Raw genomic sequence first — 71,244 nt, 5'->3', positions numbered from 1 at the left:
TCGCGTCCCTTGAGGCAGAAACGAAGTCGCTCTCTTGGAATGGACCAGTAATCTGGGCTTGTGGATGTCACTGGCTTCCCGAGAGGAGGAAGGATCACGTGGTGAGGTCAGGGTGACCCAGGTGCGTTGGGGGCTTCTGCGAAGAGGCTCCCGTGATGAGGGGCAAAGATCTTCAGCCTTCTGGTTTTCTCATGTTAAGGGGAGGAGACTGGGACCAGGGAGATGGCGTGACTTGTGCATGTCACACAGCGAGTCGGGAGAGCCGGGACAAGCATCGTCTCCCGGGTCTGTCCCAGGCAGACCACCGTCGCGCCTCCAGTTAGCTTTGTCGCCTTTCGTTTCCTATCCAGGAAGATGCCAGTGGCCATATCCACTTCACGTCCCCTGGGGAGAGTTTCTGAGGAAAGCCCATACAACTTCACAAAAAGAGCACAGAATGGTGGCCCGGAAAAGAAACGTTTTTCTGAAGCTAGGAACTTTTGGGGAACTGAATCTCAAACGAGCATCACGTAGGGTGGTATAAAGCGCCTGGGCTAGGGTCAGACCGGCTGGGGGGGGTGCCCTGGCTTTACCAGGAATGATTTGTAAGAGCCTAGGAAAGTTATCTCCCGGGGACTCCGTTTATCTATGAGAAGAAGCTGTCGAACTCTGTGAGTAGTTCGATGGTGGAACAGTTGCTCCGATCCCACGTGGTGGAAACCTTTCTCAGAAACCCAGTGCATAAAACGGATAAAACGCTGCCCTCACCGAAGGTCAGGTGAAGACAGGGACAAGGGTCCCTTCAGTCTGAGCACCTTCTCAGACCCCAGCGTCCCTGGGACCCGCAGGGTTCTTCCACAAATCGCCCGGCGTCTCCAACGCACCACTATATTTCTTACCAGGAGGTGGCTCTCTTCCCTAGTTTCTAAACTGTATTATTCGGCAGCAAAGGGCTCATTAATCCAACCAGTTGGTAGACTTGCTGAGGAAAAATGCCTTCAGAATTCAGCTGCTGAGGAAATCTCCAGAAAACAAGCCCTGTGTGACCTTGCCCCTTTGGTTTACGACAACGCACCGCCTAAATCCCTGACTGAACCCCCTCCTCACATTCTACCTCTCTGCCCCTTTAGAAATTTGATCTGAGATGGGCAGGTAAAACATGGATTCCCACTATTCCCAACCATCCCAGTAAGACTTTTAACTTAATTAACGAAGCATAGGAAAGCAGGACTGTTTTTAAAAGTACCTAAGTGAGCATTAAGATAAAATGGAGACTTTCACTTCCAATATGGTGGGCTAGCGAGTGTCAGATCAACCCCCACCTTGAGAACAACTAGAAAAAGGGGATGTAATGTTTTTTAAGACTCTGTTGAAGGCACCAAAGAGCTACCAAGGCAGCTAGGACTTGAAGAGCCGAAATCAAGGAAAGAAGGGAATTACAGAGAGGGCAACTTTCTGTTTCCTTATCCCACTGAGGCACTGGCCAGTCTTTAAGTGCCAGTTGAGAGGCTGAATTTTTAGGAGTCCCACAAGCCTGGAAAAACAATATATTCAGAGCCTTCCAGGGAGGAGGGGCTTAGTAAACACTCCAGGCTTCGGGTGGGGGCAACTGAGGGGTTACCCAAAGGCATAACTTTGGTGATTCAAAAATGGACGAGCCTTCACGAAAACTGAAACCAGCTTTGAATCAGCTCATCCAGGCTGGGTTGAGATGATCTGCCCCCGGCCCAAGTGCCTACTGAAGGCAAAAGCAAATCCTATCTGGAGGCAGGCATATATCATCTCGAATCTCAGATTATCTCTTTAATTTTACATTCAGAATATTGAATGTCCAAAACAGACAGATGGGTGTAAGATCCAGGTTAAGAACTGGCCCGGATGCTGTTCTAGTGTTTTCTGTGGCTGTGTGTGCTCTCTGTGTGAGATGCCTCCACAGGGGGACAGCTACTTGGAAACAGGCGCGAGTGATATTAACAATGATGGTAACCGGAGCATACGCTCTCTCATTTATTCCCAACATAAAAATGTCTTTATTATTTTCCCCATTTTACGGGTGAGAAAAAAAGGCTGGGGGATTTGACCTAAGTCTCTCCGATTATATCGGCTTTGAGCCGCAAAGTACTACCACTTGCCCCGAGGTGTTCTTAGCCAGGAATGTTTGTCGGTGACTGGCTCAAGGTGGATACGCAGGCTATGATTTTAGCATCAGTGCCTGGCCTGAGACTTGCTAAAACACTCATTTATCAGGCCCGGCATGCAGGCTCCGTACTGAAGCGGCTCAGAACACCCACTGCCTCTGCAGGGCTAACTCCTCACACCGTCCGGCTGGGACGCAACAGGACCAACTCCTAGACAACTATTAATGCTTCGCGACAGTCGCCTGTACGTGGTATGGGTTCTGTGGCCTCCCGGGAGGGCTGCACGGAAAGGGGAGGCAGCGTCACCACCCTCTTGGGGACCGTGGATGCCTCCTGGGAGCCCACAGACTTGCCCTCGCTCAGACCTCTTGCTGCGTCTGGAAGCTTTTCAGACACGTCTTCAGAGAGTCCCGGGGAAACCTGGGGCCCCAAGAACGCTGCTCAAGGAACGTCAGCTGGATCTGCAGGATGTTCCCAGGGAGCAGCTGGGTCAGGGGTTTTCATTCGGGCTCCTCGGGGCCCTGCACGTTCTTTGGTACCCGGGGGGGGGGGGGGGGGGGGTTGGGGGAGAGCGAGGAGGCGGGCCCCGGCCTGCCCCTCCCTGTTTCAGCAGTCGTGTCTCACTGTTACCCGCTCTTGGTGTTAAAACTCGCTGAAGGTGTCAGTTTTTAAAATATTTGTTCTTTTTTTTTTATTTGTTTAAAAAAGGGTCCCAATGTTCACAAAAAATGCTGAATGGGGGAAGGGAGAGAAAAAAAATAGTTACAAACAGAGAGGGAGGCGAACCGTAGGAGACTCTGAAATACAGAGAACAAACTGAGGGTTGATGCGGGCGGAGGGGTAGAAGGGCAGAAAAAAATGGGTGATGGGCACTGAGGAGGGCCCTGGGCAAGCTCATTGGGATGAGCGCTGGGTGTTGTATTGGGGCGACGAATCACGGGAATCTACTCCCAAAGCCAAGAGCACGCTGTATACGCTGTGTGTGCTCTAACTTGGCGACCAATTCTGTTTTTAAAAATGTTGAAAGAGGGCCATTTTAATCTAACCTTCTTCCTTGAAATATGCAAAATCTCCGAGGTACTGGAGCTAACGGAGAGCCCCACCCCAGGCTTCCCGACGGCCCCGCTGGGATGTTTGTCCTGTTCCACGCCTGGTCCCGTAAAGGTGGTGTTACCAACTGGACAGGGTGTGTGGACGCTGAGCCCAGAAGATGGAATGGATTGTCCCCCAGACCAGACAGGATGGGTGACCGCGAGGCCCCCTTGGTCGGTCCGGACCGGCTAGTTACAACTCCATTCCAACAGCGGGGCCAGGATGAGACTCTAGGAAGTTCCTCGTCCAGAACTAGTGGGCCTCGTGGCGAAGTGTCTCCCCTTTCGTGGGGGGAAGGTGGTGAGGTCCAAGGCAAGCCGCTGTCCTCCAGGGCCCACGTTATTCTCGGCCTCCCGTTTGTTCTTCCCACACCCGAGCCTTCTCCCCGCTGCCCAGGCGGCCGCCAGCACGGTTCTCTCTTCGCCCCTGAGCCCGCTCCCCTGAACTCCCCAGCGACTTTCAGCCAACTGTCGCCATTTTCACTTTGGATTCATGACGTCAGACTGGGTCAAGAAAAATCTAATTATTTTAGGGAGGAGAGACGATTTTGATTTGTCCCCCACCTACTATGTTTTGGTACCTGCTCACGGGGCACCGCCCTGGTCGTCCCCAGCAGAAACGATCTCAGCCTCTTACAAGTTTCAATAGTATCTTTGTCCCCCCCCCTCCCCTTTTGGTCCTTCAATGACATTTATTATCACTTGTCCCGTCCTTTAATTATTTAGGCGTGACTGCCTTTCCTTTCCCCAGACGTTACCCTTTGTGGCGCCATCTTGGACGCTCCAGCTCCCTCACTCCCCACTTCCAGCCCATCACCACCTCGCCAGGACTCCTCGAGTCTGCTTCCTGCTCCCCACCCGCGCTGCTGCTCTGTGTCAGGTGGCCATCCTGGCTTGGCTGCACACTTACGCTCTCCGGGTTGCCAGGCACCCGCACCCTGGGGTGGAGATGGGTCATCAAGCTCCCGTCAGGCCTGAATACCGAACCCCCACGAACGCCGCGTGGATGCCCGTCCATCTTCCGTCCATCACAGAGATATGAGTAGCCCCATGTGCCAGCATGATACCACGCCAGCATGAATGAACGGTGAAGGAAATGGACCTGGGCATGTGTTCGTGGATCTCCTAGACTGACCCGGGAGACCAACCACGACCGGACCACAAACAAATCCCTCTCTTCTTGCCACTGGGCCATCCTCTACGCTGGGTGGCCAGGGTGTCCTCTGCGAGGAGGTAATATTCAGGCAGAGGAGGAAGAGGGGGAAGACTCAGCCAGGTGGCCGGTGAGAGGAAGACCTGGGCAGAGGGACAGCATGCTTAAAGGCCCTGGGGCCACCGCGCGCTCAGCCTGTTTTCAGAAGGCCTACGTGAACGGAATATGTGGATGAGGGGGAGCAAGAGAGCTAATGTGGGTGAAGATCTTGTAGGAGCTGGTGTAGGATCTGGAACAATGCAGTGTGGGGCTAAGTGTGTGGATTCGGGGCCAGACTGCCTAGGTTCAAACACGGGCTCTGCCCTTTACTCCTCTGTGCCTCGGGGCAAGACCTTAACCCCTCTCGACCTCAGTTTCCCCATCTGTAAAATGGGGACGGTATGATATCTATGTGTCTATGCTCATATCTATGTTGTAGATTTCGTATCTTGTAGGGTTGCTTCTGGGGATGGTTTGAGTTAAAGGAGGCAAAGCGTTTAGGACAGTGCCTGCTGAGTGGTGACCATAATAACCCTGATAACGGAAGGATTTGGAGCAGACAAGCGGCTGCTTTGCACTCTCGAGGCTCGTCCTGTTGTGCGGAGAGGCGTGACAGCAAGGGTGAGAGCCGCAGCCGGGAGGCCGGCTGGGCAGCTGGCGTGGACCTCCAGGCAAGATGCTGGTGACTGGCCCAGGGTGGCGATGGGGGAGACGCAGGGGAGCGGGCAGGCTGGGGGGACGTCCGGGGAAGAGCCAAGGGGGCCTTCTGAGGCATTTGGGAGGGGGTGGGGGTGCAGTGAGGGAAACTGACCCTCAGGTTTGCAGCCTTGGAAACCGGGACCGTAAGGAGGGGTCGCGGTCAGGGGAGGTTTGTGTAACCCGCTTAAGGTCACCCAGGGCATGGGTGGCAGGTCTGGGATTCAGAAGACCCGGGTCATCCCGACAGCAGAGGCCCCGTCCCTTCCACCGCAGGAGCCAGCTTCCTGGATCGGGTGACTTCTGATCCCAGGGACCCCTGGAGAGCGTCTACGGAGCCTTCTGCCTTCTGGCAGGAGACTCTCCGTTTCACAGACGGTGACAGAGAATATAGAGGTTAAGTGGATCGCCCACATAGCCAGAGAGAGAAGGCGTCAGCCGGCGCCCCAGCTCCTGCTCTCTCCAATGGCTCTGGGTGGGAAGAATCAAGGGGGAGCTGCCCCCGCCCCCCATCTCTCTGCACAAGGCTCACCTCGGCGGTCAAGCACAATGAAACCACAAACCCACTGGGCAGGTCGGGGGGAGCCGGCGGGTGATAACAGCCCCACGCGGGCCCTGAGCGAAACAGTCTGTTCATCCTCCAGACCTCACGGCAGGCCGAGAAGCATCTGCCCGGCGAAGCCTCTAACCCCACCTTCCACTTATAAGGCCAAGGGTGACCTTCAAAATCCACTGTGGTTTTATACTGCCGGACTCTCTGCCGAGTGAAGACGCGCCGGTCAGCCCCCTTCCATCGTGACGCGCGGGCCCTGCGTCCCCGCGCTCGGCTTGCTGTGGTGCGTCCCCTCTTCAGGTTGTCATGACAATTCACACCGAGAAGCTGTTTCTGGAGCGGGAGCAGGAAAGGAAACCGGGGAAGAAAGGCTTATTACCGTCAGGCCTCGCGAATCCCAGGCTCTCGATGGTGTCGGCGTGTTGGACAGCGGTCTCTCGGGAAAAATGAGAATTTCTGTCCTCTACCAGCCAGCTGCCGGGAGCTTTGCTGTTATGCTGCCGGGAGCTTTGCTGTTATGTCGCAGCAAAGAAGTAAGCCCAGAATCCATCAGGTATTACTCATTACAGGAAGAGCGAATAGCGATAACACTAATCAAACGCGAGCCGCGAAGTCGGGTGCCCTCGGGCATCATCCATGAACGAGAATGGGTACGATGAATTATTCAGGCAGTACAGGTAGCAGCTCAGTTTTGGGGGGTGGTCAGTGTTCCCCTACTAACAAGCTCATCCTCTGCCCCTCTGCCACGGGCCGTCTGGCCTTGCAGCGACCTTTCTCCTCTCCCTGGATCTCAACCATCTGCCCGGGAGGTCTCACTAATCCTTGCAAACGACTCCATGAGAAACGAGAAGTCACCACGCCATTTCACAGATGGCTCATTGAGTCCCTCAACAGACTGGGAGGAAACTCAAGGGCCGTGGCTGTCAGGCACCCCTCAGCGTGTCCTGCAGAAGAGGGGGACCCCTGTTTGGACTAGCCGCGCTGAAAATTCCAAACCGAGTGAGGTTTACATTTTTTCCTGTTTTTCTCTCTTTGCCGAACCAATGCATGTTGATCGTGGTACGTCTGAAAAATACAGCAAAGCCCCAAAAGAAATGCAAAACTCATCCACCATCCAAATGCCTGGATTGAATCCTAATAATGAGGAAACTAAGGATAGGATTGATACTTGTGCTGTCCTCATACACGCAGGCTCGGCCACGGGTGTGACCAGGGCAGGACGGGTGCAGAGGCCTCGCCCTGCCTCAGTGGCCCCTTCTTGGTCGGCTGCAGACACTTCTGGGTTTCATCCATGTCCCCCCAACCCCTTCCAGCTGCAGACCTCTGCCCTGCGTTGAGCTGTGTGTCGACCCTTGAGGTTCTGAATCCGTCTGGGCTTCCGCCCGTTAGGACTCGGGGACAAAGCAGAAACCGACAAGTTTTCCTCGCCAGACAACATTGAATCTTTCAGTCCAATCGCCTAACATCTACTGAGGCATCGCGAAGGAGAAACCGTAGTTCTCTGCTTAAGGAGCAAACGACCCTGAAAACGGACACTTAAGTCAACTAGGTAGACCTTGCCCGGCCGCGCACTTCGTCGTTGCGCATAAGCAGGGGGAGGCAGAAAGGCAACGTGATCGCCAGGGACTGGATGAAGCCACTCCCGGTTTCGAGGAGAAATGTCACGTGACATCTGGGGGGAGTCAGCCTCTCCGAGGGCCCCCAGCGATCCGGCCCCCTGGTATTCACACCTCATGTAGCGTCTTCCCACACGGAGTCAAGGCTGGTCTGTGACACCAATGGCTCGGCAGAACTGGTGATGCGTGACTTTCCAAGACTGGGCGTAAAGGGTGTTGAGGGCTTCCACGGTGTTCTCTTGGATTAGTCACTCTGAGGAAAGCCACCAACATGTCTTGTGGACGCTCGGGGAGCCATACGGAGAGTCCCACATGGAGAAGAACCTCAGTGTCACCAAGCAGCACCAGCTCATCAGCCATGACAGAATCATCCTGAGGATAGGAGCCTTCAGTCCCAGGGAGGCTTCCGGGGAGCCCGCACCCCTGGCCAACCTCGTGCGAGAGCCAGACCCCAGAGCCAAGCCAGTCCTGCCTTTCCCGACCCCAGACACTGCGACGGCTGGCTGTTTTGCAGCCACGAAGTCAGGGTGATTGGCTATGTAGAAGTAGGCAGAAAATTCCGTACCTCTTGTTACTCTCCTGGGAAGAAATCCCACATCAGCTCCCTTTTGTAGAGTATTTTTTATGAGGCGCTGGGTAGGCTGAGGGACCTACATTCACAGCCAGGCTGTGATGCTCACAAGATAAGTCTCCTTTTTATCCCCCTCCATGGGGACGTGGGGGCCTAGGGAGGGGAAGGAGTTGGACCAAGATCAGACAGCTCTATATCTGTGGTGGTGCCAGGATTGGAACCCAACATCGCCTGACCCCAAAGCCCAAGCTCTTAACCACGACACCATTATTTCCTTGTCAATGCTCCGTCCAGGAAATATTTGTTGAGGTTCTGTTCTGTCCGGCACACTGCCAGGCCTCGGGGTGTGAATCTTGTGTCATTCTTTTTGATTGCCGAGTACTATTCCATTGTGTATATATACCACATCTTCTTTCTCCGCTCATCCCTCGATGGACATTTGGGCTCTGTCCATACTTTGGCCATTGTCGATAGTGCTGCTATAAACACTGGGGTGCGTGCGCCCCTTCGAAACAGCACACCTGTATCCCTTGGATAGATACCTAGTAGTGCGATCGCTGGGTCGTAGGGCCGTTCTACTTTAAAGTTTTTTGAGGAACCTCCATAGTGTTTTCCAGAGTGGCTGCCCCAGTTTGAAAGGTTTCTTGCTAAACACTGTTGCACAACACGTAAGGGAAGTGAAGAGAACAGGCCGTGGAGAAATTAATTACAGGGGTCACGGATGCTCACAATGTTTTGAGGTTCCTGATCCTCATGCAACACTATCTACTGAGCATCTACCACGTGCCAGGCGCCGTTACGGGCACTTGGGACACATCAGTGAGAAAAGCAAAGCTCCAACCCTGACACAGATTATGGTGGGGGGTGCGGGGGAAGAGACAGGGGGAGGGACGGACAATAAACAACGCTCTACATGAATAGTACAGTAGAAGGTGGGAAGTGCTTTCAGGCTTCTGTATCCATGGGTTGATCAGGATAGACCTCGTGAGGAAGACAGGGAAGGAGCTGGCCCACTTCCCAGCTGTCCCCGTTTGCCCGAGGCTGAGAGAATGTGGGAGGTGCAGTGCTAAGACCCAGAAAGTTCTGGGCAAACTGGGAAGAGGTGGCTGACCTAAGAGTTGGCCGAGCGGACACGGGAGAAGATGATTCCAGGGAAAGAGCTAGATCCGTGGTTCTCAGTCGGGAATGATTTTTGACCCCCACGGGACATTTGGTGTTATCCAGAGACATTTTGGGTTGCAAAGTCCGGGGTGGGCAATGCTACTATCATCTAGTGGACAGAGGCCAGGGACGTTGCTAAACCGTCCACGACGTGCAGGACAGTTCAGAACTCTCTGTTCGGAAATGTCCAGAGTGCCAAGGTTAAGGTACCTTGGACTACTTTCTTCGTCTTTAGTTGCCGAATCATCTGCAATGTCACTTGCCTTCTGTTTCCACTTCCATTCCTGGGGAAGAATATTCTTTCGATCACACCTAATGATCAATGCTCGGCCCCTCCTCCTCCGGAACCGGGCCCCACCCTCAGCACCAGGACGTGCCGTGCCCACCTGGACCGGCCAACGGGGTCTTCCCGAGGGGCCACTGTCCCCTTCTTCCCGGGCCCGTGGGCTCTGGCGGAGGTGAGCAGGCTCTATGAAAGACAGAGCGTTCTGTGCGTGTCTTTTGGGGATGTCGGGAATTTGAGAAGTCAAGCGGGCTTCCTTAGGCTATTTTCCTTAGAGAACACCTGGGGCCAGGACTTCCTGGCATCAGGCTTTTGAAAATAACCCTCCCCCCTGCTCCTTACCCTCGCCTGCATAGTTTCACGACAGCTTTCGACGCCTACTCCTCCGACCTCTGACCAACCCCGTGCAGCTGTAGATAAGGGGAGCGGGCACTTCAGTGTCCTCAGGGATGGGGCCGACGGAGTGGTTTGCCCCATGGCCAATTTGTGACAGAACTAGAACCCAGGGGCGCTTGGGTGGCTCAGTCAGTTAAGTGTCCAGATTTGAGCCGACCAGGTCACGGTCTGATCAGCTTCGTGAGTTCGAGCCCCACATCGGGCTCTGCACGGATGGTGTGGAGCCTGTTTGGGATTCTCTCTCTCGCCTTCTCTCTCTGCCCCTCCCCTACTTGTGTATGCACTGTCTCTCTCTCTCTCTCTCAAAAATGAATAAACTTATATAGAAATGAACTAGAACCTCAGTTTCACTGGAACATTCCCAGGTCAAGGAGGATTCGAAAATATTCAGGTTGCAGATTTCCGATTTCCTGGGGTCTTAATATAAGTTCCACGAGGGCGAGATCTTTCTAAAACTCATCCGTGAAACTCAAGCTCCCAGATCTGTGCCCAGCCTGTCATAGAGGCTTGATAAACCCTGGTCGAACTGAGTGTTGTTAATAAGCTACTCCTGGAACAGCTCCCCGTGGAGCCTCCTGAGGGTGCTCTCACCAAGGCTCCTCCTTCCGCACAGGGTGGCTCAGGCACGCCAGGCCCTCGCCTCACCTCAGGGGACCGGCTCGTCATCCCAGAGCTCAAGAATCCAAAGACACAGACTCCAGGCCCTGAGCTGTCAGCACAGAGTCCGAGGCGGGGCTCGAACTCATGCACCGTGAGATCACGACCTGAGCCGAAGTCGGACGCTTCACCGACTGAGCCACCCAGGAGCCCCCGCACTGCTCGATTAATTGAAGGAATGAACGAATGAGCGAGCGAAGTCGGTGCTGGTCAAGCTCTCCTTTGCTCGGTGTCCATAGTCAGCGGACAACCCAGACAGGCAGGGACACAGCTCTTCGCGCGGGCCCGGGGGGCTGGGTTCCACATACCTTATACGCGTCCCGCGTACATATGAGACGCGAGACCGTTGCCCGGCTCCCCACCTCCTTGCCTCTTTCCATTGCCAGGCTGGAAACTGCCACTGGTGACAAGTGCTGGGCTCGCGGCCGCTGAGCTGGTCCCGGGGGAGTGTGGCTCTGGCACCTGTGAGTGCCAGGCTTTTGCTTCCTGTGCATTTGGACCCGCGAGTTTGGACAGCATCTACCACTTGGCGGAAGGGAGCCGCAGGAGTGACAGGCAGCGTCTCTGTGCCAGGACAGCCTTCCTGCCCGGAACGTATGGTGCGTGTCCAAGGGCTCCCAAGGTACCCGGAGCCGTGCCAACTTGCAATAATGAAGCGGTAAGACCCGAGCGAACGGGTTTGCCGTTGCCGCGTGCCAGCCAGATGCCTGGGGTGCGAGCTGAGGCCCAGGACACGGCACGGGCGTCTCGCTGAAACGCTGAAATAGTCGGGGTGATGGACAGACGCAAAACTAACGACGGCGACTTGATGTTTACACGGCGGCTCACGGCAAGGGCTTCCACGCGTCGTCGCTTTTACCCTGACAGCATCCCGGGGAGGCAGGGGCTCGGCCCGACCTCTGCCCTCCTTTAGCCAGCGAGACAGCCTGCCACACGGAGCCCAGGCCTCATTCAGAGGGCACCTGCACAGGTCGGGAGAGACACCCCCAGGTCCCCGCTGTGCGGCCTCACCTGTGCCCTGGAGGGTGCTGGCAGCTGCTGGGCCCCGGGTAAGCACCACTTCTTCCCAATCTGTTTCAAGTTTCCTAAGGGCTCCGTGAAATAGGGTGTTAGCCTCGCCAGTATACAGATGAGGAAACTGAGGCTCAGAGCTGTTAAATGATTTACCCAGGTCACACAGCTCGTCGTAGGAGGGAGTGAGACCCGGGGCTCCTGGACGCTGACGCCCGTGATCTCAGCTCTCACAGTCAACCGCCTATTTTAGGCAAACAAACGTGGGCTTTATAGCTTGGTTTGCGTGAGTCTCTCAGGGCCGCTGTAACGAGTGCTACAAGCTGGCCGGCCGACAAGAGGCATTTATGCTCTTACAGTTCTGGAGGCTGGAGGACCCAAGTCAGGATGTCTGCAGGGCCAGGCTCCCTCAACGGCTCCAGGGGAGAATGTGCCCATGCCTCTCTCTCTCTTAGCTTCTGGTGTTGCCAGAAATCCTTGGTGCTTCTTGGCTTCTAGCCTCCATCTTGACCTGACATCTCCCCACGTGTGTCTGTCTTCATAGGGCCATCTTCTCATGAGGACACAGTCATATCACACTGCTCCCGTGACCATATCTAAACTGAGCTAATTACATTCATAACGATCCTATTGCCAAATAAGGTCACATTCAGAAGCACTGAGGGTTAGGACTTGAACGTATCTGTTTGGAAGGGACATAATCCACTCCATAACAGGTGTTACAATTGTTTTTAGTCGACATCGAACACAAAACAAAGGGAAATAACTTTATAGCTGGGTGGAGGTACATGGCCCTAACGAGAAGGTACTCCTGGGGTGCCTGGGTGCCTCGGTTGGTTCGGCGTCCGACTTCGGCTCAGGTCACGATCTCACGGTTCCTGGGTTCAGACCCTGCATCGGTTCCTGGGTTTGAGCCCCGCGTCGGGCTCTGTGCTGACAACTCAGAGCCTGGGTCCTGCTTCGGATTCTGTGTCTCCCTTTCTCTCTGCCCCTCCCCAACTAGTACTCTGTCTCTCTCTGTCCTTCAAAAATAAATAAATGTTAAAAAAAAATTAAAAAAAAAAAAAAAAAAAAAAAGAAAGAAAAGGCACTCGGGTTGCCCCATCACAAATGGCAATTTCTTAAGAGTCGAAGCAGCGCCTTCCCTGGGCTTTGCAAACACCAGTGCCCACACTCTGTCCCTGGCCCTGGGGGGCTGTCCTGCCCAGAGGGAGGACCTGGACCACCAGCTTCAGTTCTGCAAAATATAATTTATGGGCTATTCATTGTCTCCCCAACAGCAGCCTCCCCACTCCCAACACACACACACACACACACACACACACACCACCCATTCTGATGACCAGGATGCCTTTAAAAAAAATGGAGATCGGGCGCCTGGGTGGCGCAGTCGGTTGAGCGTCCGACTTCAGCCAGGTCACCATCTCGCGGTCCGTGAGTTCGAGCCCCGCGTCGGGCTCTGGGCTGATGGCTCGGAGCCTGGAGCCTGGTTCCGATTCTGTGTCTCCCTCTCTCTCTGCCCCGCCCCCGTTCATGCTCTGTCTCTCTCTGTCCCAAAAATGAATAAACGTTGAAAAAAAAAATTAAAAAAAAAAATAAAACTGCACACTGTATGGGGCGCCTGGGTGGCGCAGTCGGTTAAGCGTCCGACTTCAGCCAGGTCACCATCTCGCGGTCCGTGAGTTCGAGCCCCCGCGTCGGGCTCTGGGCTGACGGCTCGGAGCCTGGAGCCTGTTTCCGATTCTGTGTGTCTCCCTCTCTCTCTGCCCCTCCCCCGTTCATGCTCTGTCTCTCTCTGTCCCCAAAATGAATAAACGTTGCAAAAAAAAATTAAAAAAAAAAAAATGGAGACTTATCAGAATACCAGTTTGAAGGGAAGGAAGCGATGGCACGTGGAGATTTTTCAGGAGCGGAAGAGGGCCAGAGACAGGATGACTTATCGTTGGTGACACAAATTCATCTTATTAAGGGGTAGTGAATGGTTTTGCTTGGCGATGAATCACCCAAGCCTTCTCCCTGGAGCTAGAAGATGCCAGAATAAAGGTGGGCTGGAAGGAGCTGTTGGGAGGAGATGCAGCGGAGGTTCGGAATCACCGAGGGGGATTTAAAAGCCACCGGTGCCCAGGCGACACTGCAGACCAATGGAATCAGAATCTTTGCGGGAGGACCCAGGTATCCGTACTTTTCTAGAGGATTCCAACAGCACAGCCGGGACAGGACCCCTGAGCTTTCGTGTCTCATCCAGCGCCCCCTGGCCTTCATCATCATCCAAAGGCAAGGAAGTGCCCATCACTTCACCTCTGCCGAGACTTCCGGGTACTTTCTGCTCATCTGGGGTCAGCCGGGATGGTGCTTGTAAGTGTGCTCCATGGCTCAGCCTTATTTCCTCTGGGTTTGGGGTAAAACAGGGAGCTCTGAGAAAGTAGTTTTAATTAGGCGAGTTGAGGTTGCTATTCCGTACAGAAAGACCCACAAAAACATGTAAAAACAGATTGCTACTAGCAAGAAATTGACACGGCAGATTGCCCTGACGTTTAGCCCACCCCTGAGCCCGAAGCAGCATTCAAGCAGGGATCTAGCACCGTCAGGAGACCTGCCCCGCCAGGAGGGCCTGAGGTGGCTCTCCAGCACCCCAGGGGGGAAAGTTTGTGCTGCTCCAGCGTCCCCTGGCCACACTTCCCCCCCTTACACACCTTAGGGCCAGGGCAGAGCCCTCGTCGGGAGGAGGGTGAAGGGTAGAGAAGGCACAAATAGGAAAACAAGCTATGGGGCGCCCGGGTGGCTCAGTTGGTTAAGCCTCCAACTCTTGATTTCGGCTCAGGTCATGATCCCACGGTTCGTGAGTGGGAGCCCCACATTGGGCTCCACACTGACAGCTTGGCACCTGCTTGGGATTCTCTCTCTCCCTCTCTCTCTCTGCCCCTTCCCCACTCACGGGTGCGCTCGCTCTCTCTCCTCCCTCAAAATAAATACATAAACATTCAAAAAAGACAAGCTACAAGGAACGGTGGGGAAGGTGAGCCAACTCTAGGCAGTTGGCTCCGGGTGTGATGAGGTTTTCGTGCACGCATCAGCAAGGATACAGCTGCCTCTGCTAATGGGGGTCAGTGCCCTCCACAGGGGCAACAAGGGCCTGTGCCCTTGACATTCGGTCGTAGCCTCGGGACAACAGCCTCAGCAACCACAGGAAGGAAGCCTAAGCAGAGAAGGAAGGACCGCAGGCCACCCGGAGGGCTCGAAGTGAGCAGGGACACCCCAGAAGTAAGGGCGTGAAGCCCTCCCGGGTCCTGGAAAATATGGGGGTGGGGGACCAAAGCCAGGGAGACACCTGAGCCCCACGGACCGGGCCACGGAGTGTGGCGGCATGAGAAATCTTGCGGGGACCTTGTGCGCGGCACTGCAGCTGGGAGCCCCCCCCCCAGAGGGCATGTGATGCCAAGCTTTGTCCCTGCTGCGGTGCCGCGTTGGGGGACCGCTGCTCACCGAACACCTCCTTGCCGACGACACACTTCAACGCGGCAGATAGTTCCCAGGGCTCCTCTCTGGCCTGAAGAACACGCCTGTGTATCACAGGCCCTGCTTACCCTGGAGGCTGAGAACATCCTTGTCCTTCCCCTCTGCGTGCGTACAGACCTCGGGGGGCAGCAGAGCCCCACTGTCCTCCGGGGGGATGTGACTCGTGGAGACACATGTCTCTTGGCAGCTATTCTTACATAGCCGGCGCCCTCCTTAGTCCTTCCCTTCTCTCCTGCCAAAGCCCAAGCACTACCTGGAGATGACCCAGTCGCGTGCAGAAAAGTCCCTTGAGAGGCTAAGCCCGTGACGGTGGCACTTGGTGAGGATTGCCCTCTTCTTCCCTCGGAACTGCCTCTTTGGGGGTTAAAGCATCGGGGAGCTGCTCTCAGGTTGCCCGGGGTACCAAACGGCTTAATAACCCTGATAAGGCCGAGAGCGTATAAAACAATGATCAAAAGGAACGTCCGTCCTGGAGATGCGCCCCCCCCCCCACCCCGCGCCCGGCGGAAGGTCTCACGCGTGAGCGCGGGCTTCGTTGCACACGCCGGCCGGCCGCCCGCTAAGAAGCGAGGGTGTGAAAGCAACCAGGCCAGGCCGGAAGTCAGAGGCCAGCTGGAGCCCGGTGTGCGTGCAACCCGGGACGCGGAAGAGAAGGGGAGAGGTGGTGATGGATCCCTGCTCTTCCCGGAAATCCAAGGAGCTCCGCGACTGGGAGATGCTCACGTGTGCAGTGGGCACGAGCCCGGAGGTGCCAGGCACGCCCCCTGTCGTATCCGCACCCCAGGTTTTACAGACGGGGGGCAAAAGGTAGGCCCAGCTGTAGCAGCCGTGAGCTACGTCCAGCCACCTACAGCTCAGGCTCGCAGCTTTTTTGGGTGAAAAGGAGGGTGTTTTGACGAGGTGTCCTGCGGGCTGCCCTTCCAGCTCTAAATGTTTTAGGACTCCAAGAGTTTCGCAGATTGATTTCTGGAAACAATTAAGTCCTTACAAAGTCAAGCACGGTCACAGGCCCTGGAGACGGTGAGGAGGAGACCGTCCCTGCTTCTGGCGAGCCCAGCGGAGAAGCAGACATAGAAGTGAATTCTTCGAATACTGTGCAGCACGGGATGTACTGGAATTACATCCAAGTTGCTCTGGGAGCGCTGCAAAGACGGGGTCCAGCTGGCTTGGACGCTGTCGGGGCAGGACATGTGTGCTGGATGGGTCTGGAAGGATGGGCAGGCATCCTTGCGGCTGTGAGCACTGCAGACAGAAGGACACACAGGGAGAGCCGGGAGGCGGGAGAGATGTTTGCACAAGATTCTGACGCCAATTCCAGCGTGTGCGCAGGGGGTTTTCCCCTCACCAAGCAGTTCTCCCCCAGCCATGTTCCACTCGGTCCTGACACCATCTACCTAGAGATGACATCTGGCCCTACAGGTTCTGGGCTCAGTCCCAGAAGACGGCCCCCCCCCCCCTGCAGAGACCAGTCACAAATTCAGGTTGTTACTCGTGCTTCCGATTAACTGGTTATCAATCAGAGGTTCCTTGGACCTCCCCCTCCCCCCCGTGGGGTTCAGTTGATTTTCTAGCGTGTCTCACAGAATTCAGGCAACTGGTTAACTCACTAGACCACTGGGTTATTAGAAAGGAAAATAAAGGGTACGAATTAAGACAGATGAAGACACACACAGGGGATCCTGAACAAAGGAGTCCTTGTGGAGTTTGGGGCCTTGGGGTGGCAGCATGTGGATGCATCCTGGTCCCCAACCTGGAAGCTCTCCAAAACCTGTCCGTTTGAGTTTTTATGGAGGTTTCATTACATAAGCATTTTCCATTAAATCACTGACAGGCATAGTTGATCATTGGCCCTTGGTGATGGAGTCAACCTCCAGCCCCTCTGCCCTTACCAGGAGTGGAGGGTGGGACCGAAAGTTCCAACACGCTAGTGACAAGGTCGGTTCCTCTGAGGACCAGCCTCCATCCTTTGGTTGACCCCCGGGCTTTCCGAAGTCACGTCGTTAGCACGGCGAAAGACGGCCTTCGTCACTCTGATCGCTTAGGAATTCCGAAGGTCTGAGAGTTCCGTCAGGAACGGGCAAAGGCTAAATGTACATTTCTTCTTATAAATCACACTATCACATCGGAGTTCTGTGAATGTGACCATTACGGCCAGAATAAGGGAAATACCAGATCCCGAGGCTGAGTGTAGAAGGACCTTGTGCTCCACAGCAGAGCCACGGGGCCAGGCTTGTATTCCAAGGTCACGGTGTGGGCAGCGGGGAGCTATTTTGGAGGAAGCAAGACTGAAACCTGCGGCCAGTTGCAAGCTGCCTCAGTAATCCACAGGGAAACCAGTAAGAGTCTGCCCGAAGGCAGGAAAGGAGGGATGGAGGTGAGAAGTACTCAGGAGGTGGAATAAACGGGATTTGGTCTCTGGTGGGATTTAGGGAACGGGTGAGGTGGGAGAGTCAGGGAGACCCCTGGGTTCCAGAAGACCAGCTAGATAGAGTGGCCATTAGCCAGGAAAAGATGAGAAAGGTCATGGGCAGCGCGTCTCATCAGTTGGGGTTTGTTGGGTTGAAGGTGACTGGAGGGGGTGTGGATGGAGACGTCCGACAGAGAGCTGAGAGCCGTGCCTGGACGTTGGGACGCGAACCGGGACTACAGATGCAGATGTGGGGGGGAGACAGCACGTGGCGGGGGGGAGGGCTGTGTGAAGGTGAGACTGTCCAAGGAAAGTGGGTGGCGATGAGGGGACCCCCCCCCAGGTCTGATCCTTGGAAAATGTCAAGATTTGGGGAGCATTCTGTTTTAAACTGTTTTCAAGCTTATTTATATTTGGGAGAGTGAGAGCGCGTGTGCACACGCATGCACGTGCGCGTGTGAACGTGAGTGGGGGAGGGGCAGAGAGAGAATCCCAAGCAGCCTCCCCACCGTCGACAAAGAGCCCGACTTTGGGCTCAGTCTCACCAGTGAGATTATGGGTCTTCAGACAGCGCTAGATTACGGATTCTGGTGGGAGCCCTGCCTCCCCTTCCCAGCTCCGGTCTTTATGTCAGCACCCACTTGGGCTCTGGAAGGAGCGTGTGTGGCTGGGGCGGTGCCCGAGGCCCTGCTCTCACCCTCCTAGGTTTCCCCACACTGCCTTCCCAGCTTCTCCCACCTTCTGGAATCACGGACAGGGCAAGATGAAGGCAGGAGCCTGGGAGTTGAGCAGCCAGGGTAGACACGTTGCCTTGTCGGAGCAGAAACCTACGCGTCGGAAGACTGATTTCTCTATGTGCTGATGGCAGGGGTGGGGTTGCCTCAGCTAAGAAGGCTCCTTGACTGGGAACAGATATTGAGGCAAGACCTCTTTGTTCATGCTCCAGAGGCCTTGGGGTGCTTAGATCTGAGCGGGAAGACTGGCATGCTGTGGACTGTAGGGTTGGGAGCAATGACGTTGGGGTCAACAGACTTGGGTTTGAATCCCACCCGTGTCCCTTATTATCTGTGTGCCGTTAAGTTAGTTACTCGCTAATAGCCCTCAATTCCCTCGTCTGTGGAATGAGGGCAAGAGTATTACCCACCTCCCAGGGTCTCTGGGAGGATGAGAGAAAACAAATGAGATGGTTGGCATAGGGCCTGACTTGACTCACTGTAAATGCTCAAATGAATGTCCTCCCGCTTTCTTACCGCATCATTAAGGGTGTGTCCCCAGAAGAACGACAGGAAGAAGACCCATTACAACACAGCCAGCCTTTGCTGGGCTCAGTGGCCCTTAATCAGGTTGGCTCCCGTATCACAGAGCCAATGGCTTTTAAAAAAAATTAATTACTTTTTAATTAGGCTTCAAGGGAGAAAGCAGTTTGGAGTTGCACTGTGCCCTTGTGTAACTCGTTGCTGTCACAAGGGAGAGACAGCCAAGGGCAGAAAGGACCGCAGTGGCAGTGGTGGGGGGAAGGAGTCACCCATGGCCTCTGGGACACTGCGGGTGGGGGTGGGGGGGACGGCTGGCAGTCCTCAGCCACGTCTCCTTGAGTGTTTTCTCCAGCTGCTCCCTTGACCTCTGCACTTGGAGGTCGACAGGCACCCCACAAGTAAAGAGAACTCTTGACTTCTCCAAGCGGGTGCCCCCCACCCCACTGCCCCAAGACTCATCTGCTCACCTGTTTAGGTTAGAACCTCAACCTCATCCTTAAGCCCCTCCCTCGCCCTCCCTCACAGCCGAGAACCAATCAGCCGGGCCTGGCTGGCTCTGCCTCTAGGGCTGCTCCGTGTGTGTCCGTTCTGGCGAGTGTTTAGGGACCCCCTGTCTTGCTCTCCAGGCAGTGTCAGGCCGAGGGGCCAGACCATTGGCTGGGCCGGAGAACAGGCTTGAACCGGCTTCTCTCCTGAATTGGCCCTGGCTCAGACCCGGGTCCCCGGCACAGCCCTCTGTGTGGCCTCACCCCCGGGGGCAGAGTCTGTCCTGGGAAGGATGAGAACTGAGGAGGATGTTCCCTCTCTGAGGACAGAGCTGTCCTAGAGGGAGACCAGGAGGTGTGAGGGGGGAGGGCGAGGACGAAGTTGTGAGGGGCCACTGTCCCTTCTTCCCGGTCTCATCGGTGTTCCCCTTGGGTGGAGGGGCCAGCAGGGCCCTCCCCTTGGTTCTCTGATGGGCCTGGGGTGGAAGCCCCATGTGTGGCGGCTTGAGAGGGGAGAACATTTCCCCGACAAGCTGCGAGGACAGGGCCCGTTTGCTCCGGCCACGCTGCTGTCCACGGTACCACTGGCCTCTGGATTCCTGTCCTGCCTCTCTGTGGCCCCTCATCCAGAAGGCAGCCAGCGTGGCCTCCTAAAAACTCAAATCAGACCCCGCTGATCCCCAGTTTCAAGCCTGTTCCCACTTGGGGGTCTTGGCTGGTCCTTTGGCTGGAGAGGACCTGCCTCCGGATGGGAAACAGCTGACCCTTCTTGGGTCACATTCTGAACAGTAAATCGCTTCCCCAGAAAGGCGCCACCGCGCCCCCCCCAACCCAAGGTGGCCCCACCGTGCCCCGTGCCGACACGCCACCCTGCTCTCATGACATTTCACACTTACGAGATCTGTCTTGCTCATTTATTCACTAACTTATTCTCTGCTCCTCTCCTGCTGGAACCTAAGCTCACCAGAGTAAGGCCTTGTTCTTGTTCGCTGCTGGTGATGGCATGCAGTAGGTGCTCAATTAAACGTTTGCTGTGGGGGGTGCTAGCTGGAAGGGCAAAAGTGCCTGAGGCCTGCTCCCAGGGGCTGAACCATGTCTTAGAAAATGGTTTGGTGTCTCCCTTCGGGAGCCGCTGTAAGGCTTGATAACCCTCCAGATTAGGGAATTTTCTCTGCTCGGCCGAGCTCTCATTTGTTTTTACTGCATGGTCTTACAGCCGGAGCAGCCCAGCATAGCGGTTAAGACGATAGCTGGGGTCTGGGAGACAGTTGCGTCTGGGTTTAAATTCAGCTTCTGCAACTGACTAGCCTTGCAAATTTGGGGAAGTTACTTAACCTCTCGAAGCCACCACTTCCTTGGTTGTAAAATGGGGACTCGAACAGAGTTGGGGAGATTCCATAAAATGATACATGTACTGAGCAGTTCACAGGGTAAATGGCATCTAGAAGCGCGGGGGGATTTTTCCCGACAAGAGTGGAAGGGGGGTGGCGACCGGCTTCCTGGGGCAATCAGCTGAAGCACTGGCGATCGCTGTTCCAGAATATTCTCGCTGGTTGACCTTCTGCCCCCAGTGCTCTCTTCTGATGCTGAGGAAGCCAAGGCCCCCCGAGGAACCCAGGACGCTGCAGGGACCCTGCTCCTCGCTGGTTCTGGCCGGAAGGAGTGGCTGACACAAGCATCTGGTTGCAGCAATGAGGTCCTTCGGAGGCTGTGCGACCCTGGTTACCATGCCACCGGTGCCCGGCCTCTGGTCACCAGCCTAGATGAAGCGGGCCTGTTTTTGGTCATTAGCTGCGGCATTTTCAAGATACAGAGAAACCACAACTGAGCTCTGCTGCTCTTTATAGGAGCTATATTTAGATTTCTGGCTTCATAACAACCCTGGTATTTCCTATTTTCTCTCGCTCTTCCAGTTTTGTTTTGTTTTTTTCCTTTTAAAGAGGACGAGTCGACCTAAAATATTGAAGAAACAACCCACCAGGGAGGGAATCGCATGGTAAGGCAAGCCCAAGGATCTGGAGCTGGGAAAGGCCCGGGGACAGCCACATCACTCGGATTCAGGTGATTCGAGGGAGTGAATTAACCTGTTTGGCCACAACAGTCCCAGTTTTCCCGGGACACCTTCGGGACACGGGCCCCCGGTCTTGCGATGGGGAGAGCACCCTGGCGGCGGGAGGACTCCGGAGGCGCAAAGCGCAGGGGCTGGGGCCACCGCCCCTGGGCAGGCAGTGCAGGCTGGTGTCGCGCATGGTTTGGTCCCGTGCTGTGTCCGCGGGGTAGAAGAGAAGGACAGCCAGTCAGGGGCTGCCTCTCAAAGGGAAGAAAGCCTTCGCGGCTCTGCCGCTGGGGCTTCGCGGGGAGGCGGTGCAGACGGTCCCAATGAAGCGGCAGGTGAGTCTGACTTTCGGCTTCGGCGGGAAGATGAGGGCCAGTTACTTCTCCAGGATCCGAGCGTGGGCCCGGGGCACCACAAAGCCATGCGCCTTAACCGGGACCTGCGCAAAGCGTGATGAAATGAAAAGTGACCCGCTCAGCCCAGGCGGCCGGCAGAGGCAGGGACCCTCGGGGACTCTGGGGACCCGCGGGAGGCCCCGGTGGGTTGAAGAGCACACGCGGAAGCCTAGAGGCAAAACTGCCGGCGTCGGCCCGGTGACAGCCGCGCAGTGCGCCGGCCAGCTCGGCGCAAAGAAGGGAAGCAGAGGGGCGCCTGGGTGGCTCAGTCGGTTAGGCGCCCGACTTCGGCTCAGGTCCCGATCTCGCGGTTCGTGAGTTCGAGCCCCGCGTCGGGCTCTGGGCTGATGCCTCGGAGCCTGGAGCCGACTTCGGATTCTGTGTCTCCCTCTCTCTCTGCCCCTCCCCTGCTCATGCTCTGTCTCTCTGTGTGTCTAAAAAATAAATAAATGTTTAAAAAAAAGAAAACTTAGAAGAAGAAGAGAAGCAATATTATGGCAAACGTCCTCCCAGTGGGAAAGGAAGGCACGGGACAGAAGGAGAGAAGAACGAAGGGTAACTCGCATATCCCCACCCGAGGACATTGGGGTGGAGGGAAAAACAGAAATCTGGGGGAAGGGGTGGGCGGAGAGACTGTTGGGGGGGGTGGGAGTCCTGGGAAGAGGACCGCTAGGGTCTTTGGCTCACCCTGTATTCGCATGCTCTCCAAGTGCCGTCTGACTCTCCTGTTTGACCAGCCTCTGGGCTCCCCTTGCTCCGCCCGTGAGCCTCTCCCCACCAACACCGAACTCCTTCCAGCCGGGAGGAGTCTCATTTGTCTTCAACCCCCCTCCCCAAATCTCAGGGAGCACTCCGCAAGGGCTGCATAATGAATGAATGAATACGTGTGCCGAGGCCCCTGGCAAGGGGTTTGTTTCTTCACCAGCCCTTTCTTGCCCTTTCAGCAGAGGCAGAGGCCAGGAGGAGGCTTATTTACAATTCGTGGTGCTTGCTCAGGCAAGCTCCCCCCCAAGTCTGCCTTCTCTGGGAAAATAGCAGCTCCGGGTGCGAGGCTTTCTGCCTTAAACAAGGAGGAGCCGCCCTCTGCTGGTCATATCTGGTAATGCCACACACGGTCGGCCATGACCCCGAGATCCCCAAAGGAGTGGCTGGCCTGGTAGACGGTGCGCAAGTCTTTAGGTTTTAAAAGCTCTTGGGGCGCCTGGGGGGCTCCGTCGGTGGAGCGTCTGACTTCAGCTCAGGTCATGATCTCACGGTTTGTGAGTTCGATCTCGTGGTTCGTGAGTTCGAGCCCCGCGTGGGGGCTCCGTGCTGACAGCTCAGAGCCTGGAGCCTGCTTCAGATTCTGCGTCTCTCTCTCTCTCTCTCTCCCCCTCCCCCGCTCGTTCGTTTTCTCTTCTCTCTCTTGTTGGATAAAAATGCATCTCAAGATAAGAAAAAGGTTAACCGTTCTAGGAGAGGAGCGAGGAAGTTACCGTGAAACTCTCAAAACCCAAACCACTGGAGTCAGGAGTTTTTAGAATTGATCATTTATCTTTATGTAACAGAGAAACAATTCTCCTTTGAGGGCGCCATCTTTCTTCTCCAACAGGCAGGTCAGTGTGTTTACTGACAGCTTGTATTTGATGGCAAGTGTGTGCTGTTTGTGGCTGTTTGGTTAAATTTCGGTTTTCTGCTAAAAGTCTGCTCTGCCAGTTTGGGTCCAAGTGGCGGGCACAGCCCCGAAGGCTTCAAGGCTGCCGAGAATGTGGAATTACTCCTCACGCTCAGTTCCAGAATTCAGATGAAGGTTTTTGACGGCTGGATTTTATCCTGATGGTGTTAAATAACTTACACTGCAAAGGGCACCCAGAACGTGTGCCAAGCTGACCTGAGGAAAGCCTCAGCTCAGCTCTGCAAAGTTGCTCCTTTTTTTTTTTGTTTTGTTTTCTAAATGTTTTTGAGGGAGAGAGGGAGCAGGCGAGGAGCAGAGAGAGGGGGGCACTGATGGTGCGAAGTGGGCTCACGAAGCGGGCTCTGTGCTGACAGCAGAGGGCCTGAGGCAGTGCTCGAACCCACAGACTATGAGATCACGACCTGAGCCAAAGTGGGCCGCTTATGTGACTGAGCCATTCAAGCGCCCCTGCAAAGTTGCTTCTGCAAACAGAGCAGTCTGACCCTGGGGGGTGAGTCACAGCGGTCGTGGGGGACGATTTCCTTCACATGGCCCAGCTCAGGCATCATCAGGGCATCATGGTGGAAAGAGTGCGGGCTTTGCAGTCAGAGACGGGCCTTGGTTGGAGTCTTGGCTTTGCCAGTTACCAGTTGGGACTATGGCCATTTCTTTAGCTTCTCTGAACCTATCCCACTTTTGTAAAGTCGAGGTAGGGGGAATCCAATGTAGCGTTAGAAAAGGCGATGGTCACCACAGTAACTGGTGAAGCAATTTTTATTAATAACATCTGACCGCTATCCGTTCTGTGTGCCAGAGATGCTTACACGCAAGAGGATTGGGTTTCTGTTGGCCAACACATCTAGAATCGTTTCTCGATTGTTATAGGCCATTGGGGCTCTTAGAGAGATGCTCCTTTTCTGGAGGGACATTTGTATCCCACTCTGCTACAAGGTAGTCTGTGACCACTTCAGGGGAATTGGAGCCTTCTATCAGGCCCATGCCTTCCAACCCCCGCCCCCCCAGCGTAAATCGGATTGGCTACCCCTCCCAAGTCAGTGGTCTCCAAACTGTACTGAGTATGATTCCCTAACATTAACCATTTCCGGGGGCGCCTGGGTGGCTCAGCCGGGTGAGCATCCAACTCTTGATTTTGGCTCAGGTCACGACCCCAGGGTCACGGGATCAAGCCCCGTGTCCAGTTCCACGCTGAGTGTGGGGCCTGCCTAGGAAGCTCTTTCTCTCTGTCCCTCTGCCCCTCTCCCTTGTTCATGCTTGCTCTCTCTCTAAAGAAAAGAAAAGAAAAAAAGAAAAGAAAAGAGAAGAAAAGAAAAGAAGAGAAAAGAAAAGAAAAGAAAAGAAAAGAAAAGAAAAGAAAAATTTCTGAGCACACATCCCCTAACATACACAGGTGTATTTTAAGCTGCATATGTACACCCATAAATATTCTATTGTCAACCTACATACCGAATATGCATCTATTAAATAGGAGCCCGAGTTCTTATTCTTAAAATAATTATAAATAAAATTTTAGCTTCAGCTTCCCACATCTCAGTAGATTTTCTCGGAGGCCTGCTTTGGAGATCCCAAGTCTTCGGGGTCTGGGAAGGGTCAGATGACTCTGGGTCCTAGATGCCATTATTTCTTTTTTTTTATTTTTTTCTTTTTTTTTTAAATGTTTATTTATTTTTGAGACAGAGAGAGACAGAGTGCAAGTGGGGGAGGGGCAGAGAGAGAGGGAGACACAGAATCTGAAACAGGCTCCAGGCTCCGAGCTGTCAGCACAGAGCCCGACGCGGGGCTCGAACCCACGAACTGTGAGATCATGACCTGAGCTGAAGTCGGACGCTCAACCGACTGAGCCACCCAGGCGCCACGAGATGCCATGATTTCTATTATCTACAATCACCAGCACCCTACATCCCAGTGGCAGCCGGATCTCCATCAGGCCCCGAAGCGTACAAGTCTTGGTGACATGCATGGCTGTCATGCATGCATTTTCTCCCCTCAATCATTCATTCTGCCCATGTTTATGACAACACACCATGCCAGGCTCCAGGGTAAGTGTGCAGATAGCCTTCCCGGTGGTCCGGTCCGGACAGCATCTGCAGAGGTTACTGTGACCGCTGTTGTGCACAGGAGGGTCTCGGGGGACGCCAGCAGCACGTGCTGAGGACTCTAAGTGTTATCACCACACCTGCGTGCCATACCTGCATCTCTCTATGTAATTCGATGCCGATTACAACACCTACCTGTACCAACGACGCGTAGGTTGTCTCCGCGAGGACCGGCGAGGGATGAGCCGCTACGACCAGGCTACCTACTGATATTCAAGAATCGGTGATCACCTTCAGTGATGAGTTAGGATCTTGCTACCAAGATCTAAGAACTCTGGGCGATTCTCCGGAAGAATTGTATTCCCTTCTAGATTCACGTAATCGGCGGTGTCAAAGCGTGAAGCAATTCAAAATGGCTGAATGGTGGTGTATAAGAAGTCCAAAACCACGGGAGAAAAACGACAGCTCTGTGAGGACAAAGCATGGAGCAAAGAGGAGAATAAGCAGAAAGAAGGACAGTGACAACTGAAGGATTCATGGGGACCGTCAATGAGTGGGATGGACTTGGACGCTCCCAGATGTGGACCACAGCGTAAGCCAAGCGAGACCTGACATCTGTTGGGTGGACACAGTGATGCTTTACCAATAATCATGAGGATGTTCTACTTCATAGGTACAGCTACTTATTATCGTCATTGTCATTATTATGACAATTGCTACCTTGAGAAGTTTGGGGTCTGACAGGGAAGATCTCTGTAAATGCGTAATAAGAGTCCAGCGCCATTCATTGGTAGAATGAGGAGATGTTTGAACAATTGACTTGGGGACCAAGGAATGTTCTGGAGAAGAGGGCCCTTTGGGCTGGGTCTTGAAGAGTAGGAAGGCGTTTGTGAGGTAAAGAAGGGGAACAGCGTGTGCGAAGGCTCAGATCTTGGAAGAACTTGGCAGGTCTTGGGGAGTGAAGGGTTTGATGTACAAGGAGAGAAGGGAGGGTGCAGGAGTCAGATAGAAAATAAAGCCAGTAGGGGCGCCTGGGTGGCTCAGTCGGTTGAGAGTCTGGCTTCAGTTCGGGTCATGATCTGCTTGTGAGTTCGAGCCCCACGTCGGGCTCTGTGCTGACAGCTCAGAGCCTGGAACCTGCTTTCAGATTCTGGGTCTCCCTCTGTTTCTGCCCCTCCCCCACCAGTTCTCTCTCTCTCTCTCTCTCTCTCTCTTTCTTTCAAAAATAAATAAACATTAAAAATTTTTTAAAAAGAAAAGCCAGTAAAAAGAGGGTGTAAAAAGGCCATACTTGCTGTGCAGAGGCGTTCAGACTCTGTTCCTTTGACAATCGAGAACAAGGCTGAAGATTTTAAGGAGGGCAAGGGCAGGATTGTCATGAGCGCTGGCTGACTTCTACATCCGGTGAGCGAGGTCCCGCAGCTGCCCTGGATGGATTGGCATCACCCTGGGCCCTGGTGTACAGTCATCCATGCTCAGGAAGTGGCTTTAATGTGCGGTGGGATTTCTGCTGGGGCAGCCTCACTGGAATTCCAACACTTCAGAGGTTTGCTTGCAGGAAGCCTCCAGAAGCATTTGTCCTGGAGGCGCTTAAAATACCTAAAGGTTCCAGATGTGGTTTGAGTACTCAGTGAGACCTCTTGTCCCTCGTGAGCAGCGGCTGGCCGCTTGGCCCCGGGGAGGGTGAAGTGTCGAGAAGGGGAACGAGTTAGGCGTGCCATGGGACTTGGCACTTTCCTCCATAAACTGGGTCCCAGCCTGCAGCAGGATCTGACAGGCTGGGAATGAGAAATGGCCACCTGCTAACTCGGAGGGGACTTCCCAGCTGCAGTTCCCGGGGGTGGGAGGAGGGAGAGGCGCCCTCCCTGGGCTTCAGGGAGTGTCTGCACAGTGGTTCGGAGTCTCAATTTAGAGAATCTAGGTTTAAATCCTGTGTCAGCCATTTACTAATGATGTGACCTTTACTAATGATTCCACCTCCCCGTGCCTCCAATCCCTCCCGGTAAAATAGAATGACGATAGCTCCCGTAAAGGTTCTAGTGAAGATTAGTTGCAATTTAATGAGATAACACACAGAAGATGCTTCGCATGGGGACTGGCACCCGGTAATTAATAAATGGGGCCAATTACTGACTTCCTTAAGATATGGTCTACTTAATGATGACCTCCCTTCTCCCCGCCATTCCGCGTCCTTCCACCTGACTTTGCTTCTCCACTCGCCTGACAGCTGGCTATGACCCCTGTGTAAACTCTGGCTACTCAGCCCCGCCCGCTGGAAAAGATCAGGAAGGCTTCTGTGCCCCATCGGGTTCTGATCTGGCTCGGAGAGCATAAACTGTCAAGACCTTGACAAGGAGTTCTTGAGCTGGAGTGCCGTGCAGAAGCTCTCGGGGAGTATGTTCAGCCTTTTGCTGGCTGTGATTTATGGGTTGGGTAGATGCTCAGCTTGTGGCCACGCAGGAAGAAATCTTCAGGGAGCACAGCCAGGAGCCACGAGCCTAACAACGCCGTGTGTGGACGCAGCAGGCGGGGAGGGCAGAGAGAATTCTCCTCCTGTGTTGTTCCCTCCGCCCAGGCTTACAAGACGTTAGCTGTGGCCGAAACAAGGGGCCAGCTCCGGTGATGATACTGTTTCCGGAGGTCGTGATCAGCAGGAAACCGTACAGGCGTCTGTAGGGCTTGCGGTTCAACTGGTACGTGTTTGGGGCGCCTGGATGGCTCAGTCAGGTAAGCATCCAGCTCTCGACTTCAGCTCAGGTTATGATCTCATGGGGCGTGGGTTCGAGCCCTGCATCGGGCTCTGCACTCACAGTGCCGAGCCTGCTTGGGATTCTCTGTCCCCCCTCTCTCTCTGCCCTCCACACTTACTTGCATTCTCTGTCTCTGTCTCTCTCTCTCAAAAGTAAATAACTAAACATTAAAAAAAAAAAAAAGGTACATGTTTCATTGCCTCTTCTAGGCCTGGCATTTTGTCCAGAGGTAGGACGGGACTCACGGAAACACCAGACTCTGAAAGCTCTACGTTCCAGGAGCAGGCAAATAAGAGACATTGGCGGAGGGAAAGCCAGATCGAATTCTGATCAATAAACACTTTTAAATAGTCCGTAAAGACGGACAGGCCCCTGAAGACTAGTGAGTTCCCAGACTGGACAGACTCAAGCACAGAGGGCGGCCAGGCTGTCAAAGAGACATGAATTTTGGGAGTGGTTGGACTAATTTGATCTTTAAAGTCCTTCTAGCCCGAGAGGCTATGATTAAAGACATCTAGAGGCTGGCATCCTTTTGCCTCGCTGTGTGCCTTTCTTTAGCCAAAAGTTAGCGTCTTGGGGTCTGAGCTTTCTTGCTATACTAGGGAGGGATTGACTAGGGAGGGAAAACATCCCAGTGGATGGTTTATACGGTTCCTTCCACTTTACCCGTCTCCTGACCATGTGTCGGGCGGGGCCTAGCAGAAAAACAAGAACCAGGTAAGAACCCTATTTTTCTTAAGTTTTTTTTAACGATTATTTATTTATTTATTTAGAACAAGCGGAAGAGGGGCAGGGAGAGCGGGAGGGAGAGAATCCCAAGCAGACTCCGTGCTGTCAGTGCAGAGCCTGATGTGAAGCTTAATCCCATGAAGCGTGAGATCGTGACCTGAACAGCAATTAAGAGTCCGAGGCTTAACCGAATGAGTCACCCAGGCGCCCCTTTAAGAGGGTTTTTTTTTTTTTAAATTAAAACATGAAAATCTTTGGGTAATACATTTTTAGAATAATCAATAAACTATTTCGGCCAATTTATTTATGTATTATTCCTAGCCTTGATGACACCAAACTTACTTTTTAAAAGATACAATTAGAATTTTTGTGTGGCTCAGATGCTTACAGTTCCTGAGCTCTGGGAGCATTCGGTACCACACAGCCCACGACCCCAGAGCGACTTCTATTTGGGTCATAGAAGCAACCGGCCACGGAAAACCTGCTAGAAGTTCAACACACACACGCACATGCAAATTTGCACACAGGCAGGCACACACACATGCACACACACACACACACACGCCCAACCCAAAGCAGCTGGCTACCAGCGTTAACTTATGGAAGGCAGAAAAGCATTTCTCTAGAGGACCCAGTTAATGCACTGCTGAGGAGTGGACAGGAAGTGCGAGATAAATATTTATGGAGTGTGTTCCACGCCGGGCAGTGCTGGTGCCGTCACATAAGTGAACGGAGAAGCAGGCAAAGTCCTGCCCGCCCAGGAAGATAAGTGACAGGCGTCGTGCAGGTTATGGCTCCTTGGCTGTGGGGCCCGGGGCAAGCCGAGTAACTACTTGACGCCCAGGCTCATCTATCAAATATGGGGAACAATCATTCCAACCTTCTAGGACTACTGAAAGAAACAAGGTGTTGCATGGAAAGAATTCAGCACGGAGGCTGGTTCATACTCCGCACTCGGGAAATGGTAGTATTATGTTTTGTTAGTTAATCTTCACAGCATCCCTGTGAAATTGGTGACGCCAGCCCTGCTTTATCAGGTGACGATCAGAAGCGTGTGTTAACTTCCCCAGGGCGCTCAGCGGAGCTCAGAAGCAGGTGCTCTCACGTCAGGATGGTTCTTGGCCCGTGCACCCAGAAGGGTCCTCAACATCCCCGGAAACGGCTCAGTGTTCACAGATCAGCTCAGGCCTGAGTTCTTGTCGTTTATCTTCAGGGGCTTGTAGTTCTGCTCGCTTTCTGGGGAAAGAGCAGGCTAGGCACCCAGGGGTCTTCTGCCGCCTCCTGCCCGAGCCCTGATTTGGCTGTTCTGGGTGTGAAATGCCCTTGGCATCCCGAAACCAGAGAAGGCTTTAGAGATCCTTGTTTTACAAAGCTGCATTTTCAAGAAAAGAAGATCAGGAACCGGAGAAGTGGGTGCCACGCTGCCGTCCCAGAGCCCCGTGCTGGCAGAGCTGGGGCCGGGGTGGGGTCCCAGCAGCCCCAAGACAGCCCCGGGCTTTCCAGAGGCTGGTATTCATTCCACCCGGTCTCCTGCGTTTTGCCCCACGGTCTCTCCTTTTCAAGACCAGGTGAAGGACAATACTTGTCTATGGAAAAATGACCACCCGTCATTCATTCGCTTCTGGAACGTTTATTCGGCTGTGGGTATGAGTCAGGTTCGGTTCTGGGCATGGCGGGGGCGGGGGGGCCCACGGGCACCAAGACCGGCAGGTCTGTGCGCTCACGGAGCTCTCCTTCCAGTGGGAGGAGGTACACAGCAGCAGGTAAAACACAGAGATGTGGAAACCTCAGAGATGTGCCAAGGGCCAGCCACACCACTGAAGGAGGAGGGCGTGGCGGCTGGTGATGCTTCAGCGCGTGTGGTCAGGGGCGCCTCTCCGATGGAGCGATGTTCAATCTGAGATCTAAGCCCAGAGGAGCAGCCCTTCTTGTGAACACAAGGGGGCTTCCTCTAGGCAGAGGGAAGAGCCAGGGCCAGGAAGGACAGGCTGCAAGTTGTTCTGGGAGCACCAGGGGTGGAGAAAGGACCACTGGAAGCTGGTGGGGTTTGGGGCTTTGCAAACCACCTGAGGGGCTGGGATTTCACTCACAGCACAATGGGAAGCCCCGGGAGGGTCTGGGATGGGGTGAAATCACTGGGAGTGACTTCGTGTGTTTTTTGGAAGACAGCTTATGGCTGCTGAGCGGAACAGACTTCAGGGAACTTACCAGTAAGCTCCGCCGCGGTGAGGCGCGACCCCCAAATTGCTCAGGCTCACCATGAGGGCGTTTGCTTCTTGCTCACGTGCCGGAGGTCACTGCTCTGCCCCAGCTTCCTCTCACGGAGGGACCAGGCTGACGGGGGTGGCCCCAACGGGACACAGGGCCATCGTGCCCCCCCCCCCCCACAGCAGAAACCGGAAACCAGCCCCGAGCTCACGCTTAAATCTCTGCTCGCATCCACAGGCCGAGGCAAGTCACACACACAGGCCAAAGCTGTGTGGACTGTACCACCCACCCAAGGAGGCGACTGGTGGCTCAAGGGTGGGTGACGGTGGTCACGGCCCGGTGATGACGGTGTAAGTGGATGGCAAGAAATGGATGCGGAGCATTTGGGGAGGTAGAGTCAATACGTTACGTGTGGAAAGGAGCACTGGGGAAAGAGAGTAATTGAGTGAGAATAACTCCTTTCCAGAAGGGGAAACTGAGCGCGTGGAGACTCCATGCCCGGAAACCAGGAAGTCCGTGGAAGGGCATGTTGGGGGACTCAGGGTCTCCTCGGGCATGTTCAGTTAAGGTGCTCACGAAGCATCCACGTGGGGACATCAAGGACACAGTGGGGTCATGAGACGGGAGCTCCGAGGGTCAGCGTTGGCAACAACGAACTCGCCTGCCGTGCATAGGTTGTGATCTATACGTGTGTGTCCAGAAGTGGGGGGATTTCTCACCATCTTAGGCCACAGGGGTGGTAGGAACTATGGTTTGAAAACAGGGAAAGTAGGAAGTAAAGTGAAAATGCATTGTTTTGAGAGCCATTTATCGTTTTCAGGTCTGTTAGCTTAGAAGCACGCAATTAGGTGAGGCCTCAAGGTGGAGGGACAGCCTGGGGACACAGTGGAGGGGGGCGCAGAGCCACAGAAGGGTGATGGGGGCAAAGGTCACCGGGGAAGGTGGCCGAAGTGGGGTGTCGGCGCCTGAGCAGGGCAAGGAGGGGTGGAGTAGAGACAGGAGGCGGGCCACTCACAGGGAGATTGGTCACATAGGTGCACCTATTAAGGATCATGAGAAGGAGTTTTGCCCCCGTCAGGGAAGGAAGGTGCAAATATGGAGATGGAGAAAACTGGAATTTCTAGCTGGTTTGAATTGGAGGTACTTGAACTCAGAACTGGAGGTGTCTGTTGAATCGCTAAATAAATGTAGCCGGATATGTGTGTATGTATCTAACTACATCTCCATCTACACCTGTACATATATTTCCTGGCTGCGTCCACTGGGACTGTCTGGGCACAGTGACATTCAAAGAGCAAAAGGCACACTTAACGCCCACATCTTGGCTTCTAAATAACAAAAGACAGGTTGAAGGGGCTCCCAATGGCCAAACCAGGGATAGTATGAGCCTCAGAATATAAAACGATAGCATCAGATAACCTGTTGAATAAAATAGGAAGCCCTAAGTATATACAGATATAAATCAATGAAAGAATAAGTTGAAAGAATATATATAATAATATATGTAAATAGACGAAAGAATAAAGTGATGAGGAACATCACTTTATTCCCCATGAAATAGTCATTGACAGTGAAGGGGAAATGGTAATTTGACAGAGGAGAAGACTAATCAGGCGATCGGAGTGAACGTTGTCAGTAATGGGACAAATCAAAATTTTGTGTCGCCTCACAGGAGATAATGAGAAAAACACAGCATCCATTTGGGGCACTCCTCCCGAAGGTGTGTAACGTGCGTGCAATCATGACAAAATATCAGACAATCCCAACTTGAGTGACATTCTACCAAATAACTGGCCCGTCATCTTCAGAAGCGTGAAGGTCCCGAAAGTCAAGGACAGACCGAAGCCTGTCCCAGGCTGAAGGGGACTCGGAAAACAGGACAGCTAGATGCAGCTTGGGATTCAGACCTGGATCTTTTTCTAGAAAGGGACAATTGCCGACACTTGAGTGCGTCAACGCTGATGTCCTGATTTTGATGGTTGTATTATGGTTAAGTAGGTGAATATCCTTGTTCAGAGGAAACACACAAAAATATGCAGGGGCTGAGTATCAGGTCAACTACGGCTACTTATCCTCAAATCATTCAGGAGCAAAAAGGGTTGTTTGAATTGTGCTTATAGTTTATGACTCTTATCCAAAGTTTAAGGCTGGGGCGCCTGGGTGGCTCAGTAGGTTAATTGTCTGACTCTTGATCTTGGCTCAGACCACGATCTCACCGTTTGTGGGATCGAGCCCCACGTCGGGCTCTGTGCTGACGGCGTGGAACCTGCTTGGGATTCTCTCCCTCTCCTTTCTCTCTGCCCCTCCCCTGTGTGCGCGCTCTCTCTCTCTCTCAAAATAAATAAATAAATAAACTTAAAAAAACTTGTTTAAAAAATGGTTAAGGGTATTTTATGCAAATTTTATAAGCCACAAAGCGGAAAGACCATTCAGTCTAAATAAATCACCTCGGGGCGCCTGGGTGGCGCAGTCGGTTAAGCGTCCGACTTCAGCCAGGTCACGATCTCGCGGTCCGTGAGTTCGAGCCCCGCATCGGGCTCTGGGCTGATGGCACAGAGCCTGGAGCTTGTTTCTGATTCTGTGTCTCCCTCTCTCTCTGCCCTTCCCCCGTTCATGCTCTGTCTCTCTCTGTCCCAAAAATAAATAAACGTTGAAAAAAAAAAATTAAAATAAATAAATAAATAAATAAATCACCTCAATTTTACAGACGGGAAACTGAGGCACAGACAACATCAGTATATCCTCCAGGGTCCCGTGGCCTGGACCACAGCACCCTCCACTGCAGCCCCTAATGCTAGAGGGTACCCAGCAGGAGTGTGGAAAGCAGGAAGCAGGAGAAAGATTCGGACTCCTTACTATGCTCTGAAGGAGGGTCCTTCACTGATTTACCTTCATTCTGTAAAGGAACACTTGATTTTTAAAATCCAAACACAGTATACTCATTTCGAAAATTCAAGCAATACAGGAAACGTAAAGGAGAAAGTTTAAAAAATCACCCCAAGTCTCACCCCCACTGATGATGTTGGTGCCCATCCTTCCAGATGCCCCTTTATGTACATATGGTCTGTACCTGACCTTGCATGGAAGTCGCAGATCTTACACGGGACGGATAACTCTTCTGGTACGTTCTGGCAGAGCTCTCTGGCTGCGGCTGGATCTGTTCTGCTTGGTCAGCACTTCCGTCCTCCCAGTTGTTAAACATTGTAGACATCACCCTGGATCTACAAAATCATTTTTCATGGTTAGCAGTATCACGTTTAACGGCAATGGGTCAGTCTGCTTTATGAATGTACCAGGACAGACAGGTATAATTTATTTAACCAATCCCCTATTGATAGATATTTGGGTTATTCCCATTACACAGTATAAATAATGCTGAGGTATTACTATACATTTGTATACCTATCTTGGTATGCTTACCCAATTACTGAGTTTCCTTAAATTATTTTTTGTTAGCAAGCAAAACACAAAGTTAATATAGGTGGCCACTTAGAGTTAACTTTAAGCAACCTAAGATTCTAGAGCTGGTTAATGGATCTTAAGTTATTTAAACTAGAAGAGATATCAAAGGTTAGGCCTACTTCTCGTCTAGTTGGAAATGGCTCAACTCAATCTCTGCTTGAACACTTCCAGGGGCTGGGAGGTCCTTACCACTTTCTCTTCCCTCCCTGTCTCTTGCGCAAGCCTACTGCATTGCTGGGTGTCCTTGGGTGATCCCTGCCTCCTTGTAACTTCCACCCTTGGGTCTAGGTAGTTTGCTTTCCAGTAACTGTCTACAACTGTCTAATTTCTCTCTCACTTGCTCTCTCTTCACACATTTGAGGAGGGTTCTTCTCCTTCCCCAGAGACTTGTATTTTATACCCCAAACACCTCCGATTCCCGATGTCATCCTATGGGATTTTATAACAATAAAAATAAGCTATGACATAACACTACCATTTGTTGAGTTCTCCTCTGTGCTACGCTCCGAGTTCATCGCTTTTAGCTCAAATTCATAACTCAGGATGTCCGAGCACAGAGGTGTTAAGTAGCCTGTCCAAAGTCAAAGAGCTAGTAAGTGATGGAGCCAGTCCCCAAACTGAGGCTGTCTGTCTTTGAGTCATCACCCTCTGAGGGTGGGCCATGCACTCACTGGGGGGGGTCTCAGGTAAAGGGCCTGCCACCAGCCAAGGCAAGTCTCCTGAAGTCATGGGTGCAAGCCTTCGGAGAAGCACCTGCAATGGGTAGGGGATGGGTGCACCTGCTGGTGAGCACCAATGGGGCTGGTAATAGATATGGACGGCACGTCCCACACTACTTACAGTTAGAAACATCCCAAGGAAGGGCTGTGATTGGCCAGCGTAGGTCCCTCCCCTGTATCAACCTGGAGAAAAGCAAAAATTCACAGATTTCTAGGTTCTAATATAGCAGAACCCCTTAAACGACGAGGCTTGGATATCTGCCTTCTTACAAAAGATCCTTAGATGATTCCCATGATCAGTGAGGTTTGATCTGCTACTTGAGTTACGGATATATACCAAGACAACCTGGGGACACTTAAAAACACAGATATCCTTATTCAGGTCTCAGTGGTGGATATCCCCGCTTATAAACTTGGTTGAACTTGGTTCGCAGCCTGAAATCCATGGCTCTAAGGTCTCACACTGCTCTAATCCCCGATATCGGATATAAAATCTTGTATCTGCTCATGTCTATTTTTCTGAGACGAGGGGCCAAAACTTCGATAAGGTTCTCAAAGAGCAGCAACCTGAAAAATTCGTAGGAACCACAGCTCTAGATGGAGTTAAGGTGATGACCCAAACTCTACTGGATTTCGTTGCTCAGCCAGCTCGGACGACATACTCAATATTTACTCTGTCCATGCGTCCTCTCGCTTTTCACAGGGTTCGCGACAATGACTTTCTGTGCTATCTCTAGTGACATCACGTGACTACTAGTTTAGTAGCTCTCCACATTAAACGAATTTGTGTCATGACTTCCACTTTATGGCCCATAATGGGCTCCTCTTGGTACCACTTTCTTGCTAATGCTCGTTAAGTCATCTGTTCAATATGTAGATATGGAATTGCATTAGTAATTGATATAATGCATAAGAGATCTCTTTATTTTGCCCCCAGAAGCAGAGGGTTGGGTTCATCACATTCCTCACTATATACTTCATTGGTTCCTACAGAGCTCGGTCTCATTCATGCATGTATGCATTTGTTCTCTCGGCTTCCATTTCCCTTCCTCTCGTAGGCGACCATTCCAATGTGACCTACGTATGTTACTAGCATGTCCCCTATCAGACATGTGGTGTTGAACAGGCGTGTAGTATGAAATGTACACGAATGCCCTTATAGCCTCCGTTGTCTCTCGCTTTCTTGACGCACACCATATTTTAAACGATCTATTCATGTCGTCACGTGTACACGTGGTCTACACTTCTGACTTGGGCAGAGTGTCTCAGAGAGTGTCTCCTCCACTTGTACCCATCCACCCCCCACAGAAGGACACCCACTGCCACGAACAAAGGCAGCCAGCATCTTCATGCATGGCCCCCGAGGACTTGCAGGAGGGCTCCTCTGGGAAACCTGCCTGGGGTGGCATTGTTGGGTCACAGCGCACACGAATATGGAATGTGACAAAGCACCGCTCTCTGGCATGGCTGTACCAGTCCGCACACCTCCAGCAGGTTCAGGGAATTCCACTGTTCCCACATCCGGGCCACCACTTGGCATTATCCAGCTTTCTAGTTTTTGCCAATTGGATGGGTGTCAGTGGTAACTCATTGTCATTTTAATTTGTATTTCTCTAATTACTGATGAGTTGGGACATCTCTTCACACACCTGTTATTCAGGAGGGTTTCCTCTTCTGTGAAATGCCTCTTCTGATCCTTTGTTCATTGGAGAGAGGGGGTTTCTAACTTTTCTGCTGATTTGCAGGGCTCTTGCGTATTCCAGATCCCTAGGGATCTAGGCATCCCCAGTCCCTCGTCAGTTTTGACACTGCAGGCACCTTCTCCCAATCTGCCACAGGATAACCTGGTCCTTCTCTGAATAGAACCCTTGCATTTTGGTGGATTCAAATCCATTAAGCTTTCGTCTTTTGCTTTGCACTTTTGAGTTTTGTTGAAGAAGTACTTTCCCCAAGCCAGGCCGCCAAGGTCGTCTCTGGAGACCTTGCAAACACACTCAAATGGAAGGCGCCAGCAGCTAAACGTACCTTCACGACCTCTTTGTCTTTTTTCTTTGTCTTTTTTCTGGAACCGTAGCCTTTGCTGCAAGCCTTGCCTTGGAGTCTGGGCCGCTTATCCAGCCGCATGTGAACCCTTCCCTGCTGTTTGCCACACAAACCAGACCAGGGTATGTTGTACTCCTTCAGCACGGAGTCCCCACCGGCCCGTCCACTTCTCCGCCTTCACACTTTCTCCTCTTTCTCTTCTCTTACCTAGATCTGGCCATCCTTCAAAGCCCACTTCCTCCAGCGCAAAACCCCAAAACCTCTGATGAACCTAGTCTTCTCCGATCCCTTCCTTCTCACACTTGTACCCCTATCAAAGGCACCTCACTATTAGAACCCTACTCCCCAATTATTTCACGTGGGCTCTGCTCTCTCCCTGGGGACAGGTGTCCATCTGTGTTTATCTTGCCCACAGCTCTGGGCTCAGCGTTCTTCGGAGGCACCTAATAAATACCCTTCTTTCTCCAAATTCAAGCTGCTGCCAAAGACTGATTACTTAAGCCTCCAAAACCTCTTTAAAAATGCATTCCTCCCTCTCCATCTCCAAAGCCACATCCGTGCCTGGGTTTAATCATTGCACACTCAGACTTTTACAGCCTTTTTGTCCCTTCTTTCTTCCTGTCTGCCTTGTCTCCAGTGAGAGCAGAGACTTGCTGTAAAATCACCCAGGCCCAGAATGTCTGGGTTTAAAGGGGCCTTACACAGCCTTGAGTCCGCTCCGCCCCTGGGGCTTGCATTCTCTTTACAGTATCCGCATGCCTAACAAAGGGCAGGTCGGTCTCTGCTTGAATGCCGCCAGCCACGGTGATCTCACTACCGCGTGAGGCGGTTCATTCCCTCTCTGCCCCGACAGCGCTTCCTTATATTAAGCTGAAATCTGTCGTCCTGTAGATTGTACCTGTTGGTCTTAACTTTTCCTCTCGGGATCAAGAGGAACAACTGCAGAACAACTATTCATGCTTCTTTCAGTAAATGTATCTCCTAACGTGTGGTACCGAGAACCAAAGGCAGTATTTCTAAGTGAAGAATGGAAAAGAACCCTCTTCTTTCTCCCCGTATTAGGTTCCAGCAGCGGCTATAACAAATGACCACAAACACAGTGGCTTACAACAACAGAAATGTTCTTCTCTCCTGGTTCTAGAGGGCAGAATTCAAAATCAGTACCACTGGGCCAAGGTCAAGGTGTCGGCAGGGCCGTGCTCCCTCCGTGTGAGAATCTGTTCCTTGCCTCTTCCAGCTACTGGTGGCTGCCGGCCCCCCCTTGGTCAGGGACCACATTGCTCCTGTCTTCACAGCCAGTGTCTTCAATTCTCTCTCTGTTCCGTCTTCACAACACCTTCTCTTTTGTGTGTGGCCAAATTTCCCTTTGCCTCCCTCTCAGCAGAATGCATGTGATGGTGTTTAGGGTACACGTGGATCACTCAGGAAAATCTCCCCACCTCAAGACCCTTAACTTAATCCCACCTGAAAAGCCACCTTCCACCCGTGTAAGGTAACACCTGCTAGTTCCAGGGATAAGGATGTGGATGTCTTCGTGGAGGGGCATTTTTCAGTCTGCCACACTCCCCTTGCAAGGCAACACTGGCTTGAAGAGGGCCCAGTACCTCCCCGGCTTCCCCTGTGATCACGTCATACTATTGACTTTCACACTGAGTCTACGGTCTTTACAGACCCTGATTAATTTATTTGGTGCTATTGGTTGCTTGGTCTTGACCTACAACCCATTATCCCAGATAAAGGACATGCTGTTAGCTGTAAACCATTGTTCTAATACTGTTGATATCTTCTTAGATCTATCAGGCAAACTTTGGGGATTTCTGCCAACTTAATTAAATCTGTAAATTTTAAATTTGGTATGCACTAGTTTAGGTTTTGTTTTTTTTTTTAATGTTTATTTATTTTTGAGAGAGAGAGAACAAGCCGGGGAGGGACAGAGGATCCAAAGCAGACTTTGGGCTGACAGCAGAGAGCCCGATATGGGACTCGAACTCATGGACTGTGAGATCACGACCTGAGCCAAAATCGGATGCTCAGCCGACTGGGCCACCCAGGCGCCCTTGCATTCGTTTGGTTTTAATGGTGATTAAGATGCCCAGCGAGCCTGGATGAAAACACGGCCCTGTGGCACATGATCACATAGGTCTGTCCAGGTTCCATGAAGCCAATGGCCTTCCCTTTCATCCTATCTGTCTCTTCTCCTCGGTCCTCTGCTGATTTATGTGAGGTTTCTTGCACTGGGTAGGAGACGGGGTGATGATTGTATATTTACCAAGTTTTACTTCCCATGTTCCAAACCCTATTTTAAATTCACTATGCATGGATTTATTCTGACTTTCAGACCAAAGTTAAATACTTGACTCCAAAAGGCAGGTGCTATGTAGAGCAGACTTCTCAAATTTCAAGAGGCATCCGAATCACCAGGGGGGCTTATTAAAACGCAGAGTGCTGGACCCCAGGTTCAGAATTTCTGACTCAGTAGGTCCAGGGAGAGGCCTGAGAATTTGCATGTCTAACAAATACCCAAGTGATGCTGATGCGGCTGGCCCGGGAACACACGCGGAGAACCGCTGATGGGAAATATGGTTCCATGACATCTCTATAAATAAAGATGCCAGGGGGCACCTGGGTGGCTCAGCCAGTTGAGCGTCCAGCTTTGGCTCAGGTCATGATCCCACGGTTCCTGAGTTTGAGCCCCGCATCAGGCTCTGTGCTGACAGCTCAGAGCCTGGAGCCTGCTTTGGATTCTGTGTCTCCCTCTCTCTCTGCTCCTCCCCAGCTCATGCTCTGTCTCTCTCCTTCAAAAATAAATAAAAACATTTTTAAAAAATAAAGAAAGAAAGAAAGAAAGAAAGAAAGAAAGAAAGATGCCAGGACTTCCATTGCTTCCTCTAAGAATGTTTGGCCACAGCAGGTGTTTACTTTTTGCTACATAATAATGGAATGACGCCGCTATTTTTGGTGTTGCGGAACCTCAGGTGGGCGAGAGAATATATTCTTCCGCCAATATACAGATCACAAGTCACTTTCGTTCTTTAGTTCTTTGACTTCCAATTATTCCACGTCCTCTCAAGTTAAAATGCATTCTAAATACCTGATGACTTGAATTAAAAGCTTAACACAAAGGTTGGAGCAGAATATATTCCATTTTGCATCCAAATTCTGTAGATTTAAGCTCATCCCCCCTCCCCCCCACCTCACCTCTGAGAGTCTGTTCCCTAGATCCATTTCAGCCATCAGAGCTCTGGACACTTCCGTTTTCCCTCTGACCCCAGGACTGTCCTTATGAGGTAAGCTCTTGGGCAGGGCCAATGGGCCAGGCCCCCTGCAGGCAGGGAGCGTAGCCCGGCTCTGACCTTGAGGGAGGGAAAGAAAGCCCCGACATCCACACTGGATGGCGGCTCTCAGGAATGGCCGGAGACCGTGGGGCCTTGTCAAATGCCACCGGAGACTTCTTGCCATGCAGCCTGGCCCTGGGCCTCCCAGGGACCTTTTATCCCGCTCAGCTCCTCTGTCCCTTCTGGCTTCCTGAGGGTTAAGGACCCAAGGCCCAGACAGACATCCTGATCTTGTTGAGTGAGACCACTCAAAGGCATGTGTCTGTCTGCCAGTGTAATTTGCAAAGTGAACGATTCTATACATTTCTCTCCCTTTGCAGTCTCCTCTCTTCTTCCAGCGCCCGAGTCCTGCTCACTGCTGCTTCCGGTTCTGTGAGATTCCGTGGGCACAACTGTCAGCACAGAGGGCCTCTCGCAAAGCAAATTACAGGAGAGGGTCCGTCTCACAGGGACTGACTCCCTGACTTCAGTTTGGGTGACATTCTCGGCCGCTCTCCGCATTTGCCGTTTAGAGTTGTGAGCTGTTTTAGATGTTTGCACGCGGACACTTTACTTATCCTTGTTGTTTCCATCCAAGCAGCTAAATAAAAACGTGTAAAGTACACGGGGGCTTTAACTGTCTTATCCATGGACCCTACAGTGTGCATTCCTTTTACAGCCCTAAGCCTTTGCGAGAGTCAGTGTTCTGTCCTCGGTACAGTTAAGAAAACGGGTTTCATTTGCAAGGCGCTCAATCTTTTGCCAAAGCGCCCTCATTCCAGGAGAGGGCCAGCGCTGCTGTCTGCCCGGCACAGGGGTCCCGATGAAATACCGAGTACTCTGTTGCTGCGCGCACAGCACTGCTCTGCACTGAGCTGCACAGCGGGACGTTCCTGGCCTCACCCTTTCTGCGTTTTGATTGCATTTCCGTTAAGCGGCGCGACTCTTGCCACCTAGACCTCCGAGACACCCATTTGAAGCTGCAAATCGCCCCCCCCGCCCCCGGACCACTGACCATGAAAACCGTGCCAGGGCCCGGGAAGCTGGAGGGAGCTGGTGCCCGCCAGGCGGAGCCGTGGCGTCCGTCTAAGGGACAGCGCGGGGCGGGGGCGCCAGCACCCGGTGCATTTACTGCCTTGGCGGAGGGACTCGGGCTCGCCGGGGCGAAGTGCGCCTCTCCCGCCTCGGCTCCGCAGCCCCGGCGCCGGGATGCAGCCGGGGGCGTAAGGGGGCCGGCGACGGGCGACAGGGCTGCGTCCTTCCGGGCGGTGGGTGGCGCGGCGCCGGGCAGTGCGCGCCCGCGGGTGACGCGCTCTGCGAAGGGCTGGCCCAGAGCCACTAATGGCCCGCGCGGCCGGGGGAAATGGCCCTGCCGGGGGATTGATCTCGCCGGGAAGTGGCTGAGTCGGCGCTGCGGTTCCGAGGAGTCTGGCTCCTCGCAGCACGCGGCGTTTCCTGGTGCAGCCGCCGCAGCCTTGGTGCAAAAAAAAAAAAAAAAAAAAAAAACCGTTTCAAAATTTGTAGCCGAAAGCTCCGATCCCCAATAGATGTAGCTTTCATATCTTTCATTGAGGTTATGGAAATCAGAAGTCACTGGAAGCGAGTTTCTGAACTTGGCTTTTTTATCTGGGACGTCCGGCCTCTGGGGACTGTGACCGGGGGAGGGGGTGGGGAGCACAGGCTACACCCGCGGAAGCAGCTCCTGTGGCTTCCCCCTGGAAGATGGGGGTGGGGGTGGGGGTGGGGCTCGGGGGTTGTGCACACCTTGGCCGTAGGACGTTTGGGCGTTCTGACGTCCCGTCCCCGGGTAGGCGTGGCCAGTGGGAGCGCGCTGAGCAGGTGCTGTGCCACCGGCGGTGCTAAGCCTCCTACTGGACGAGCATATACGATTTTTCCTAGCGACCCGATCACCCTCGTTTTACAGAGGGCAAAATCGGGGCTCACAGACTAACTTGCCAGAGCTTACCCACCTAACTGTTGGTCAAAGGCAGATCTGTCACCTAAGTCCCCCCCCCTCCCCCACCGAGGGAAGATGTTGATTCCCTTGAACCTCCATCTGGGAACGCGGGTCTTAGGGGACAGTTTTAACTCTTAATAGCTCCCCAACTGAGCGGGGTGAGGAGTGGGCACAAGGGGTTCCTAAAACCGCTGCCGGACACCTCAGGGCTCAGGGCTTCATTGTTGTGTAGACAATGAAGGGATGCAGGATTTGTATCAGTTGCCCTTACCTTCAGTGTGTCCAATGTCGTGACGCTTGCCCAGCTTGTGGGGACAAAACACATTTAGGGGCTGTATTAGTTTGCTAGGGCTGCCGTAATAACATAGGACAGACTGCAGGGCTTAGACAAGAGAAATTCATTTTCTTGTAGCTCTGGAGGCTGGAAGTCCAAGATCAAGGTATCAAGGGGTGGGTGGCTCATGAGGCCTCTTCCCTCGGCTTGCAGAGTCTGAGGTTCTGGAGGGTACTTATTTGAATGGGGGGGGGGTGCATAATTCAGCCCGTAACAGTGCTCGGTTACGTTTTAGCCGTAAGATGTCCCACCCTGAAAACTGTGCACTGCTAACCCAATACGCAAATCAGTCAGCTTGTTATGTGTGCAACATAGACGTCTTTCCTAAAACCAGCCGTGAGAAAATTGCCCAAATACTCTGTACTGCCTATTCATTGTTTTTAAAAGTCACGAGTCTTTGGCTCAAGCAAAATCATGTGTGAAGTCCAATAAATGGGAAGTCTTTATTGCTCAACCACTTTTGAAAAAAAATGTCTATCATAGAGGCCAGTTTTTCCCCCCTATCAAGTCTCATGATTGTCTATGAAACCAGTTCCTTACAAGACAAGGCTTTTTCCCACAAGCGGGCTGGAGAGTGTAGTACAGGCTGGAGGACGCTAGATGGCGCCCCGGCAGAGGCAGGAGGAGACAATATGTCCGCAGGCAGAGCTAAGGCTCCTGATTTGGTTTGAATGAATACATTCAGTCATTCTTGAAGTTGGCTTTCTTCAATTAACATGAAACTGATTGCTCTGGCTCTAATGGAAAAGCCCGTTTTGTTTCGGTTTGGTTTTGGTTTGGGGCGGTAATGAGCCATTTGCAATCTAGGGGTCATCTCTAAATGAAGCTGAAATGATCACTATTAATATTAGGACCTCCTGCTCCATCAGAGATGCCAGGCATCTTCAGTGGCTGTGCTCTTTGGAAGTGAACGCACTCGGTCGTTCCTCCCTCCCTCTCAAGTGCAGCCCCTCTCTCTCTGGGTCTCCAGTCTCTGCTAAACAGACGGGCTTGTCTGCAGGCAGAGGACTGAAGTCACTGAGATTTTATAGCATAATGTCAGTCGGTTAAGCGGCCGACTTCGGCTCAGGTCATGATCTCGCGGTCCGTGAGTTCGAGCCCCGCGTCGGGCTCTGTGCTGGCAGCTCGGAGCCTGGAGCCTGCTTCTGATTCTGTGTCTCCCTTCCTCTCTGCCCCTCTCCCGTTCACACTCTGTCTCTGTCTCTCAAAAGTGAATAAACATTTTAAAAATTTAAAAAAGAAAGAAAAGAAAATATTCTCCTGGACCGCGTGAATCTGCTGGGTCTGAAGTCTGCTGCATGCTGTCGTCATTTCCAATCCTGGCTCCTTTTTTTTTTTTTTTTTCCACCATCTGTGCTGGGTGACTCCCTGTTGTCCCCCCCCCCCCCACACCCTATTCATTCTCGGCCTTTCTCTGCTCCTCTGTGTGCCCCAGAGGCTGTGCTCTATGGACTGTGTCCAGACCCGTGCCCTCGGCTCACTCGTCTTCTTGCTCCCTGCTGGGCTTGGCCACTGGTTGGAGGGGTAGGGCCCTCTGGGACCCAAGCTCCTGCGAGGGGCTAGACTGGACGCAAACTGCCCACCTCATCAGAAGGCCGGCTGGAAGCTTCCAGACCCCAAGCTCAGACTCGGCACACAGGCCAGATGGGACGGGTGGACAGAAGGCAGGGCAACCTAGCCATCATTCCCGCGTGCGGCGTGGAAAAACTGTTGCGACAGTAACCCCGTCGTGGGTTTCGGACAGGGGAGCAGGACGGCTGTACAGATGAAACCTGTGTTAATATATAATTGTGTTAAAACCAACTTGTGCTTTGGTAACTGAATCTCTTGGGATAAGGTCCAGAAAGGCCCGTGTCAGACAGAAGTCAGCACCCAGGTGCCTAGAATTCTGAGGACACCGTGGTGTCATGAGTATCGAACTGCCCCTCACCCGCTTTTAGGTAGAGTGATTGCTTTTGACTTCTTTGTCCTTCCGTCAGTTTGATTTCCCATCCCTGAACTTGTCTGGTTCCTCTTCTCAGACCCTCTCTAATCTTCCCATGGCTTTCCCAAATTTAAACCCTTGCCACCAGAAGGCTTATGTCCCGGTAAATTCTTCCACTCTTCCATTCTTTCGACACGAATGCTCATAGACTATGTTGGGACTTCTCTTTGTTTTGTTTTAAAGGAGCAGTTCCTTACAGAAGTATGTGTGACTTGAGGGGCGCCTGGGCGGCTCAGTCGGTTGGGCGTCCGACTTCAGCTCAGGTTATGATCTCACAGTCCGTGAGTTTGAGCCCCGCGTCAGGCTCTGTGCTGACAGCTTGGAGCCTGGAGCCTGTTTCAGATTCTGTGACTCCCCCTTTCTGCCCCTTCCTCGCTCATGCTCTGTCTCTCTCTGTCTCTCAAAAATGAATAAACGTTAAAAAAAAAATTAAAAACAAAAAAAGAAATATGTGTGACTTGATATATGCTCTGACCTCCCAGGCCTTTTTAGGTTTAACCCTTTATTCATATTTTGTGCCCCGAGCTTTCTGCCGGTTCCCAAAAGGGCCACTCGTCCTTGTCCCTGTGGGACGTCCTCTTGGTTGGGACAAGCCATTTCTCTGACCTCAGAAAGTCTCTGACCTCTCAGCCCCTGTGCCGAGAAGGCAATGCCTACTTCTCCCCTCCTTTCTAGGTGCCCTGCAGTGGGAGGGTCTGCAATTCTATCACTTAGACTGTGGGTAAAAAGACAAGTAGCTCATGTCTCAGACCTGATCCCTCTGGAAGGACCCCCAGAGCAGCTGCCTGGAAGGGACCTCTCCTCCCGGCCATTGCTATGTTCACCTTCCTTCCAGGCTAACCCTGGGGGCTGGGGGGAGGGGGGAGGGGGGAGGGAGGGAGGGAGCCGTGGCTTAACAGAACTGCGTTTTCTGTGTTGTGCCAAGGGGAGTCCTCTGCCGCTGAGGTTTCTTACCTGATGACACCCGAGGGAGGAAGGCGGGCCGGGTATTTCCAAACGTCACGGAGCCCGAAGCCCAAGTGGCTCGGGGAAGTCAGAGTCTGCAGTGGCACGAGGGAGCCGGGAGGGAGGCACGGCTGTTAATGACCGACGGCCTGCCTCCTTCCAACCGGCTTCGTCCCTATGCCCTGCAATGCCTGTGATTTCATCAGGCGCACCTTTGTCAACAATCCATTTAGCAACCAAATTATACACCGGGTAATTATAGCTTCCAGCCTAGTGTCAGGAGTCCCCAGCACAACAACCTGCTTGCGGCAATAGCTCAGCCCGGGGCAGGGCGCGGGGATTTTCCAGAGCCTTGATGAGACATCGGGGAGAGACAGGATGTGGCGGGTGGGTTGCCTTGACTTCTGTTAATTGTCTGTGTCGGGTCTGCGGGTCTTGTTTTGACAGTCCCGAAATTGTGTTTGGACTCTCGATTAGATCAATGTGGGAAGCCAGGCCAGAGTCGTTTGTCTTTGAGGGAAAAAAAAACCTGGTGCGCTCAGATCCCTGGCGGGAAGGAAGGAGACTCTTCACCCCGCCTTGCGCCTTCCTTATTGCCTCAGGGCTTTCCTTCTGTGCCCCCAGCTCTTAAAATGGACCCAGGAAACACGGGTAGAGGGTAAGAACTGTACAGGAAAGTGACGTGATGGTGGGAGTCAAGGCCCAGATTTAAAGGCCGCCTACGCATTTAAAAGACGGATTCCGGGTTTATTCTGAGCCCTCCCTCGGTGGCTCAATAGAAAATGGTCTTCAGGGGCGCCTGGCTGGCTCAGTAGGTTGAGCATCCGACTCTTGATTTCAGCTCGGGTCATGATCCCAGGGTCGTGGGCTCGAGCCCTGCATAGGGCTGTGCCCTGAGCGTGGAGCCTGTATGGCATTCTCTCTCTCTTCCTGTCCCTCTGCCCCTCTCCCCTGTTCGCACGCTCTCTTTCTCTGTCTAAAATAAAAAATAATTGAAAAAAAGAAAATGGTTTTCATGGGGCCCGATGGGGAGGGAGGGGCCCAAGGCGGGAGAAGGCAGTGGTGGGGGGGTGGCTGGTGGAAATAGCCCCAAGCTGAAGACAACTCTGTCATGGCCTTGAGCTAGGGACCGAGGGGTGTATGTCTCGTGTCGGGGAACAGTGATAACTGCCGGTGACGCACTCGCAACCTTGACACTCGCTGAGATGTGATGATTCTCGACACCTCTGGTGACAGAAAGATGTCATCGCTGGAGCTGAGCACAGGGCGCCCCGCAGCCATCTGACTTGCCCTTCCAAGACAGCGCGGATCTAACCAACCTGACAGTCAAGGGCCAGAACTCCACCTGCAGGCCGAGGGTCCCACCGCTGCAGAGGCTCCGGATCTGACCCGTTCATGAAAGGACACAGGGGAGATGGGATGAAAAGCTCGGTGCCCAGGGCTTTCTTGCCCTTGCGGGTCTTAGAGGGCTTTGCCCCCCAGACGCCTCTCCTCCCCCAGCCCCCGTCCACCGGGAAGGGTTCTGCCATCGTCCGAGCCCCTCTTGGCTGGCTCAGGCCAGCAGGAAGTTTTGAGGAAAGTGGTGCTGGGGTGTGAGGGGACTAGATGGAAAAGAGGAGAATTCACAAAGTAGTGCTGTGGGCCAACTGTCTCTGTTACTGCATTTAAGAAAGGCGTGCAAAGAACTTCGATTATCTTGAAATCACTCTGGGGGTGCTGGATGGTGTTTCCCGACTCCAACTTTGGGCTGAGACTGAGCCACATGGATGGTGGCTTCCATTGGATGGTGGAAATAACAGTGTAAGGAAGCACATGAAAATTAACAGTTTGGACAGCAGCCATAACTTCGCTCGTCTTTCTGGAGAGCCTGGGAATAAAGATCTCCTGGCTTAGTCCACACCCTGGGGAGCTTCAGCCCATAAGCAGCCCCGCTGTTATCCTAGGCAGGCCCAGGGATCCAGGCTTTGATCAGAATCCAGAAGGCCCAGAAGGATCTGAGGGGAAACATTCATTTCCCCCTGAACCTCTCAACACATGTTCACGAAAGCTCTCCAAAGAGCTGTGTCTCCAGGGCCAAGTTCACTGCATTTAGGGGATTCTGTTTCTAAATGAGTTTCTGGAACTCTCTGTCAGAACTGCGATCCCATTTTAAAATTTGCCGGAGTGGTTCCTCAAATGCAATGGATGATTTGCTTAGCTATCCTATTTGCATACATTTGCATGTTTGTTTCAAAATTAAAATATGAGTAAGAATAAAAAGCTAATTACACCCAAAACTGCATGAGTCACCACAATTAAAACAGTGTACGATAACTACTTACTGGTTTCAGAATTCTGAGAATTCTGTTATTCATTGTTCCATACTTCTTCTCTGTTCTTTTTTTTTTTTTTTTGATTCATCTGTTTAGTTTTTACATTTATTAACATTCATTCACCTATTACGTGCTGGGTTGCCAGATTTGTTTAACTAAGGGGCAATATCCATTGCCTCCTACACCATGCTGACTAAAGGACTTTTTCCCCCTTGATAATATTATGTGAGAAATTTATTTATTTATTTTTTTTATATATGAAATTTATTGACAAATTGGTTTCCATACAACACCCAGTGCTCATCCCAAAAGGTGCCCTCCTCAATACCCATCACCCTATGTGAGAAATTTAAACTAAAAGCAATGTCTTCGACCAAGATTCCAGATACATCTCTCTTGTTCCTGAGGTGCGAGTTGACGTACAATATATTAGTTTCAGATGTACGACATAGTGTTGACGTACGTTATGAAATCCTGACCTTGGTAGCTGTAACTACAGCTGTCATCAGACAAATTATTACAATATTATTGGCTATATTCCCTGTGCTGTGCTTTGCATGCCCGTGACGAAGTTTGGACCTCTTAATCCCACGAACTATTTTATCCATTCTCCCTACTCTCCTTCCCTCTGGTGACCACCAGTTTGTTCTCTGCCTTTCTGAATCTGTTTTGTTTTGTTTGTTCGTTTGCTTTGTTTCCCATTCCATTCTATGAGTGGAATCATACGATATTTGGGTTTGTCTGACTTATTTCACTGTAGTCAAGCCACCTGAGGTGGTATCTTATTGTGGTTTTGATTGATATCTCCCTAATGATTAGTGATGCTGAGCGACTTTCATGGGTCTGTTGGCCACCTGTCTTTTTTGTAAACATGTCTATTTAGGTCCTCTGCCCATTTTTTAATAGGATTGTTTTGGAGCTTTTTTGTTTGTTTTGTTTTGTTTTTTGCTTTTTTTTTTTTTATTGTAGTTGTTTGTGTTGTTTCTGAGTTGCATGAGTTCTTTACGTAGTTTGGATAACTAACCCTTTATCGGACATATCCTTTGCAAATGGTAGTTGCCTTTCCATGTTGTTGATGGTTTGCTTCCTGCAAACGCTGAGCTTTTCAGTTTGAGGTAGTCCCAACTGTTTATATTCTTGCTTTTGTTGCCCTTGCCTGACGAGACATATCAAAAAATATAGATAATAATAATAATAATACTGCTAAGACTGATGTCTAAGAGTTTACTGCCCACGTTTTCATTTAGGAGTTTTATGGTTTCAAAAGTGGTCTTACATTTAGGTCTTTAATCCATTTTGAAATTATTTTTGTCTGGGTGTCCTCCCTCTCTCTGGCCCACCCCTGCCCCCTCCCAGGACAGATCAGTCACCTGCGCCTTCAGGGTCTCTTTGCCCAGTTTCTTAAATCCACCCCTTCTTTTCCGGTTTCACTTCTCAACCTTGGCCCCAAGAGTAACCCTCTCTTGTCTGGATGGTTTCGAATTTCCTCCTACCTTGGAATCCGTGCCGCTCACTGTCCTCAAATGGCCTTCCTGCCACACTGATTCGAACCAGGTCTTTTCCTGAACCAATGACTCCACGCTGTGAACAGATTAAGGCCCATATTCCTCAGCCTGGCATTCGAGACTCCCGCTGGCATTTGTACCTTCCTCACAGAAACATTCCGTAGGCTACTGTCGCCATCCTGTGGATGTTACTTTGGTATTCTCCCCTCTGTCCCTTTGTTCACCCCCTCGTCCCCACCTCACTGTTCAGATCAACACTGCCGAGGGCTTCCTACATAGCAGGCATTCTTTCCGCTGGAAAAGAAAATGGTCCTCACCTAGTCTTCCCAAGACTAATTCAAAACCTGTCGCCATGATTGATTGATGGGTTGCCTCATTCATTCAAGTTACATCTCACTTAGGATCCTGTTCCAGAAACTCGGAGGGAGGGAGTTGAGTGAAAACCAGCCCTTGCCCTCCACAGGCCCCACGCTAGAAATCTCTCTCGCTCATGGAACTTTATGTTCCACTCCCCACCCAGGCCCGCGGGCCAGGAAAAGCTGGCTTTTCTCTGAAGTCCTACAGCCCCACATCAGTCAGGGTCTTTAAGTGGCAAGATGCAGTGTTCTTATTTGTTTACTTGGTTGTTTAAGGCTGGACAAGACAGGAGAGGAAGTTCCGCCCATGGCGTGTCCAGAAAAGGTGGGGACAGCCTCACCCCAGGTGCCCAGGCTCCGGAGGGTAGGCTGGGGACTGATGACATCCAGGGCACTTCTGAGACCAGGGGGCGTCTGGATGTGTTGAGACAGCCCATAGTCGTTGCCGGTACTATTCCGTGCCGCGGCCCAAGTCACTTCTTCCTCCACTCCGTGTGGCTCGCTTTTCTCTGCCTTCTGCTACCTTACAGAATCTCCTAGTCCCTGCAGCACGGATCTGCGGGTGAGAGCCTCGCAGCAGGGGACGGTGGCCGGGGCAGGCATCGTAGACAGGCCAGCGCCCGGCTCATGTGAAACTTCTCAGACGGTGCCCTCGACCCCGCAGGCTCTTTGACACCCTGACCTCTCTCTCCCACATGGTTGCAAACCCCCTGAGGGAAGGGGCTGTATTCTGTTCCTCACTTATATCCTGCGGGGCTGTAACTCACAAATTTGGCAGTCACCTGGGAGGTTTTGAAAAATAGATTCCTCCAGAAAACCAGACAGGCGAAAGATTTTAACATTTGACCACATTAGAACAGAACAAAACAAAAGCCTTCTTTAGAGCTGAAAACCACACCAACAGGCAAATAACGAGACCCACGAACCCGTCCAAAGAAATAATAAACAAGAGAAAAAATATTTGGAACACAGATGAACAGGAACTCGTTTCCCTACTTTGCAACGAGCCCCTACATAATACAAACAAACCTAATGAAGGCAGCACAGAGGGTCCAACCTGGTAAAGCAAGGAAAAAATATATATCTATGGCCCAAAAGCATCTGAAGAGTTGTTCAACCATACTCAGAAGCAAGGACGTGCGAATTGGAACAATGCCAGACCATGTTTTCATGAATCTGGTTGACAAAATCTATCAAGTTTTCTAAGGTCCGTTGCTGGTAAGAGTATGGGCGGCAGGGGGCGCGAGCCATCTCTTAACAGTTTCCGAGGGACCCACCATTGCAACGTTGGCGGCACCGCGGGCACTGGCTCTCACACCTTGATGACCTCCAGGATGACATGATGAGCTTTTAAAAAACACCGATTCCCCATTCCCCGCCCCCCCAACCCCACCCCAGTACCCTCATATATGCTCCTGTGTAAGGAAGGGCAGCACTGGTGAAGTTTCGAAGGGTAATAGACTAGACTACAGAAGCTCAACATCAGGTCAACGTTCATCGGCATTTTATTAAATGACCCTTGACCCAGCGACCCCACTGCTAGGAGTCCCCTCTGTGCAAGCAGCCACAAAAGAAGGTCGAGACAGACGGAGAAGGAAGTTCACTGCAGCTTTGTGTAACACACAACCCAAACGTCCCTCACTAGAGAGCTGGTTACATAAACTGTGGTTACAGTCTTACATCTTTTTTTTCTTTAATGTTTATTTTTGAAAGACAGCGCAAGTGGGGGAGGGGTGGAGAGCGAGGGGACAGAGGATCCAAAGCGGGCTCCTTGCCGACAGCAGCGAGCCCGATGTGGGGCTCGAACTCAGGAACTGCGAGATCATGACCTGAGCCAAAATCAGATGCTCAACCGACGGAGCCTCCCGGGCGTTCCCGTTTTACATCTTCTAAAAATGCTGAAGAGGAACTCCATTTGCAAATAGAGCACAGTCTCTGAGTTATATTTTCTGGTGAGAAAAAGCAAGAAGAAGAATATAAGTAGTATGATCCTTTTTTATAAAATGTAAAAAATGATACACTATACATTTTGGTAAATGCACAAATTCTTTCATAATGGAAAATACATAAGAAACTGATAACAGTGACACCTTTAGGGGAAAGCAGACACCTGGCTGGCTCAGTCAGTACCGTATGTGACCCTGGATCTCAGGGTTGTGAGTTCAAACCCCACGTTGGGCGCGGAGCCTACTTAATTAAAAAAAAAAAAAATCTAAAACTGAATTGTGTTGATATATACCAACCTTTGGGGCAAGGGATGGGGAGAAAATACGCTAACATTTCATTCTCTACTGTTTGATTTTCTTCCTTTGTGTATTGATGACTTTCATTGGAAAACTTCCATGAAGTGTTTTCTGGAAGGTTGCATAATGGGACAATTTTTGTTTCTCCTTTATAGACTTCTACAAAAAATTTCAAAGCTCACAGCTTTTCAGGCTCTCCACCAGAGAGACTAAGTTTGGGGACAGAGGTGCTGGGTAGGGTGCCAGGAATCAGCTTGTCATGGGATTCTGCTGATCAGTCACGTTTGAGTATCACTACAGAAGCTTCTGGAAGAAAGGCACTCTTTTGTAGCTCAAATGTGTGAGGACATGAGGTCTGGATGGCACTAGCCCTTTTGCTTCCGACCCTAAGGTGACCGTGAACAACCAAGGACAAAGCAACACGTGCGTGGTAGGTCAGAGACAAAGACACACAGGGACCTTCGTGACATCGTCAGGCCATCACATCAAGTCTCTCCTGAGGAAAGACAACCTTGTCTCTAGACTCTCCAGTTATGAAGCCAATAAATCCTCTGTGTTGTTTAAGGCAGTTGGAGATGGGTCCTCTGTCACATGCAATATTAAGAGTCCCGGCTGATAGACCTCCATTAACTGAGACAAACTGAGTGTGTCTTTATCCTCTCACAGCCTGAAATTGCCTAATTTATAAAGTATTTAATGATGTTTCCAAGACAATCCCTTATCTGGCACCCTGGGCCATCTCTGATTGCCTGCTATATTTCTACCTCTAGAAATAAACTGTCAAACCAAGAAGTATGTCCTTGGAATGCACCCTCCACATTCGCAAAAGAATTACTATGTGTTTCAGTTACTCTTCATTATGTAATTCTTAAATTGGATTCAAGATTACGTGCATGACCAGGAAATACTTCTTGTGATTTAACTGATATCTGGGAATAACCACTCATTCGGCAGATACATGTGGAGGGCTCACCATGAACCACGTATCTTGCAAGGCACTGGGTAGGCATACAATCCCGAAAGGAGCAGATGCGGTCTCTGCCCTCATAGAAGTTACACGCTTATAGGGGAGGTAGACATTAAGCCAATCGGTCACCGCACAGATAAAGAAGAAATTTTTATATTTAGATAACTTTATGAAAGAAAAGTGCTGAGGCACTATTGGAGAACATAGCAGGGGGTTCTAACTATGTGAAGAGTTTAGAAAAAGACCCTTCTAAGGAGATGACTTTAAGCTGAAAGCTAAAAAAAAAAATGAATAGCTATTAAGTAGGCAAAGAGTCGAGAGGAGAACATTCCAGAAAGGAAGGACAACATGTGCAAAGGCCCTGAGGCACGAGGCAGCTTGACTCATCTGAGAGCTTGAAAGGCCAATGTAGTCCATGAAGTGAGTGAGGATACTTCGAAGAGAAGGGCTGGAAAGATAGGCAGGGGCAGTGTAAGGGGAGCCTTGCAGTCCATGTTAAGGATTCTATATTTTATCCTCAGTGAAATAGGTACCACTAAGGGTGACTTGGCACAGGAGTAACCTGATCTGAGTTGTGCTTTTAAAAAGATCTCTTTGGCTCTTGTATAGAGAGAGGACCAGGAAGGCCAAGGGTAGAAGCAATGATACCAGTATTGGGGTGTTGGAGGAACGCAGGCAAGAGTTTCTGGGGCCTTGGAGTCAGATGATGGCTATAGGGTGCACAGGGTGGAAGGATTTGCCACATATATTTTTAGGTAGAATCTATACGGCTTTGAGACAGATCGATTGTGTACATGTTAGGGGAGTGAGAGGCAGGGAGCTGTCAAATCAAATCGATCAAGGGACTTGCAAAGGCCCACTGGATGTCAAGAGTTCATTCTGAGTTTTATTTGCATGGACATATTTTGCCAGGATAGGTAGAGATTTTGTCTTCCTGTCTCCGCTGATTGCCTATACCAGATCTCATCCGAGATAAGCTTTCCTAAACTCGTCTAGGAGTCACCCAAATATGGGATAACACTCCCCACTCCTCTTCTAGAAAAGCCAGGGGCCGGGGGGGGTGGTGGTGGTGGGGGAAGGCTGGCAGCCAGTGCAACATTAGGGAAGTCGGAGTGGAGAGATCGGGCATAGAAAATGAGAAATTTCCCCCCATCAGTTCCTCCTTACCACCCCATCACCTTCTCAGTTTGGACCCTCAGCAGGTTTCACTTGGACCTTTCCAGTAGCCTCCTACCTGTCCAGTGCCTGGACCACTGGCATCACTGAAGAATACATTCGGCTGAGAGGGAGCAATCAGGTCACATAATCTCTCAGTCTTGGGGACATCCCAGAGCCAAAGTTCTTTTATTTTTAATTTCTTTAAGATTTTTATTCCCGTGGCATATAAATTCTAGAAGCACCTAGGAGTCCCTTTTTTAATCTGTTAGCATATCTTCCAACAAAATGTAGTACCAGCTATATACAAGAAAGTTTTGGAAAACGTATTCATGATTTCATTACCCAAGTACAACAGTGGTCTTTCTTGTTGGTTGGTTGATTTTTAGTTTTAGTTTTTTGATTTTGCAAATGACCTTCCAGTCCTCAATACGTTCTCTCGTTTGAGCAAGTTCTTATTGGGCACGTACTATGCAGAAGTGAAAGAAAAAATAGACAAAAGCCAACAAGCGTGTATGTTGTGAATGGTTATGCCACAGTGTATTCGCCATTCGAAATTAATCTTTATGAATTTTAAATAGTATTTGCATCTTTCTTAATTACCATTTAATGACTGCATGTTATGCCAGCATGTTAAGAATATAATTTGTTAAGACTTTCACCAGTTGGGAGTGTAGGCTCTTTGCAAACAGGGACTAGAATGATTTTTTACCGTTGCGTTCACCAGCCCCTAGCACAAGGCCCTACAGATAGAAGGTACTCGGTAAATATCAGCTGAATAAATAATGGCTTTTTGTTTTAGTTTGGGAATGGCAATTATGCCGCAGCAATCATCTTGGTACCTAGTGGCTTCGGCTTCTGGTGAATTACTTCCCGAAGACAGATCTTTTCAAACTTTCCCACTGAAGTTCTCACAGCAGAAGAGAAGGCACATTGGGAGACCTGAGGGATAAAATGGTGGCTATAATAGGTAAATATACTTACATGTAATTAAAATGACTTGGATCCACAAAACGTTTCGTAACTTATAGCATTGAGTGCTTCTGAGTCACTTCCATACACCCCTGGGAAGGAGAAGACCCAGATCTGACATACCCAGTAGGAGTGAGACACGTTCCTGAGAGTGAAATCTGTGGACGGAAGGCTCTCCATGGGGATCGCTGCTGCTGCCCCTTACCAAATGGCTTCCCTCACATTTTACAGCTACTTTCACTGCTAGAAACGTCATCGGAGAAGCAGACCACTTTTGCCCCAACTTTGCCAATGCTGGGGACTGTTACAGGTTGAATTGTTTGCCCCGGACGATGTGGAAGTCCTAACCCCCAGGACCTGTCAGCGTGACCTCCTCTGGAAGTAGGGTCTTCCTAGATGATCAAGATGAGGTCAGACTGAAGTAGGCTCGCCCCTCATCCAATACGACCAGCGTCCTTATAAAAGGAGGAAATTTGGACAGAGACGCGCGGGAGGATGTCACGTGCGGACAAAAGTAGAGATCAGGGTGAAGCATCTAGATGCCAAAAAAAAAAACCAGCAAAGGTTTCAGCAAATCACCAGGAGCAGGGAGAGAGGCCAGGAACAGAGTCTCCCTCAAACTCCTCAGAAAGACCCGACGCTGCCCACACCTTGATCTTGGACTTGTGGCCTCCAGAACTGTGAGACAATGACTTTCTGTTGTTTTAAGCCATCCAGTCTGTGGCGCTTTGTTATGGCAGCCCGAGCAAACTAAGGTGGATGTTTTCTAGAAGAGCTTTTTCTTTTTTTTACAACCTCGTGGGTCCAAAAGGCCCCCTCAAACCTGTTTTAATTTTTTATTTTATAACTTAAGAGAATGGATACTGTCCTGGGAGTTTGTTTGATTGTTGTACTTACTTTTACTTGATGGTGGTGGTTTCTGGGGTGGAGGTCTTCCTGGGTACTCATTAGATAAAGAATAAAGACTCAATTAATAACTAAATTGAATGCGATTCAATGAAATATCTGGCCAATTAAGTCTGATCAAAGTAAGTATGTGCTTTGATTCCTAGATTTCCTGTCAGCATCTGTGACTGGTCTGAATTTGCTAAAACGAGAGCTTTGAGACAATTCCTAGGAGATAATTATTTTGCTCACAGCATCTAGACAGGTGCGTTCAAGAGTGCTCTTTGACTGTGTCTGTCTCGCCCCAGTAGACGGTATATTTTTTAGGGCAGGTGTGGGGAGGGGTTCACAGATCTCCCTAACCCCAGGCCCAGAAGTGCCTGGCCCACAGCAGAGGTTACACATAAGCTTAAGAAATGAGCTTGGGAAGGGCGCCTGGGTGGCTCAGTCAGTTAAGCGGCTGACTTCAGCTCAGGTCATGATCTCATGGTTCGTGGGTTCGAGCCCTGCGTCCGGCTTTGTGCTGACAGCTCAGAGCCCGGAGCCTGCTCCGGATTCTGTGTCTCCCTCTCTTTCTGCCCCTCCCCTGCTCATGCTCTGTCTCTCTCTGTCTCTCAATAATAAATAAACATAAAAAAAAAAAAAAAAGAAATGAGCTTAGGATAGGGGTGCCTGGGTGACTCAGTCAGTTAAGTGTCCAACTTCGGCTCAGGCCATGATCTCATGGTTTGTGAGTTTGAGCCCCACATAAGGATCTGTGCTGACAGCTCAGAGCCTGAAGCCTGTTTCAGATTCTGTGCCTCCCTCTCTCCCTGCCCCTCCTCTGCTCACGCTCTGTCTATGTCAAAAGTAAATAAACATTAGAAAAAAGAAATGAGCTTGGGATAATAAAATGCACCAACGACCTACTTCTAAGAGCAAGAAATGGTCTGAAAGTGAGTAATCTCCTAGTGAATGTGACCTGTGAAAATTGATCTGATACTCATTTGGTTTGCGGATGCTGGCAGCCACAATAGACCAATCTTCATATCTCAGATTTGTATCTCACTCACAAAATCCGACAAGGGTCAGGGGGCTCTTTTCCATCTTGCAATTACACTCTCTGCAGGAAGTGAGAGAGATGAAGTCCTGCAGGGCAGGTGAAGAAAAAAGGCAGGACTCACACCAATTCTTAACCAGCTCCGCCTAGAAGTGAAAGGAGCGGCTCCTGTTCGCATGTCATTGGCCAGCGCTGGTCACAAGGTATTGATTTGACTGAGGGGGCGGGGCTACAAGGTGCAGAGGCGGGCCCGTGAGCAGCGGCTATGTCCCAGTTGTGCTGAAAAGCCGGCGAGGTGTTTTTGTGTGTGCGAGCATGTTTGTGATGAACATCTACTTAAAAGTGGCCTTGAGAAAACTCAGAGTTTTGGAGATAGAGATTTGAAATCTCTCCCTTTGAAGTAACTCTTGTTCCTCGTTTGGAGGACAGGTATGGAAATAAGTGAACTGAAACCCACTGGCCAACTGAAAACTAGAATGGAGCCTAAATGCAAAAACGCAAACAAAAATATTCATGCACATTTACAGGCGTTTGGATAGCACATGGGCCCCTTTGGGAGGGTGCATTAGTTTAGTATTAGGGAAATCCCTATCATTGGGAGTTCTGGGCTTCTGACAACGTTTTTTTGTTGTTGTTGTTTTCTGTTTTGTTTTGTTTTGTTTTTTATATCCCACAGGGTATTAACGTAGGCTGTGAAGATGGTATGTTTGGATAGGACATTTATTTGGTTGCAAAGTAGCTTTCTAGGAGGAGAGAGTGGGAAGACAAAAAAAAAAAGTTGTCTGTCTTATCAGAGGGTTTCGTTTCCAGAATAGAAAAGAAGGATGGTTTATCACTGAGATTCTGGAAATTTCCTCGAGAAAACTGGACCCAGAAAGCTGGCTGGGCAGATCCTGAGAATTCCCAAAGAGGAGAGGTTTGACTGATGGGGACTTCTCCCCGGTGGGGAGGGAGGGAGGAGAGGGGCGTTCCTGTTCTGAGTTCCAGCACCCAGAGTGCGGAGGGCCCCAGGTACACTTCCAACCCAGACTGCCTGTCGAAGTCCTCTTTTCCCGTCTTTGAAATAAATGGCAGCTATTGATCAGCAAAAGCTTGCTGGCCCACCCTTGACCCTCAGTCACTTCTAATTATGGCTCTGACCTGGACATCTTTTTTAAAGTCACTTAAACAAGGAGGAAGTCGGTCTGGGCAAAGCACAGGGGTTGGGTCTTGCTGTAGGGCTCTGAGCCAGATTTATCCCTCGTTTGCTTCGCCAGTGCCATTGGAGGCAAGGCATTCTGTGATCCTTGAGTTTAAAAAGTGATAGCATTGGCCTGTTTCACAATTTGATCACAGCCCAAGGCTCCTAAAACTCGAAGGGATAATGAAGAGAATGTCTATGTCTGCGCCTATCACGTGGCTGGCCCTTGCTGGGTGCTTTAGACATGTTACATATCAAACCTTACAAACTCAGGACTATCATCGTGCCCATTGTATAGATGAGAAAAGTTGGGAACTTTGGGAGCTTAAACATATAAACAGTCCGAAGTTATATAATCAGCAAGTCGTGGAGGCAACTTTCAAATTCACAGGATGCTAGTGGTTATCCCACTTGGGGAGTCCTGTGGAAATAAATTAAATGCAGGTCGTGCTGGAGGTAAGAGACTCTGTGCTCGCAGGAGCCTTTGGCCTGCTCAAGTCTGGCTTGTTTCATTTCACACTGTGGGCCTCCCAAGCTGAGCACCTCCATGGTCTTAATAAGACAGACAGGATGAGGGGGGTGGGGTGGGGGCTGAACAAAGAGAGCGTCTTTCTGACAGCTGGCGGGGCTTGGATGTTGGTCACGACAGGTATCCTCTGTCATGTGAAAGCTCCATGGAGGTGGGAATCCTGTCTGTCCCTGGCAGTCTGCTGCCATCGATGGCTGAATGAATGAAGAAAGAAATGAACGCATTCCCCCTCTGCAAAAATGTTTGGTGCATTTGGAAATGAATGAAGGCTGCCTTTCACTGGCACCGCCCATCATTCCTCAGACATTTACGTTTCATCAGCAGACTCAGAGCCAGAAGCAAGTGTGGGCTGCTGCCTGCCCCATCATACTGTGACTCCGGCATCAACTAGATGCAGTTCTAGATTCCAGTGTATCTGTAGGGTTCATAACAGGAGGTCCCTCTTGACCACACCAGCGTATAAATTTAGTAAGGTTTTTAAAAATTGCTAAAAGCCATGAAACTGCATCAGGAGGGGTCCCCCAAATTAAAGGAGAATTCAAAGTCTATGAAAGCAGAGGGTTGGAGGTTTTGCTTACTGTTGTATTTCCAGCACCTAGAATAATGCCTGACACGTATTTATTAAGCACCTACCGCTTAATAAATAGGATTATTGAATGAATGAATTAATGAATGAGAAGCCTCTGCAATCAAGGCAGGTGTCAGCATTCACGGGAAACTTACATTTCACTGTCTTTGAAGATTGTTTATTTATTTATTTATTTATTTTAATATGAAATTTATTGTCAAATTGGTTTCCATACAACACCCAGTGCTCATCCCAACAGGTGCCCCCCTCAATGCCCATCACCCACTTTCCCCTCCCTCCCATCCCCCACCAACCCTCAGTTTATTCTCAGTTTTTAAGAGTCTCTTATGGTTTGCCTCCTTCCCTCTCTAACTTTTTTTTTCCCCTTCCCCTCCCCCATGGTCTTCTGTTAAGTTTCTCAGGATCCACATAAGAGTGAAAACGTATGGTATCTGTCTTTCTCTGTCTGACTTATTTCACTTGGCACAATACCCTCCAGTTCCATCCATGTTGCTACAAAAGGCCAGACTTCGTTCTTTCGCATTGCCCCGTAGTATTCCATTGTGTATATAGACCACAGTTTCTTTATCCGTTCGTCAGTTGATGGACAGTCAGGCTCTTTCCGTAATTTGGCTATTGTTGAAAGTGCTACTATAAACATTGGGGTACAAATGCCCCTATGCATCAGCACTCCTGTATCCCTTATGAAAATTGTTTAGAGGGGCGCCTGGGTGGCGCAGTCGGTTAAGCGTCCGACTTCAGCCAGGTCACGATCTCGCGGTCCGTGAGTTCGAGCCCCGCGTCGGGCTCTGGGCTGACGGCTCAGAGCCTGGAGCCTGTTTCCGATTCTGTGTCTCCCTCTCTCTCTGCCCCTCCCCCGTTCATGCTCTGTCTCTCTCTGTCCCAAAAATAAATAAACGTTGAAAAAAAAAAACTTAAAAAAAAAAAAAAAAAAGAAAATTGTTTAGATACACTAACTTCTATGTCAGCTGCAGATAAGACATCATAGCACAAATGTTCCGCAAGAAGGCTCCCCTTGAGGGTGCGTGCCGCTCAAAACTCACCTGAGTGAAGCCAGAAAGTGCTGGAGCAGTTCACAGCCTAGTAACACACAACCCTGTGTCCTGGAAGGGGGTAGGGGGAACATGGCACCAGGACAGATCAAGGAAAGTTGCATAAAGAGATAAATCACAGATGGTGTGGGCAAGGTCAGGAGAAACCAGTGGGGGGGTGGTAAAGTACCCAAGGGCTAGCAACAGTGAAGGAACCACACTGTTTGACATCTGGAGTGGCAAGGTGGGGTGGGGGGGGGGGAGCACAGTGTCCTGAGCCTGGAGAGTATAGTCATAACAGTTGTAGGACACGGCCACCTGGCAGGTGCTGTGGTCCTCAGTGGTCTTCCTGGAGAAAGGGAACTGGGGACATAAACACCTGGGCTTTGACCTCCTCTGGTCTTCCATGGGCTGAATCCCCCAGAAGCCAGAGGGCAAGGGAGCCCACTGTGCAGCCGTAAAAGTTGCCTAGGAGGAGTCTGAGCAGAGTGGGCAAATGGGCAGTGGAGCTTAGAAGCATTAATAAATGCTGTGTCCACGCTCTCTATGGGGGCCTCTTGGAAGGCAGGACCCCGGGAGTAACGGGCACAGCTGGGTCCAATAAAAACTAGTTCCTTAGAAGTTACCAGAGCCATCCACTCTAACCTGACATCCAGCTTTTCCCTCAGTTTCCCAAAGATGTGTCCCGGAGTGCTCATTTTAACAACTCAGAACGTCTGCCTGAGGTCCTTCCATTTTCTCCACGTGTATTTTCAGATATTGGCCCCTGCTTCACACTCCATCCCACAACCACTCATCCATTCTGACTCCAGGCCTTATGTCTTCCCTCCCCCACTGCCCATGGGTGCCTAAAATACAAACGTGAACTTTGCCGGGACCTCAGTTTTTCTTCTACTAAGAGGCAACCACTGCTGAGCCTCTTCAATGCCGGCACCGATCCTGCCGGAATGGGGACACTTCTTAGCAGCTCAAGCAGTTACTCGTGACTGAAACTGCACTGGGACAGACATAAATCACTGGCTCCCACCCCCAGCCCTCCCCCTATTCTTCTCTTTACCACATGGGAGCAGTGCCCAGCTAGAAGAGCATGTTGGTACCAAGGCACCACTGCCCACTGCCCAAGAATAATGTCACCTGTGAAACAGCATCCAAGGCAGCCCCGGTGATCCTTGTCTCCTGATGTTCACACCTTGCACAGTCCCCAGTTAGGAACAAGCAGTGCCAACTGGCCAGCCATGTGAATGAACCACCATAGAAGTAGATCCTCCAGCCCCAGTCAAGTCTTCAGATGAGACTGCCGCCCCAGCCGATGTCTCATTGGCAACCTTGGGAGAGACACAGCTAAACCCTGACCCAAACAACTGTGCAAGATAATAAATGCTTGTTGTTGCTTTAAGCTGCTGGGTTTTCTAGGGACAAAGCAAGAACATACACAGTCCTGGGTCCTCTTGTTCACTGCTTGTGGGTGAACACATGGCTTTAAGCCTGGTGTGGGAGGAATCTAATGCTGATAATCCAGCATGTCTGCCACTGTAAATCTTGGATCATTTTGTGGAAGCTACATATAAAATTTCAATGCCAGAAGACAGCCCCCCTGCCCAGCCACTGGGTGATTAAAATCATGCTATTAATCATAGATCCACTGTGATTTAAACAGAATTGAGGAACACTTCATAGAAAATCTGTCTGAGAAACTTTTGCAACTTCCTCCCCACCACCACCGAAGAAATGGGCCCTCCCGCCCCAGTCAAGTCTTCAGATGAGTGCAGCCCAGCCAACATCTCATTTGCACCCTCAAGAGAGACACTGGGTCTGTCTTATAATGCCCGTTTTAAACATTTGTCACCTTTTTGATGGCTGAGCATCTGAAGCTTCTATATAAGCCCGCAGAATTCCTTCCTATATGGGTCTGGGTGGGAGGGAGATCCCGTTTTCTGCCATGGTGACGGTGAGGACCAAGTACTTGTTGTCCTTAGCTAATCACTAAATTTATTTCCTTTTCTCCCTGAGGCACATGGCCAGAACACATTTCCCACCTCTCTTGCAGTTAGGTCATGTGACTGAATTCCAGTCTATGGTATGGGGCCACTTCCAGGCCTGGCCGTGACCCCTCCCATACTTGACCCCCCTCCTTTCTTCTCCATTTTGTGAATGCTGATGCCCTGGGTAGCCTCCAAAGCCCTATGTTGAAGATGAGAAAGCCTTTTTCAGCCTTAGTCCCTGTTAGATGGCATGGATTAAAGGAACGTCTCCCCCAACCACCTGCTGTGTGTTCCGTGAGGTCCTCAGCTGGGATCAATTCCTGTTGCCTGCGATTAAGAATCTGGACTTATAGGGGCGCCTGGGTGGCGCAGTCGGTTAAGCGTCCGACTTCAGCCAGGTCACGATCTCGCGGTCCGTGAGTTCGAGCCCCGCGTCAGGCTCTGGGCTGATGGCTCGGAGCCTGGAGCCTGTTTCCGATTCTGTGTCTCCCTCTCTCTCTGCCCCTCCCCCGTTCATGCTCTGTCTCTCTCTGTCCCAAAAATAAATAAACGTTGAAAAAAAAAAATTAAAAAAAAAAAAAAAAAAGAAAGTAAGGAACTCTACGGAGGAGACTTCTCATTTCTTAGGACACAGCAGATCAATAATTACACCTGGTGCATCTAAAGAGCTTTACCATCTGTAAAGCATTTTCTCACACGTTTTCTACTTTGATTCTCACAGTCGTCCACCAGGGAGGCACAGCTGCTGGCACCATCCTGTCTTGGGGACGAAGACACTGACCCACGAAGAAGTGCTGACTTGGAGATCCCCCAGCTGCCAGCAGGGCCGAATCTGTCTGCGGGCCTGCTGGCTTTCCGTCCGGACTTCTGCCCCCCAACGCGTGATCTAGAGCCCCTGAAACTCACTGGGCTTGGGCAAACACACCTGAATCAATGTAGCTGCGGAAAGAATATTTCTGAATCTCTAAACGTATCTCCCAACCTGCTTCTGAAAGGCAAGCCTTGGCAGCAGAGACAAGAATGTGCTGACGGCCATCAAGGATGGTTAGGACGGGTGTGTGAGCGCCAGCCGGCCGGGTGCTGCCGGGAGCTCCCACTATGATTCATGTGGCCGGTGTCACAATGCACGCGCCTCCGTTCTCAGGGGCTTGGGGCTCTCTGAAACGAACACGGGGTGTGCGGGTGAAAGATGCCGATATGGCAAAGGAACGGCACACACATCCGTGCCCCACGGAGGACTTCCTGCAGGCAAGGACTTGCATGGGCTCCACCTTGACCCCCTTCTTGTGGGGCCCGCGGAAAGGGCCTGGGAAGGACACGCTATGCCCCACACTCTCTCCCTCAGTAGATGGTGTTTATGAACATTCCTTTGGCCATGTGACCTGGAGTAACCCTGTGAAACCAGCACCGAAGGCTCCAGATGATGTGATAAGATTACTGACAAATGCTGACTATTTCAAGCAAGCGTAGGTAAACAGCCTCCTTAGATATATACGGTAAATATTGATAATTGCACACTCAGAGATATTTTCTGTCCCAGGCGGAGCTCATTCCTTGCCTGGAAGGAAACCGTTGGTCCCTTTCTGGTGTTGCCGCCACTTTTCTCCTACCGTGTGCCCTGGGGTGTCCGCCCAGACCTCTGCACAAGGGTCAAGAGGCCTGGGTGGGGGAGGGGGGGGGTCCCTGCATTCGTAGTTGTGTGGTCTTGGGCAAGACTGTTTGCATTCTGAACTCTGCTGCCTTCACAGTAAATGGAGATAACAGTGTTTATTCTTCTTACACAGCTCGGAGGTACAAAGGTGATCGCAGGTGTGAATGAGCATTGACGATTTGAAAGGACATTTTTCTTCTGGAAACTTTTTCAATTTCGTTTTGAGATTATCAGGGTATAGCACGTTGATTATAATAGGCGAACAGTTGCAAGACATATGCAGAGAGGGGCGCCTGGGTGGCTCAGTCAGTGGAGTGACCGACTTCGGCTCAGGTCATGATCTCACGGTTCGTGAGTTCGAGCCCCACGTCGGGCTCTGTGCTGACAGCTCAGAGCCTGGAGCCCGCTTCAGATTCTGTGTCTCCCTCTCTCTCTGCCCCTCCCCCGCTCATGGTCTGTCCCTCTGTCTCAGAAATAAATAAACATTAAAAAATCTAAAAAAAAGATATATGCAGAGAGCTCACCATTACTAACTTCCAGTCCTGCCCTCCTGACGTGTCCAAAGTTGACCCATCTCTGTATTATCGCTGCTTGTGAAACCATATGCAGGCGAATATACACGGATGCTGAGGTTTTTGATTATTTGGTTTTACTGAAGTGGAATCATACCAAACATATGGCTCTGTGACTTACTTTTCCATTTGATGATATGTCATAGACATTCCTGCAACTCTGCGGATATAAACTTAATTTGGTCTTTGTTTCCTTTAATTCCTTATGAATACACACACACACACGTGTATGAATTGTATACAGAATCATTTTTAAAAATTTTTTTTCAACGTTTTTTATTTATTTTTGGGACAGAGAGAGACAGAGCATGAACGGGGGAGGGGCAGAGAGAGAGGGAGACACAGACTCGGAAACAGGCTCCAGGCTCCGAGCCATCAGCCCAGAGCCCGACGCGGGGCTCGAATTCACGGACCGCGAGATCGTGACCTGGCTGAAGTCGGACGCGTAACCGACTGTGCCACCCAGGCGCCCCCAGAATCATTTTTTAAAAAAATCTTTTCCTCAAGGAAAAAAAAAAGTTACAAACAGAGAGGGAGGCAAACCATAAGAGACTTTTTGTTTTTAAATGTTTATTTATTTATTTATTTATTTATTTATTTATTTATTTATTTTTGAGAGAGAGAGAAAGAGAGAGTGTGAGCAGGGGAGGGGCAGAGAGAGAGAAGGAGACACAGAATCCGAAACAGGCTCCCGGCTCCAGGTTCCACGCTGTCAACACAGAGACCGACACGGGGCTTGAACCCACGAACTGCGAGATCATGACTGGAGCTGAAGTACGATGTTTAATCGATCCAGCCCCCAGGCGCCCCCATAAGAGACTTTTAAATACAGAGAACAAACTGAGAGGGGGAAGGGAGCGGAGGGGCAGGGGACAGGGGAAAATGGGTGATGGGCACTGAGGAGGGTACTTGTTGGGATGAGCACTGGGTGTTGTATGTAAACGATGAATCATGGGAATCTACTCTGGAAGCCAAGAGCACACTGTATACACTGTATTTTAGCTAACTTGACAATAAATTATGTATATAAAAAATCTTTTCCTTTCCCCCACTACTTCTAATGACATTAGCCCTTCCCTATAGAGCCCTCATACTTTCCTCCGTGTTCATATAATCATCAAATATTTATACCCATACATATTTCTACCGGGGTTTTCTCACTAGGTTTCAAAACTGGATTCTATGCACACTTTTCTTATTCCACTCAATAAAACCTCACGCAAATACTTACAATTTAAATGGTTTTGGTGCATGATATCGCTCGCAGGGTGGAGGCATTTTTGTGCTGGTAAATATTTAACAAGGAGCTCTCGCAGGGAAAGCCCTGAATGGTAGTGTTTGCTGATACCTGTGCCAATTTACGTTATCGTGAAATCACGTCACAGTAAAATCATTTCATGACGAACTGAATGATAGATTAAATCATTATTTGTTAGAGTAAAGCAAACACAGGGAGTTGAATGCAAAATCCCATGTGAAGTTTGAAGAGAAACACATGACATCTAGGAAATTTCCAGCTTGCAGTAGTGGTTGCTTTGGGCTGGGCACGAGACTGTCAGTGCTCAGGCTTATTCTCCACTGCCTCGAAAGCACTTACGTGGAAAAACACGGGAGGCCCGGGGACACCCCTCTCCAGAGCCGCCACTAACCAACGACTGATGGTGGGAGGGTAGAAATATCCCAGCTCTCCCGCCTCGTCAAGATGATTCTGGGTCAGGTGTTTGCTCCGCAGGACTAAGCATCAGTACCGATTGTGGCAGCTGGCTCCAGAAACGCACTCCTTATCAACTGCCCTGGCTGTCTTACGCCACCTACTCACCCCCTCCACCATCCCCATCCTGAGGGGGGCAAGTGGAGCAAGGAGCTGCTGAGACACCAAGAAAAAAAATCTGTAGAAACGACAAGAATCAATAGGGAAGATTACTAATGCAGCCCGATGCAGAAGTAAAGTGGAACTGAGACAGCAAAATCACTAATATTAGTAAGAGAACTTGGTTATATACGTGATATAATAAACTTGAATTACTGGAAGAATGAAACAGAAACATCAGACGGAAAATCCCCAAAGCATACAAAATATAAGTGCCCATTTCTTTTTAAGTTTGTTTATTTATTTATTTTGAGAGAGAGCAAGCATGGGCAGGGGAGGGGCAGAGAGGGACAGAGAGAGTATCAGAAGCAGGCTCAGTGTGGAGCCCGACATGGGGCCGGATCTCACAAACTGCGAGATCATGACCTGAGCTGAAATCAAGAGTCCGCTGCTTCACTGACTGAGCCACTCAGGCGCCCCAGTGCCAACTTTTACTATTGATGAACAGATATAAAATTATTGCATCAGATGGCTACCAGTTTACTCCCAATTTCTTGCAACACACTGGTAACAGTTTGCAGACTGACACTGACCCGTAGAGCATGCTTGGAGTACCAGCGCCTTTGCAAATTCCTCTGTGAGGGACTAGCTTCAGGGTTAACAAGCAGTGAATGCTCATTACTGATATTGTTAAGTACAGGGGTGGGGGGAGTGATTAATAGGAGATTGTTGGAGAGTACCTCTATTTTTAAATAGTCAGGGGACTCTTCCAGAGGTCAAGGAGAGCTGCCATGGCCGTGGCTTAAAGAAAAACCAGCAACCTGCCTTTCATACCTCTCTCCCCCAGGACAGAAGAACAGGGTACCGGGACCCACATGAGAGTATCACAGCCTGGCCAGTCCACCTCTGGGAATTCAGAGAGCCCTCTGTCTTCTATGTCTTCTACTTTTTTCTCCTTGACACTTTTCCTGATTTCCCCTAGAGAGAAGGGAGCAGCTGTCTCTCCTTTGTTCCCAGGAACTGACTTATGCTTTGAACACAGAGAGACCTTACAGGGAGATGGTCAGATCCAGGCCAGAATGCACTGACCACTCTGGTGAGCACACCGTTCCAGGTGCTTGAGAACATTGGTGAACAAAACAAGATCCCTGCCCTCCAGGTGCTTCCATTCTGGAGGGCAAAGACACAATAAACAACACGCACCATAAAACAGTGAATCGATGGCTGTATATGAATGTGCTTAGTGACACTGAGTTGCACGCTTAAACACGGTTAAAACGGTAAGTTTGATGTTTATGTATATGTTACCACAATAAAAGCAAATGGATACGTTTTTTAGTAAAAGGAATTATGTAGTATGTTCAGAGGTGATGGGTGCTATAGAAAAGAATAGGCATAGGAGGGAAAGGAAGATGGGATGGGGGTGACGTCTATGCACAGGTACAGGTGGGGCCACTGTAGGATTCAATACTGACTGATCAAGGCAGGCCATTCCTGTGTGAAACCCAGCTGCCAGCAAGGCCAGTCCTGGTGAGAATTTGAGGTTTTCTGCTATTTAGGCCTCGAAGGTGGCAATGAGGATTTTTTAGACCCTTGAAAAGCAACTTTGGGAAACGGGAAAAAAAAGTAGTTTATGGTTACTTTGTGATTTCGTTTAATATTTTTTTAAGCTATAAATGTTTTAAAAATTCTTTCCTTGGGCTTTGAGATTATAAGTCTTATAATTCTGTTTTAAAAATTAGTAAATTTTAACAATTACCTTCAAAAACCTTTAACAACTTAAATTTCCTTAAACATATATAAAGAGTTCTCTTTTATTTTTGTTTTAGTATTCCAAATAGATGGACAAAACCTTCCCCCCAATTTATTCTTATAAATAAGTTAGAACTTATAAATATGGTGACTTAAATTCCCTTAGGCATTTCAGTGTTCATTGCTAGCTTTATTCTATCACACTTTGTGACTTAAAATCTTACATTTAAATCAATCCCTCAATTACATATCAAATGGAATCACAAGGCTAATGTATGAACTACTCCAACACACCAGCTTCTCATAAACATGACTGATATTGTAAATACCACCTATACACAAATTATTCCTCAACTTACATAAAGAAAGGTCAACCTGCTTTCCTTCATCATATCTATACTTCATCCTGACTTCTCTCAGAATGAGCATCTCTCACCTGCTAAGGAGATCACTGGTCTCTAGAAAGTTGGAGTGTCCATCTTAGGAAACTGAGGTTAGACACAGTCAGAAATACCTTAGACAGACAGAGATATTCTGTGTGTTTAAAGGCACACACACACACACAGTATGTTGTATGTGTGTATACATATGGTATATATGTGTATATAGTATATACATGGCTCATATTATAGTATACATGTGGTAACCTACTATACTTGTTGTCCTGTCCTCTGTTCCTCATATAGCTTGGTGACAGACCCACAGCAAAATAAACAGAGCCGTCTTCTTCTTCATGACTGTAAGTTGCTGTTCCTTCTTCCAAACCAACTCAACGTCAAGTTCATTGAGGGCTGCAGTTCATGGCTTCTCTAGTACACAGGGTGGCCACATACCTGGTTGTGGTCAGTGAGATGTAATCGGGAGTTGGTTGGGTGAACTTTCTGGAAAAGTTGTTGCTTTCCAGGTAAAAAGGGACAGCCTTTTTGTCTTTCCTCCTTCTTCTTCCTGCCTGAAATACAGCTGTGAGGCCTAAGTGCATAGCAGCCATTTTGTGGGCCGGAGGAAGAAAGTTCATGATCAAATGACCAAGCAGAGAGAAGAAGGTGACTAAGTATCGCCATCATACATGCTCTACCAACCTCTGGACTTTTCATCCAGGAAAAGAAACTTTTTATTTGTTAAACCCAAAGTCATATTTCTGTTACATGCAATAGAATTAATCCTTAATGGTATGATACTATTTCATTGTCTGGATATATCACTATTTATTCAACTAGTCTTCTCTAGATGAAAAAAAAAAAATACTGTGATATAAAAAAGAAGAACTATGTTGGTTTCCACGTTTGAGAGTATATCTATAGGACAAATTTCTAGAACTAGAAATTTGACACCCCCCCCCAGTCAACGCTTACATATATATTTTTTTTTCAACGTTTTTTATTTATTTTTGGGACAGAGAGAGACAGAGCATGAACGGGGGAGGGGCAGAGAGAGAGGGAGACACAGAATCGGAAACAGGCTCCAGGCTCTGAGCCATCAGCCCAGAGCCCGACGCGGGGCTCGAACTCACGGACCGCGAGATCGTGACCTGGCTGAAGTCGGACGCTTAACCGACTGCGCCACCCAGGCACCCCAATATATTTTAAATTTTGGTTGATATTGCTAAATGTCTCCTCATAGAGCGGTAGCAATTTATGAAGAATTCTTAATGTGCTGGGGAAAAGCCATCCATATTAAGGCTTTAGGACATCCATGATCAAAAGCTTAACTCTGTTTTAGAATTTCTCTTGGCCAAGTAATTTGCTTTTCTCCTTTGGAAGGAGAAAGGCTTCAACAGACCCTAAAACCAGACACAAGATTCGCTTACTAATTGAAAGGGGTTCATCAAAGAAATGCAGAGCATCATGAATTGTAAAATCCTTCCCCAGAATTGGCCTTAGGACTGTTTATCAGATACAAACCATAATCCATTTTAGCAAAGACCCTCACCTCTCCCTTTCTGACAGGATAGCCTCTGGATGAAATTAAATAAATATTTTTGAAATGTTTTTTAAAGCTGAACTTTTGAGCATCTCTTCGGTATCCAGCACTAGGGTTAGTGCTGGAAAAAGATGGGTACTGTAATGGGTTGAATTGTGTTCCCCCAAAAGATACATTCAAAGTCCTAATTTCTGATACCTTATTTGGAAATAGTCTTTGTGGATGCAGTCAAGTTCAGATGAGGCCATACTGGATTAGGGCGGGCCTATGCCCAATGACTGGCTTCTTCATAAGAAAAAGGGGAAGGAGATTTCAACACAGAGGCACAGGGGAGAAGGCCACGTGAAGACAGATGATGAGATGCCACCACAGACCAGGAAAGCTAAGGATTGCCAGGACCCACCAGAATCTAGGAAGAGGCAAGGAAGGAATCTTCCTTAGACACTTTAGAGCAGCATGGCCCTACCCACACCTTGATTTCAAACTTCTGGCTTCCAGGACCCTGAGAAAGGAAATTTCTGTTGTTTATGGCACAAATGACTTATTGCCACGAAGCCTGTGGTACCTTGTTACGGAAGTCCTAGGAAACGAATACCGATACCAAGGTTGAACCCCTTCTAATGAGTGGAAGGGCCACTCCCCCTTTCATGCCCTTAGCGATGTTCCTGACATACATGTCTATTATTGACCAAGTCACACGATACGGATCATTATCTGTTTTCACGTCTACGTTTCCCTCTAAATTGGACTTCTATGGGGACTAACTATGCCTTATTTATTTCTGGATTTTCGGAGGAAGAGAAAGTGGCTGCCACATGGCAGGTGTTCATTAAATGTGGACTCTATCTGCCGGTTGACCAATCAGTCATCTGTTTCTTTATCGTCTCTCTATCCTTAGCACAGGAGGAGCCTGGTAAAAATGTCAGGGTTGTAGAGGGCGTCGTCACACAAATCAGCACTCACTGATTTGCTGGCACTGATGAGCCATGACCCCTCACTTTCTCCTTCCTGCCAATTGTCCCTGTCACCCAGGACAAACTAGCCACCTTTACCTCCTTCTTCTGTCTTTTGCAGCTAGTTGAACATAAGTTTCCACCCAGTCTTCTCAAATTTGCCTCTATAACCCTTTCTTGCTCTAAACACCCTCCCATCACCCTTTCTTTCCCTGTGACCCCATTCTCT

The 71,244-nt window shown here is 50.5% G+C and overlaps 2 long non-coding RNA genes across 2 annotated transcripts; one reads left to right on the top strand and one right to left on the bottom strand.

The window, feature by feature from the left end:
• Positions 1 to 20,433: 20,433 nt before the first annotated feature.
• LOC116738082 lies at positions 20,434 to 28,701 on the top strand. The gene is made up of 3 exons (XR_004343669.1): positions 20,434 to 21,069; positions 27,743 to 27,894; positions 28,127 to 28,701. It is a non-coding gene; the product is annotated as an uncharacterized LOC116738082 (long non-coding RNA).
• A 4,853-nt stretch (positions 28,702 to 33,554) lies between these two features.
• LOC115509289 lies at positions 33,555 to 41,521 on the bottom strand. The gene is made up of 3 exons (XR_004343661.1): positions 40,277 to 41,521; positions 35,157 to 35,218; positions 33,555 to 34,075 (listed from the first exon to the last, which is right to left on the bottom strand). It is a non-coding gene; the product is annotated as an uncharacterized LOC115509289 (long non-coding RNA).
• Between the last annotated feature and the right edge of the window lie 29,723 nt (positions 41,522 to 71,244).

Source organism: Lynx canadensis, chromosome A1 (genome assembly GCF_007474595.2).
Source record: "Lynx canadensis isolate LIC74 chromosome A1, mLynCan4.pri.v2, whole genome shotgun sequence".
In the NCBI taxonomy this organism is placed as follows: domain Eukaryota; kingdom Metazoa; phylum Chordata; class Mammalia; order Carnivora; family Felidae; genus Lynx; species Lynx canadensis.
Note: the sequence above shows the minus strand (reverse complement) of the source record. Positions and strands in the feature narration are given on the sequence as shown.